At 38.1% G+C, this 72,089-nt stretch overlaps 5 protein-coding genes and 1 long non-coding RNA gene across 6 annotated transcripts; 2 read left to right on the plus strand and 4 right to left on the minus strand.

The window, feature by feature from the left end:
• Window positions 1-18,956: 18,956 nt before the first annotated feature.
• LOC132608242 (uncharacterized) lies at window positions 18,957-19,379 on the plus strand. The gene has a single exon (XM_060322298.1). The coding sequence runs from the start codon at window positions 18,957-18,959 to the stop codon at window positions 19,377-19,379; it is 423 nt and encodes a 140-aa protein (XP_060178281.1).
• An 8,483-nt stretch (window positions 19,380-27,862) lies between these two features.
• LOC132606992 (UDP-glycosyltransferase 76E1-like) lies at window positions 27,863-30,492 on the minus strand. The gene is made up of 2 exons (XM_060320776.1): window positions 29,372-30,492; window positions 27,863-28,997 (listed from the first exon to the last, which is right to left on the minus strand). The coding sequence occupies exons 1-2, from the start codon at window positions 29,850-29,852 to the stop codon at window positions 28,033-28,035; spliced, it is 1,446 nt and encodes a 481-aa protein (XP_060176759.1). The 5' UTR covers window positions 29,853-30,492; the 3' UTR covers window positions 27,863-28,032.
• Window positions 30,493-30,809: 317 nt separating this feature from the next.
• On the minus strand, window positions 30,810-33,092 carry LOC132605374 (UDP-glycosyltransferase 76E1). The gene is made up of 2 exons (XM_060318541.1): window positions 32,501-33,092; window positions 30,810-31,965 (listed from the first exon to the last, which is right to left on the minus strand). Exons 1-2 carry the CDS (start codon window positions 32,979-32,981, stop codon window positions 31,001-31,003), a joined length of 1,446 nt encoding a protein of 481 aa, XP_060174524.1. The 5' UTR covers window positions 32,982-33,092; the 3' UTR covers window positions 30,810-31,000.
• A 1,049-nt stretch (window positions 33,093-34,141) lies between these two features.
• Window positions 34,142-36,166, plus strand: LOC132605375 (uncharacterized). Its single transcript, XR_009569161.1, has 3 exons — window positions 34,142-34,501; window positions 34,842-34,897; window positions 35,881-36,166. It is a non-coding gene; the product is annotated as an uncharacterized LOC132605375 (long non-coding RNA).
• Window positions 36,167-36,448: 282 nt separating this feature from the next.
• On the minus strand, window positions 36,449-40,366 carry LOC132606993 (heparanase-like protein 3). The gene is made up of 9 exons (XM_060320778.1): window positions 40,022-40,366; window positions 39,335-39,371; window positions 39,053-39,236; window positions 38,804-38,952; window positions 38,069-38,299; window positions 37,783-37,972; window positions 37,569-37,694; window positions 37,321-37,420; window positions 36,449-36,924 (listed from the first exon to the last, which is right to left on the minus strand). The coding sequence occupies exons 1-9, from the start codon at window positions 40,268-40,270 to the stop codon at window positions 36,568-36,570; spliced, it is 1,623 nt and encodes a 540-aa protein (XP_060176761.1). The 5' UTR covers window positions 40,271-40,366; the 3' UTR covers window positions 36,449-36,567.
• Window positions 40,367-42,302: 1,936 nt separating this feature from the next.
• On the minus strand, window positions 42,303-44,727 carry LOC132608243 (uncharacterized). The gene is made up of 5 exons (XM_060322299.1): window positions 44,329-44,727; window positions 43,836-43,968; window positions 43,644-43,719; window positions 42,960-43,602; window positions 42,303-42,836 (listed from the first exon to the last, which is right to left on the minus strand). The coding sequence occupies exons 1-5, from the start codon at window positions 44,725-44,727 to the stop codon at window positions 42,303-42,305; spliced, it is 1,785 nt and encodes a 594-aa protein (XP_060178282.1).
• Window positions 44,728-72,089: the final 27,362 nt, after the last annotated feature.

The following is a 72,089-nucleotide window of genomic DNA, read 5'->3' on the forward strand; positions in this document are numbered from 1 at the left end:
GATATCGTGGAGGGAGTCAAGAACCTGTTCGTGGAAAATGAAGATGATCATGCGGTGATAATCAAAGACTTTGCTGAAATATTGACTTTAAAGGCTGCTGAGCCAGGACCGGAGTTGCAAAATCGGACTTCTATCTTAGCCCCGGTTCGCCGGGAGTTTCAGTATTTTAAGTTTAAATTTCCTTTTGTAGTAGGCCGGAGGCATCAACTAGAACATTTAGTTCCTTTTGTCATGTTGCCTCTATGTTTGTTACGGCCTTTTTAAATTAAGATTCTGTCATTTTGTTTAACGAACTACGTTTGGCCTGACTTCCTGTTGGATACGTAGGCAGCCCACATCGGGTTCGGCCACTCTTTTAAAATCATTTCAGTATCTTTGTTTATGGTTGGAACTACGTTTGGCCTGACTTCCTGTTGGATACGTAGGCAACCCACATCGGGTTCGACCACTTTTTCAAAATATTTCAGTATCTTTGTGTATGGGTGGAACTACGTGTGGCCTGATTTCCTTTTGGATACGTAGGCAACCCATATAGGGCTCGGCCCCCTTTTTATCAAAAAAAAAAAAAAAACTCAAAAGTCTTTATTTTTATCACGAACTACGTCTGGCCTGATTCCTTTGGGATACGTAGGCAACCCGAGGCGGGTTCGACCCTTCTATTTTGAAATTTTTAATACCTTCGGTTTGTCCAACCATTTTGGTTCCTATAAAATACATAAGGATTTTTATATAAGATTTTGGCCTTCCTACTTTTTAAATTCATATGTCCTAGTAACTTGAAACTGGGACAAAATTTTAAAATCGGTCAAATCGCTTCCAAAAACTTTCATTATAAGTTCTCACTTTTCAATCGTTTAGAGCCAAGTGTCTTCAGGACTGAAAACTGGGACAAATTTTTTAGAAGTATCATAAAAGTGGTCTTAAATGTTTAACAATTTTAAATAAAAGTCCATCCATATATTTCTAAAATGCGGATAAATTCAAAAATAGAGTCTTCCTAATCATTTTACCTATTAGAGCCACTAAGTATTTCCCTTCGAAATCGTCCAAATCTCGTTATTCTTATTTTTGCAAAATACACTTTTATGACTGAAACTCCCCAGGCAAGGCAAAATATGGAATGAGGTATCGAAGAACGTGAACGCGACCGAAACAAGGATCAATTCAAAGGCCAAGTTCCCCGACCTGCACAAGTCAACCAATTTTCTTTTAAACTCACAATTTTTCTTTGATGAGACAGGTTCATTAATATGAATGTGGTGCATATTTGACTCTTCTTAAAATGCACGTGATCAAAGAGTTAGCTTTCTTCAAAAGGCAAATATTCTTCAATGTGGATGTAAAGTCAGCCTGCGCTAAACGATGGACGTTGTTCCACTCTTCATGAAATTTTGATCGCAACAGTGGACATGAATTTATCTTCCCAACCAGGGACTGCGAGCGTAATTCTTTCAAACCCAGCTATTTACATATTCTCACCACTAACAGTTGTTTTAGCTCGTGGCATTTCTCGATGGATCAAGTGCACATAATCGTGGATTTAACCTTCTTCAAAGTGGATACTGACATTGGACACCTGTTATTGGTTTGAATTCCTCAACTTTGTCATCACTTTGTACATTTTTATTTATTTCAAGTCGCTAACAAGTTCTTTTAGAATGTGGTATTTTAATAAGATAACAAGATTGAAATCTTGCGTCGTATATTAAATTGTGGGGATAATTATGGATTTCACTTCCCTCACAAACGGAACACGGATTAAGATGTGGATATAAATGTGGATACCTTTCTACAATACTATTTTTTTTAGTGGACGTGGATTTACATTGTGGATGTGGACGTGGAAGTAGAAGTAGATTTATATCGTGGGAAAGAATGTGGATTCATATGAACATTGTGGACGTGGAAGTGGATTTATTTTTAAAGTTTGTGAAAGTGGAGGTGGATTTATTTTTTGTACCGTGAAATGCGGACGTGGATTTATATTTTTGCACCACGAAAGTGGACGTGGATTTATTTTTCTGCACTGTGGAAGTGGATGTGGATTTACATTTTTGTACCGTGAAATGCGGACGTGGATTTATATTTTGCACTGTGGAAGTGGACGTGGATTTATTTTTTTCTGCACTGTGGAAGTGGATGTGGATTTACATTTTTTGTACCGCGAAATGCGGACGTGGATTTATATTTTTTGCACTGTGGAAGTGAACGTGGATTTATTTTTCTGCACTGTGGAAGTGGACGTGGATTTACATTTTTTGTACCGTGAAATGCGGACGTGGATTTATTTTTCTGCACTGTGGAAGTGGATGTGGATTTACATTTTTACCGTGAAATGCGGACGTGGATTTATATTTTTTGCACTGTGGAAGTGGACGTGGATTTATTTTTCTGCACTGTGGAAGTGGATGTGGATTTACATTTTTGTACCGTGAAATGCGGACGTGGATTTATATTTTTTGAACTGTGGAAGTGGACGTGATTTATATTTTTTGCACTGTGGAAGTGGACGTGGATTTATTTTTCTGCACTGTGGAAGTGGATGTGGATTTGCATTTTTTGTACCGTGAAATGCGGACGTGGATTTATTTTTCTGCACTGTGGAAGTGGATGTGGATTTACATTTTTGTACCGTGAAATGCGGACGTGGATTTATATTTTTTGCACTGTGGAAGTGGACGTGGATTTATTTTTCTGCACTGTGGAAGTGGATGTGGATTTACATTTTTTGTACCGTGAAATGCGGACGTGGATTTATATTTCAGTTCAGGCGCCCACCTCCGAATGCGGGTATTTTATATTTCAGTTCAAGCACCCACCTCCGAATGCGGGTATTTTATATTTCAGTTCAGGCGCCCACCTCCGAACGCGGGTATCTTATGTTTCAGTTCAGGCACCCACCTCCGAATGCGGGTATCTTATATTTCAGTTCAGGCACCCACCTCAGAATGCGGGTATTTTCAAATTCAATTTAGGGGGTATTTCAAATTCAATTTTGGATTTAGCTCTCGTTAAAATGGATCTCAATGTCGACTCAATTGGAAGCCGTAAATTTAATTCATCTCCAAAGTATATTGTGGATTCAACTTTCGAAACAGGGGTTACAAGTGTAGACTTTTCCAACCCTGTCATATTTACACATATTATTTCTTTATTGCTAACAATTGTTTTTAGCTTGTGGCTTTTGACAATATCAAAGTTGGCATCACACATCAACTCGTGGAACGTTTTCTTCAGCAGCGAACTGGGGCAATTTGTCGGGAAGGATAATCAGACTTCCCGACACGGGTCAAAGATCTACCTCGAACACTCGTCTCTAATTACAAGTATTCTCTTGCATTCCAGCAATTCAATTTTCAAGAATTCTCAAGTTTCTATCATAATACCCAGTGTTATCATAATTCAACACTGGGATAATATTTTGCAAGATTCGCGCCAATCGGGGTTCATTAGTCATTCAGGTGTCGTAATTGTCCCAGAACTACACTCGACCTGATTCTCGTGCAACCCGAGATATGTAGGCAACTCAGAGACCGGAGTTCGGTCATAATCCTCTCAATTTTCCTTTAGCCGGGACAAAATAGGCTACTGAGTCAACGTCTTTGCCCGACAACTCTTTTCATCATTATCGGGCAAAGAGGGACAAGTTGTTGACACCCAATTTTGTCCCGCCTCTCCTCCGAAATACCTATTTACGCTTCTGATATTCTGGGAAAATTAAAAAAATATATATTTATATTTTACTATAATTATTAGCCTCTTATTAATACTCACGTTTTATTATTCTATTACAGTTACTATTATTATTATTATTATTATTATTATTTACTATTATTATTATTTTATCATTTTAGCACATTTTATCGGTTTACGCACTCACATCGCATTTATCTTCGCCTAATTAAATAATAATTTTATTTACGGTGAATTTTCGAAATATTATTGCACGACTATTACAACGCCATTTTTTATTATCTGAATACTAATAATTGCATATTTTATATTAAGTAATATTTTAACACAAGTTTATTTAAATAGGTCTTTTATTTAAATGTAGTAGCCCAATCAATCCATACTATTTTCGAACCAATTCATAAAATCAGCCCACATTTTAATTCACCCCAGCCCAATTTTCAGACCAGTCTACATTTTATTCCCAACCCACATTTTAATTCACCCCAGCCCACATTTTCAACCAATTCAGCCCAATACATTACCCATTAAACCCGGTCCAGCCCAAAAATGGACCCGACCCGTTTTCTAATTAAATGAAAACGGGTAGGGTTCCCTACCCCTTTCATATTTTTTCTTCAGCCGACACCCCCCCCCCCTTTTCTTTTTCTCTCCTTCCTCTCTCTTCTCCTCTTTACCGCCTCTCATCTTCCCCCCTCTCTTTTCTTTCCCTTCTCCTTTTCTTTTCCTCTTTCATCGTCATCTTCAACCCCACCACCGCCGGTCCTTTTCTCATCATCGTCCCCACCACCGCCGCCTGCACCCCGCTCCCACTTCCCTCTGTTCCCCACCTTCGTCTTGTCCCCCCGCTCCACTCTCCTTTTTCTTCAACTCAAAAGAACCCCCAAATCCACATAAATAGTGGGGTGGAATCGTTTAGAAGGGACAGGTTTGAGAACCCCAAAATTACCTTGCAAAAACGAGCTAGTGGAACCCGAAATCCCTAAAAATAAGGAGGATTTTTGATTGGTGAAACCCCCCCCCCCCCAAGAACCGGGGGATTTTTTTTGGATTCATAAAATTCCTCCAAGAACCCGTTTTCTTTTAGCCGAGAAACCCCTAAAAATTGAAATAAGTCATTTTTTTCCCTTTCCTTTTCAACCAAACAAAGCATAAGTTTAAGCTACTTGAGAATTCCCGAGAAAGATTAGTTTATTTTAGCAGTGGTGGCATTGTCTGATATCGAAAAAAAAAAATCTAAATCGTTTTCTTTGTTTCCGCATTTGGTTCTGTTTGGTTTCGAGGAAATAACTCGGCGGGTTCGAAGTGTTTCGAGGTATATTGGAGGCTCGAGCCTCACTTCGCTGCACCCGAAGAAGGTCCGTAATCACCCTATCTTTTTTACTTAACTCGCATGTTCTCTTCTTTCGTGTGTCGATATGTGTTCTCTGTTGTTCAGTCGGTAAACATCCCTTTTATTTATTTATTTATCTATGAATTGAGCATATTCTGTTTTGTGTTATGTGTTTGTATGCTTTACCTGTTTGTTAGTGAGGTAGCATGATAGCATTGATAGATATTGTTTCAGTTCTGCTTAGATCAATCTGGTTTAGTTTTGTTTAGTTTAAGTTTAGTATGTTTTACCCTTTAGTGGATAATTTGGCCCTCATTGTGTCGTTTGAATAATGTTTAGCATGTTATTAGCAGTTTTTAAGGTTGTGTGTGGCCATTACCTTCTCTGTTTTAGGTTGTTTTTTGTATTCTTAAATGCATTTTGTGGTTACTTACATGGGTGTGATGGTAACTGCTATGTGCATTTAAAAGCACGTTTAGCAAGACCAGGGATCAGTTAAGTCGGATAAAGGTAGATGTCGATGACATTTATTTGAATATCTAGTATTGGGATTAGGCGAATATTTTCTGGTAGACTCACAGAGTATTATTGGTAGTGTTGATTCTGTTCGGCCAAATGATTAAGTGCTAAGTATTTTAAGTCATTCATAAGCCATTTACATCATCTTGAGGGTCAAGCATATGCTGCCTTATGGTTTAAAAAACTGAGAGTCTCAATGTACCAGCATGTTTCTTGTCTTGCATTTGCCTGTTGATTTTGAAAAAAAAATGCAGTTGCCCATGTGTGTTTGCCCAAGCAACTTGACATTTATCTAGTTTTGTTACCTCAGTTAACTTAAGATGCAGAATGCCTTCATAAAAAATGATCATACATATCTTTATAAACCCTTATTCTGCCTCTGTTCGTCAACACCAGTCCGTATATATATCTGACTTAGCCCTTTCTATTTTCTTCGATAAGAAACGCGACTGTGAGGTCGGATATTTGTATGGAAGATCCTAAGATAGCATGAATTCCCTTTTATGAAGTAGGTGCAGTATTTTCAGCTCTGTCCTTTCTTTATGTGTGAACTTGAATAAGCATAAAGCTTAGGGGGCTCTGTAGTTGCCATAATATATCAGATGTATAAATATACTTGACTAAAAGTCCAATCCTGTAGCTGGCCTGAGTCATGTTTAGTTCGTCAAAACTGCCTTTATGTCTAAGTTTAGTATGACTAATTGCATGGTTGTCTTAAACACATTGCATATTAAAGCATAGCATCTTTTCTAAAAGGTTATTTAAAGTTCACCCAACATAGCATCTGGTCCTGCCTGCATAAGTTCCAGATTGGTTAAAATAAAATTGAATACCTGATGATTGTCCAAGTTAATTCCTTTATTGTTTTCTTTCCCAAATAATAAGTCTTTTCTCAAACTTGAAACAATTCAGTTTCCTTTCTAAGCTCGAATTTGGATAAATTGGTTTCCTTTTATCCTCTTAAGATATTTCTGATTGAAATCTGAGTTCTGAAATAGTTGATATCTATTCTTAAAGCAACCTGACCAGATGTGTATATTTGTTTCTGAAATAGTTCTGAAATAGTCTGTAAACTTAGCTATCGACCTAAAACAATTGAACTCTTCCATGCTTGGAGTCACTGTCTCTTAGGAAGTTAGAAGGATCTGTGTTATTTTTTTATATATATATTTGTGTTTTCTGTTTGGTCATTGTGACGAGCTATCTCTATGCGAGTAGACTTTTTCCTTTAGGTATGATTGTTGCGTTTGTTTAAAGAAGAAATTTGTTGTGTTAAACCTTCCCTTATCTTACGTTATATTGCTAGTGCATATCCTGCATTCGTCTAAAACTTAATATGTTATCATGTTGCAAGAATATGCCTAATCTGCTGATTCTTTTGAATTTATATTTGACATGTTTAACTTATTCATCGATTATATACTAATCCTTTTCCTTTCATTTTTTGCATGACCATCGCATACGAGTCCGGGGGACTTGTCTCCTTTTCCGCATTCGGTGTTGGGTCAAGGCCCAACATTACCTCCTCTCGGGTCAATCTATACCTACAGCAGATTAAAATATTCTGGGCTAAGCCCAACAGCAGCAACGGACCCGCAGCAACATATAAAAGAAATCTGCTGGGCCGAAGCCCAACAGTAAACAGTTTCCAGCAGTCCCAAAACGGGCTGGACCCATTTGACATTATTTGCTCCTTTATTTTATTTTCGGCATTTAATTCATATTATGCAACTGACTCTTTGTTTGTTTTGTTTGTTAACTTAGATGAACCTTAATGAGTTAGTAGGTTTAGTTTTAGTAATGGGTGGTTAGTTTAAGGAAGACCAACAATTAATTCCATAAGTTATTCTCTTCTTTTTACGTTTTATTTTGGAATAATTAATTTGCAAAATGGCATGATTTTATATTTCGAGTTAAGAGAATCGTATTTTATTCTTACTATCCTAGAAATTTCAAAACATCATTAATATGCAAACATAAATGCAAACACATTTTTTAAACTCTTCAATTTTTTGAGTCAATCACGCATATTCTTCATTAAGCATAGTTGATAAAGATAATAAAAATAGATAAAGGAAATCTATTAGCTATTTTGTATTTTTTATTCACACTTCTAAAACTCAAAGTCAATTAATACCTCATTGCTTAATTTTTTATTAAAACATTGCATAAATCTGTTCTTCTACTTATATGTAAGTTATCATACTTTGTAAACTTCATTTTTATTATGCTACTTCTTTTAAATCTATTAACAACTATTATAAATTTTATTCAAATAGTATTTTAAGATTTTCTTTTATACAAAGTATTAGTCTTATTTTAATAACCTTCTTATTTAAGCCTTAGCAATATGTATAAGTTTTATTTTAAGCAGTTCATATTTTTTCTTTTGAAACATTAGTAGCATTACAAGCCCACTTCTTAAAATTTAGATGTTACATCTTTAACTTCAATTAATTAACCTAAGTTTGGTCGGATAATCGTAAGTTAACGGATTCTAAAGGATGCCCAACCCCTTCCCTTTAGGATAATATAGAGCCCTTACCTAGAATCACACTGGTTAAGCAGACTATTAATTGAGGTTTAGTTTTAACTTTACCTTAGTTAACATTTAGATGTCCTAATTCATCGTTAAATTAATTAGGTGGCGACTCCTTAAAACAAATAAACGGGAATCACCAATACGTCATACCTCCTAATAATAACTTCCGGGTTAAAATGGTGTGTGACAGCTTGGCGACTCTGCTGGGGACTTTAGGTTCTTAACCATAACAACTTAGGTTAATAAATAATTTGTTGGATGTTTTGTTTGTTTTGCTTTATTTTTTTTGTATTTTTTGCTTTATATGTTTTTAAATGTTTTATTATTGTTTTATTCTTTATATGCATTTTCTATGTAATATGTATGTTATTGCTTTCCTTAAATTGGCATTCCGTTCATATTTCTTCCACTCCTGGAAACTCACACATATTTACACACTTAAAGCGGCTTCGCAGTTTGCGCCCGTGCACTACTAAATTACCCCTTTAGTTGGATTGGTCTTGTGGATTTAGTCGATCGGCGGTGCAGTCGACGGCCACGGACTTTCCACTTCCAAGTTGTCCGCTTGGGGGAGCCTTGTGTCATAGGAAAACCACTCTTAGTCTACCTAGGTAGAGCGAAAAACAAAACCTTGTAAGGACATGCATCATTTTAAACCTAGGAGGCTTAATACCCTTGGTGTATTAAGTTCATTAGTCAACCTTACCAAATGTCCAAATGAGTCTATGACTCTAAGTGACACTATTCACTATCTATGTGCATTATTTGAAGGACAAATATGTGGAATATGTGGACCTAGTACTCTATAGATAAATATTTCAAGGAAATTGACATTTTGTTGCAGGTTGCCGTGGAGCATTAAATTAATGCCGGAGGTTGAAGACAACCAAAGGAAATTAGTGAAGTTGAAGTATTAGATATCTTAGGTTGATTTTGAGATGTATTATTGGCATGTAATAATTTTTATTCTTGCAAATTACTTTTAGGAGGAGTTGTGGAATGATACATAAAAGACATGTTTGTCCTTCAAATATTCGTTAGGCCTACCTCTGGCATAAAGAGGTCCCTTGCATTATAAAACGCGATGTATTATGTGCAATAATGTGTTTATATGCAATAATATGTCCTTACCGTATACTGACTCATTTTTTTTTTCTTTCTTTTCTTATTTTATCATTTTTCTTTTTAAAAATTATGTTCAAAATAGAAGGTTGACTTGTGCTAAAGGGGAACTGGCGGAGCATCCATATTTCACACGGTCTAGAGCCAAGAAATCAGACTCTGACTCATCACTAATCGCCTGGTTAACTAAAAAGACTCGTTCTAAAATGGAGCAAAGTTTGATCAATGCAACCACTTCATCTGAGCCATCTCTTAGTTTACCGATCACGAGTGATCCCACATCCTCCAAAGAATCAGAAACACATTTGGAGACCATTGCTCGTCTGGAGCGACGAGTTGCCGAACTAAGTCATATGGTACTTCACAACCGGTCATTTTCTCAAACACCGCCACATATGACTCCGTCCCAGGGAGTTCGTCAGACTTTGCCTATGCCACATCCATTCCCAAATTTGGACGAATTTAACCAAGCAAATTATTTTACCACCTCTCAGCCGGTTCGTTCCGAACCCTTCACTCAAAATGCTCCCCTTTTATTTACAGCCACCTCTTCAAAAACTCAGTTCATACCGCCGGCACATGATGTTACCAATACACATCAAGTTCCGCCAGTATATACTTATACCACAGCTCCACCCATGACACAAATCCAGGGACAATGTCGCACAGATGTCGATCATTATGTCGAAGTTGAAAATGAGGCACGGTCAATTAATGATGAAATGATAAATAGAAAGCTCAAAAGTTTGGAGGATGCCATGAGAAGTTTGCGTGGACTTGGTAGTAACCAAAGCGTGAGATATGAAGAATTATGTGCATTTCCTGAGGTAGAATTGCCACCAGGTTACAAGATTCCAAAATTTGAGAAGTTTGATGGGTCGGGGAACCCTTTCTTCCATTTGAAAGTCTATTGTGAATGATTCAACGATATGAATGATTCAGGGGCATCCACCCGTACTTTACAAGATCAAAAGCACGAGCATCCAACGATATGAATGATTCAGGGGCATCCGAACAGACTGGCTTAGGACTTGTCACCGTTCCGAGAGACGAATTTGAGGCTTCGGGAGGAGGGAATGACGAACTCATCGCCCAATTGATGCAGAAAATGGCCAACATGCAAAGTGAAATTGAGCGACTGCGAAATCTTACCAACTTATCCATTACCCTCAACACTCCTCACCATGAACAAAGAACAAGTGCGACAATCCCACCATCCTTTTCTTCTGTCGACTTACCCGCCCCTTAGCCCTTTCCCTCAAATCCTCCACTTCATACAGTCAATCCAAGCACTACCAATTCACCCCCATCCCGCAACAGACTAACCTGCAAAAAACTGTCTCACAATAATCTAATCCACAACAAGCCATTCCACCACCGATTAACTCACAACAAGCCATCCCACAACAAACTAACCTACAACAAACCATCCCGCAACAAAATGATCGACAACCATCCAACCCACAACAAGTTAACTTTCAACAAGTCAAACCGCTGCCTTTCACCACTCCATATATTCCACAACCTTCAGTTCTCTAAACTACCCCACTTACCCAAAACTACCAAGCAACTCAACACATACCATTGGCACACACTGCTAGCTATAACACGCAATATGTGCCACCGGTATATGTAGCAGAAGCTCAACCTTTCACTATCCAATTGCAGGCCGTGCAACATCCAGAGGTTGACCCTTATGAGGAGATGGAAAGGGAAGCCAGGGCGAAAGCGGACGAAAATGTAGCAAAGGAGATTCGCAGTCTGAAAGAAGCATTTAGAAGTATCCAAACCCACAAAGGATGTGAAGGAATAGAGTACGAGGATTTGTGTATTCATCCCGACATTGAGTTGCCTGCTGGATATAAGGTGCCAAAATTTGATATGTTTGATGGGAAAGGAAATCCTCAGGCTCACTTGAGATCGTACTGTGACAAGCTTGTGGGAGTAGGGAAAGATCAAGCCGTTAGGATGAAACTGTTCATAAGAAGCTTGACAGGAGAAGCACTTGATTGGTACACATGCCAAGATCCGCAGAAATGGCATAGCTGGGGAGAGATGGCACAAGAGTTCATGGATAGGTTCAGGTTCAACACTGAGACTGTCCCAGACCGATTCTATTTGATAAAGTTAGAAAGGAAGTCGACAGAAACTTTCAGGGAGTATGATATGCGCTGGAGAGTAGAAGCCGCGAAAGTCCAGCCCCCAATGACGGAGAGTGAGATGATGACGCTCTTTGTACAGTCTTTAAAAGATGCAACATACTATGAAAGACTGATAAGTGTCATCGGAAAAAAGTTTTCTGAAGTTATTAGAATTGGAGATTTCATAGAAGAAGAAATCAAGACAGGAAGAATCACAAATCTTGCTGCCTTGCAAGCAACAAGTAAGGCAATTCAATCAGATTCAGCTAAGAGGAAGAGAGACGGAGTGTCCGCGGTCATGACCTGTCACGACCCAACCTAGGGCCATGACGAGTGACCGAGCTTAACCTGCCTGATAACCTGACTTATGTTACCTGTACCCAAACATAGCATTCAATAGGGTTTATTTAACTAAGTTGAAAACTGTAAATAGATTACCATCGTCGACCTGTAATTCAAACATCCCAAAACATATATATATATATATATATATATATATATATATGTAACATATCACAATGCAAGCCAACGAGGCTGTTGATGCTTCTGTACAACCAAACAGTGGCCGGCAAGGCCAAACAGTATCCATGACACCCACGCTGTCCGCAGACTACTAGAAGAGTATGACCATGCATAAGAGACGGGTCAGGGCCCCGTCGTGCCCATAATGTATACACACAAAATTATACCAAAACAGGAACAGTCTCCGAAGCAAGTGGAGCTGTCTGACTCTCAACGCTGACTCCTCCTAGGTGGCTGGATTGTCTGACCGCATCCCTGAACCTGCGGGCATGAAACCCAACCCCGAAGAAAGGGGGTCAGTACGGAATATGTACTGAATATGTAAAGCATTACTGAATCATAAACAAGGAAAAGCGTAACAGTAAACAAGTTTAGAAAGCAACCCGGGAGTAACCTGGAACAACATTTTGAACCATGCCATATGGTCCCTTACACAAATTCTTGCATACACAATATAAATATAGAATATCCTACTCGTAGCCGCTTCCGGCTAATAATACAATAGTCACTTCGGACGGCCGCTTCCGGCATAATAATGATGGCCCCTTCGGGCAGCCGCTTCCGGCTTAATAATAATGGCCCCTTCGGGCAGCCGCTTCCGGCTTAAGAATATCATAATCCAGCTGATCAGGTGGAACAATAACAATACATATGATATACAGTATGAATATGTAGTGAAGTCACAAAACGTTGCTTGTCAATATAGTATGAAATATTTTATAGAAGTCAAGACATGAGTCATCATAGAGTTCCTACAAATAGAAGCTGATATATATCGACTATTATCCAACGTACAAAAGACTGAAGGGGGAGGCTCAATCACTGGAGAGTTCTAGCATTAAGAAGTGAATAAGAATCATAAATCACACTCGAAACTTATGAATAGTATTACCCCAAAAGTCATATCATTCATCACTTAGATCTAAGACATGCCAAAAGAAAGAAGGGACAGCTTTACATACCTGCTAACGACTACTCGCAAACCCGTTCACTTTGTCGCTCTTTTAGCCTATTTAATATAAGAGTAACGTTATCGTTAGTAACTATACTTTCTAGTTCCTAAATTCGTAGTCCATCGCTTATAGAATTTATTCTTTAACTAATACTTTCTTGATTAGGGTGTTTTTGTTAGTTAAAGACTTAACGAAAATCGGGCAGCATTTCCCCTATATATTCGGCTAACCCGAATTTCCAATTATTCTCCTGTTATCACAGAAATACCAACAACAAAAATATACATATAAAATTCTCACAATTCAGCCCATAACATTCCTAACAACCCAACAACTTTTCTAAATTCATTTCAACCCACGATTTCCTATAACATCAATTTTATGCATTTTCTTACTTCCAATTTCGTCCAATCCAATTTTAATAACTCCATTACAACACTATTAACACAATTACACCATAAAACAAGAAAATCTTACCTTTATTTTCTCGGAGGAATTTCTACTCTTAATTGCTCCAATTTCGCAATTTCTTTTTTCCCGATTCAATATCCAATGTTGCTATCAACTCCTTGAACGTGTAGAACACTATTTTTGGAACTATAATTCTCCTTCTTCAACAATTTAGGGGCTGGTCGTGCTCAAGGAGCTACCATGGCTGCCCATACGTTATCTATCTTTCAATTTATTGAAGGAAATATAACTTGTGAAAGAATTAAAGGGGAAAACATTGCTGCACTCCTACTAATATTGCTATGCACTTCATGTGAAGTCCCTAAGCTAGATGAAGCTATGAAGGTTTCTGCTCACGTTTTGTGCTAAAGAAATTTAGCCAGCAAATGTTTTCATTTGTGTTATTATCACCTAATGGATTGTGGGGTCCATTCTTCTAATGGACTTTAATTTATAACGTTTTGTGCTAAAGAAATTTAGCCAGCAAATGTTTTCATTTGTGTTATTATCACCTAATGGATTGTGGGGTCCATTCTTCTAATGGACTTTAATTTATAAATATGCCACTTATCCCTTAATAATGCTTAGTCATTGTAAGCTGCCACATGAACGTGAAAGTGGAGTCACTCAACACTCATCCTTCCACTAGCATTATTTTATACCAACTACAATTTCCCCACTTAATATTCTAATCACAATTAATTAATCCCTAATCTCCAATAATATTTCTACACTAAATAAAATTTATAAACAACTTATGTTCTAATTAAAATTGAAAATTAAAAGTCCCTATTACATATCCCAAAATAATCCCGTCCTTAACTTATGTCGATTAACTTATGATAATTCGACGTATAAAATACGGGATATAACATGACCATCTAGGAACGTAGACCAAACCAGATGTTAACCTATCAATACCCTTCATCCCAGCCTTTATATTACAACCAATACACCTAAGCCCCTCTGCCTTATTACCAACCTCCACCCACTCCCCATCCTATTTACCACACCCAGCCAGCATATTACCCACCTCGAGCACCTGCCCATCAAAGCCCATCACAATACCAGCCAACCTACTCACCTCAACCCCAATACCAACCACAAAATAGTCCACAAAATGCACCCAGACCTCGCCCAAACTTTAAAAGAAAGCCAACCAAAACTTACACACCGTTAGCCGAACCCCTGGCCCAACTGTATGAAAGGTTGAGAACCGCAGGGATACTCCAACCAATTCAGGAAAGAGTCCCTAACCCCCTTCCTGGATGATACGACGGGACTAAACATTGTGCGTATCACTCAGGAGTTGCCGGACATGATACTGAAAATTGCCTTACTCTCAAAGACAAAATTGAGGCATTAATCAAAGAAGGAGTTATCCAGCTCAAAGGAGCTCCCCCAAATATAAACAACAATACTCTGCCTAATCATGGTGATACAAATGTGAACATGATTACCATTGATGAAGATTGTGATTTGGAGGGGACTATTGTGTCGATCAAGAAAGAGGAAAAGGTTGAATCATCAGCCTTGGTTTCTCCAGTGATCACGGTCCAAATGAGGGCCCCAATCGAAGTGGAAGTGTTTACTCCAAGGCCTAGAATCACGGCCTTAGTTGCTCAGACACCTTCTTCCAACACTAAAGCAGTTCCTTGGAATTATCCGTCTGATGAAAGGAACAAAGCAAAGGGAAAATTGGTTGTAGAAACTGTTGCTGACGGAATGACTAGATCTCGGCGGTGTTATGCCCCCGAAGAGGTAGCACGAGGAGCACCAAGTAAGAAAAACGGTCAAAAGAAGGTTGTGACCGAAGCTGAAGTCGAGGAATTCTGGAGGAAAATGCCGACTAAGGAATATTCTGTGGTCGAACAACTAAAGAAAACACCAGCCCAAATTTCTTTATTGGCATTGTTGATGAGTTCTGAAGCTCATAGGAACGCTTTAGCGAAGGTACTGAATGAAGCTTATGTTCCGGTTGAGACTTCCAGCGAGAAATTTTCAGCCATGTTTGGAGAAGTCCTCGAAGCCCATAAAGTTTCTTTTCATAACGATGAGTTACCGCCTAAAGGTTTGGGGCACAACAAGGCATTGAACATTACAGTCAAATCCAGGAACAAATTCATTTCCAAGGTGTTGATTGATGGAGGTTCAGCTGTTAACATATGTCCTGTCACTACCCTCCGAGCTTTAGGAATTGATATCGGGAAACTCCGCGACAGTCATGTGAGAGTTAAATGTTTTGATGGAGCTCAAAGAGGTGTCATAGGGGAGATCGATTTAGCACTGTAAATTGGACCCGCGGAGTTCACGGTGTAATTTCAAGTGATGGACATATCCACCAGTTACAACTTGCTGATAGGAAGGCCATGGATCCATATGGCTGGTGCAGTCCCTTCTACCTTGCATCAAAGTTTGAAATTCGTCTAGAATCATCAAGAAATTGTGATCCATAGAGAAGGCAACAATCCGATCTACCCCGAAAACTCAATTCCTGTTATTGAAAGTATGGAAAGGCTAGATGGATTTGTCTTCCATATCAAGGAAATCATGTGCACCACGCCAGTCGAAAGGGTAAAATTGCCACGTGTGCTTATGATGGTGGCTTGGGAAATGTTGAAGAATGGTTTCCAGCCTGGTCGAGGTCTTGGGATAAACTTGGATGGGATAGTGGAACCAATTCAGTTACCCGGTCAGAAGGATACTTTTGGTCTTGGATACGAACCCAGTCGTGAAGAAATTTCACTGGCTAGTCTCAAAAGAAGCAGTGATATTCCCTTGCCAAAGCCTGTTCCTCTCCTGAATCGGTCATTTTTCAAGGCATCCGTCACCCAAGCATTAGAGGAAGCTACCGAAGACAACCTCGTGGAAGGTCTCAAGAATTTATTCATTGCCGAAGAGGAAGCTGAATGCAATGTGGTTCTGGATGAATGCCCTGAAACTCCAACCATTTGGGATGCTGAGCTTGGAGATGTTTTGAACAATTGGACTTGTACCCCGACCCCCATTCTCTGGGAGTCTTGGTAGACAATTTGTATTAGTATTTGATGAAACAACGCGATTCAAAATTGAGGCCTGAATCGTGTCTATGCTTTTGTTGTGTTTTGCCTTCAAACTTTTGAAAGCTTAAATGCCAAATCCAAACTATGCTTTTCTATCTCTTATTTCGTCTTTATTTAATTAATTCTTCTTTTATTTTTTAGCAATCAAACTAGTAAATCTGCTGATAATGTGAATGTGACACGTAATGAAACAAGCGAGCCCATAGTAAATGCCGAACAAGACTCTGAAGAATATGAAGAGGACATTCAACCTGAAGGGCTAACTAAGGATTTTGAACATTTTGAGAATAAGCCAAAACCAAATTTGGATGAAACAGAAACCATAAATTTGGGGGATTAAAAAATAGTACGGGAAACAAGAATTAGCGTCCATTTAACTCCGTCACAAAGGGAATAATTGATCAACCTTTTGAGACAATATATAGATGTGTTCGCATGGTCTTATGGCGATATGTCGGGTCTAACCACAGATATTGTTTCACTTAAGTTGCCTATTGATCCCTCTTGCCCTCCGGTAAAACAAAAGAAGAGAAATATTAAATCGGATTTGAGTTTAAAAGTCAAGGAAAAAGTCTCCAAGAAATTTGATGCAAAGGTCATTCGAGCTGCAAGGTATCCCACTTGGATAGCCAATATTGTGCCTGTACCAAAGAAGGATGGCAAAGTCAGTGTGTGCGTGGATTATCGGGATCTCAACAGGGCTAGTCCGAAAGATGACTTTCCCCTCCCGAATATTCACATACTTATTGATAACTGTGCGAAGCATGAATTGCAGTCATTCGTTGATTGCTTCACAAGATATCACCAGATTCTGATGGATGACGAAGATGCCGAGAAAACAACATTCATCACACCTTGGGGAGTATACTATTATCGAGTGATGCCTTTTGGGCTAAAAAACGCAGGTACCACCTATATGAGAGCCATGACTACCATTTTTCATGACATGATCCACAGGGAGATTGAAGTCTATGTGGACGATATCGTCATCAAGTCACGAAAGAGTTCAGATCACTTGATAGATTTGAAGAAGTTCTTCGACAGGTTGAGGCGATACAACTTGAAGTTAAATCCCATAAAGTGTGCATTTGGTGTTCCTGCTAGGAAGCTGTTGGGTTTTATTGTGAGCAGAAGGGGTATAGAATTGGATCCTTGGAAGATAAAAGCTATTCAAGACTTGCCTGCCCCAAAGAGTCGAAAAGACGTGATGAGTTTCCTCGGTCGCCTCAACTACATTAGTCGGTTCATAGCACAATCAACAGTGATATGTGAGCCAATAATCAAGTTATTGAGGAAGGATGCTGCTACCAAATGGACAGAAGATTGCCAAAAAGATTTCGATAGGATCAAAGAATATTTGTCTAATCCGCTTGTTCTGGTGCCGCCAGAAGCCGGAAGACCTTTGTTATTATATTTGTCTGTGTCAAAAAATGCATTTAGATGTATGTTGGGACAACATGATGAAACGAGAAAGAAGGAGCAAGCAATATACTACTTGAGCAAGAAGTTTACGCCTTATGAGGCCCGATATACTTTGTTGGAACGCACCTGCTGTGTCCTGACTTGGGTTGCACAAAAGTTGAGACATTACATGTCTGCATATACTACTTATCTCATCTCAAGGATAGATCCACTCAAGTATATCTTTCAGAAGCCTATGCCTACTGGAAAGTTAGCCAAATGGCAAATTTTGCTAAGTGAGTTTGATATTGTATACGTTACCCAAAAGGCTGTCAAAGAGCAGGCAATAGCCGATCATCTTGCTGAAAATCCCGTAGATGAAGAATACATACCCCTTAAGACTTATTTCCCCGATGAAGAAGTGTTTTTTGTCGGAGAAGATATCGCAGAAGAATATCTAGGGTGGAGAATGTTCTTTGACGGGGCTGCGAGCTCCAAAGGAGTCGGCGTTGGAGCAGTCTTAATTTTGGAGTCAGGCCAGCATTATCCAATTTCAGCAAAGCTTAGGTTTCCGTGCACCAACAATATGGTAGAATATGAGGCTTGTATTCTTGGACTCAGAATGGCCGTTGATATGAACATACAAAAATTATTGGTTATAGGTGATTCTGACTTATTGGTTCATCAAGTACAAGGTGAATGGACCACTAAGAACGTGAAGATACTTCCGTACCTGCATTGCGTGAAATATCTGTGTAAGAGATTTATCAAGGTGGAATTCAAACATGTTCTAAGGGCTCAAAATGAACTTGCTGATGCTTGGCAACCTTGTCCTCTATGATTCAGCACCCGAACAAGAATTACATAGATCTTATCAAGATGAATGTGCACGATCAGCAGGCTTATTGTTTCTGTGTAGATGAAGAGCCTGATGGAAAACCTTAGTACTATGACATTAAGAAGTATCTCAAGGCAGAAGACTATCCAGAAGGCATAACCTGTGTTCAGAAGAAAACACTTCGAAGGTTAGCAAACCATTTTTTCCTAAATGGAGAAATCCTTTATATGAGGACTACAGATTTAGGACTATTAAGGTGTGTTGATGCCAAAGAAGCGGCCAAGTTGATTGAAGAAGTGCATGGCGGTACATGTGGGCCTCACATGAATGGCTTTACTCTGGCTAAGAAAATTCTACGAGCAGGCTATTTCTGGATGACCATGGAATCAGATTGCATTCGTTTTGTGCAAAACTGTCACCAATGTCAGATTCACGGCGACTTGATTCGAGTCCCACCAAATGAGTTAAATGTGACGAGTTCTCCATGGCAATTCGCAGCTTGGGGCATGGATGTCATCGGTCCTATCGAGCCAGCAGCGTCAAATGGACATAGGTTCATGTTGGTAGCCATCGATTACTTTACGAAATGGGCAGAAGCATCATCGCACAAGTCAGTGACGAAGAAGGTGGTGGTAGACTTTGTTCGCAACAACATCATTTATCGATTCGGAATCCCTGAGTCGATTATAACAGATAATGGACCTAATCTTAATAGTGGTCTGATGCATGAGATTTTCGAAAGATTTAAGATTACTCACCGCAATTTCACCCCATACAGACCTCAGATGAATGGAGCAGTTTAAGCAGCCAACAAAAACATCAAGAGAATATTGCGAAAGGTGATTGATAATTACAGACATTGGCACGAAAAATTACCATTGGCCCTTCTCGGTTATCGCACCACTGTAAGGACTTCAACTGGGGCAACGCCTTATCTTTTGGTCTATGGGACAGAGGCAGTGCTACCTGCAGAGGTAGAGATACCATCTTTAAGAATTATCCAAGAAGCTGAGTTGAGTGATGCTAAGTGGATACAAAGCCGATATGAACAATTGATGCTCATTGATGAAAAGAGGATGAATGCAGTTTGTCATGGGCAACTTTATCAAAACAGAATGGCCAAAGCTTTCAATAAGAAGGTAAGACCGAGACAGTTCAAACCGGGGAAATTGGTATTGAAGCGCATATTCCCATGCCAAAATGAAGCTAAAGGAAATTTTACACCTAATTGGCAAAGGCCTTACATGGTTCATCGAGTAATGACTGGAGGAGCACTAATTCTAGCAGAAATGGATGACGAATTTTGGCCGAAAGCTATCAACGCAGATGCCGTCAAGAGATAATACGTCTAGGAGCTTTTCATTTATTTTTTTTATGTAATATCTTGTAATGTCTTGCTATGTAATAAAGCTACGTTCCCTCGGCGGGATACGTAAGAAACCTATATCGGGTTTGGGCTTTTAAGATAGAAATTTCCAAAATTTCCATTTTTTGTAACATGAACTACGCCTGACCTGATTCCCGCGGTGGGATACGTAGGCGGCCTACATAGGCTTCGGTCACATTATTAGAAAACCTCGATTTTATTTTTTGCTTGTAATCATGAACTACGCTTGACCTGATTCCCGCGGTGGGATACGTAGGCGGCCTACATAGGCTTTGGTCACATTATTAGAAAACCTCAATTTTATTTTTTGCTTGTAATCATGAACTACGCCTGACCTGATTCTCGCGGTGGGATACGTAGGCGGCCTACATAGGCCTCGGTCACATTATTAGAAAATCTTAAATTTTATTTTGCCTCGTATGTTTTGAACTACGCTTGACCTGATTCCCTTAGTGGGATACATAGACAGCCTATATAAGGCTCGGTCTCGTCATGTAAAAGTTCAACATCCTCCTGTGCCAGAAACTGGGACAAATTTTAAGGGCATCATTGCAAAACGACATCGGGAGGCATGAAAGAGTATATGGTCAACAGAGTCGTCAGACAAAGGAAAGATTTTGGAGAAAGGACGCTCGCTTTGTTTCACAATGTGTCACAGTTCCAAGTTTCAGCAGAAATTATTTATCACTATATACATATTTTTATGCATATTTCCTTTTTGAAATAATATGATTTTTAATCAAATAGTTTTGTTAAATAGCCAAGGCTTAGAAATAGGCGGAGGTTACAAGTCCAGACCAAATTGGAAGCATGAAGCATCGAGAGCTGGATCTTCAAAGTCAACGCGAATCAACCCCCCCCCCCCCCCCCAACCAAACTTACAAATTTTCTTTGAATGCAGATTTTCAAATTGCGGAAGCTGAAATATGTAATGTTTACAGCCGTGCAAGGATTACGCGTCGAGCGGTTTGAGCTTTCTTATAACAATTATGCCTCTCAAGTGTCAATAATTCTCGAAATTTGCGATAAATTAATTCTTAAGTCTTACAAATAATTTTTCAAATGTATCAACGCACATATATTTTCTACTGATTTCAAATGCTTTGCATAAATGCTTTCAAATGCACTGCACATGCACTATTGCTTCAAATGCCCTGCATAAATGCTTTCAAACGCACTGCACATGTATTGCATTATTACTTTCAAATGCCCTGCAAACGCACTGCATAAATACTTTCGAACGCACCACACATAAATCGTACTATTGTTTTTAAATGCACTGCACACGCATAGCACTATCACTTTCAGATACTACACGTGAATACTTTCAAATGCACCGTAAATGCATCGCACCACTGCCTTCAAATGCTCTGCACAAATGCTTTCAAGTACACTGCACGCATATTGCAATACAACTTTCAAATGCACCGCACATACATTGCATGGCTTCCTTCAAAATGCTTTGCACCGCACACGCATTGCACAAATGCTTTCATCCGCTTCGCATAGATGCTTGCAAACGCACATGCACCGCACAAATGCTTTAAAATTCACCGCACAAATGCTCTGCACCATGAATCATGATGGTTTGAAAACCTCGTTTCATCAATCATTGGGTTTTAAAGAAAACCTCATTATGCCGGCTTAGAAAGCCTCATTTCTCATAAATCATTCTGCTTAAATAGCCCATATTCATATCCGGTTTGAGGCCTCATTTTCATTAATCATCGCCAAAGGCATCATCATCGGCCTAGAACCTCATTCGCATTAGCCTCAGCTAAGGCTATCATTTTATTAAATCATTGCAGCTTTTCATGGGCTTACTTTACATCGCTTTACTTCCGATATTTATTTTTACTGACTATTTTATCTAGTTTAAGTTTCGCAGGAGCTTTAGCGCAACGTGGAACTATTTCTTCGGCAGTGAACTGGGGCAATTTGTTGGGAAGGATAATCAGACTTCCCGGCAAGGGTCAAGGATCTACCTCGAACACTCGTCTCCAACCCCAAATATTCCGCTTGCATACCAACACATTCATATTTCAGAATTCTCGAGTCCGATCATAACACCCAATATCATCATAATTCGACACTGGGACAATATTTTTCAAAATTCGCACCAGTCGGGACTTGTTATTCATAGGTGTCGTAGTTATCCTAGAACTACACATGTCCTGATTCTCGTGCAACCTGAGATATGTAGGCAACTCGGAGATCGGAGTTCGGCCACAATTCCCTAAAATTTTCTTACCCTTAGTCCTCCAAAATCCTTTAGTCGGGACAAAATAGGCTACTGAGTCAACGTCTTTGCCCAAAAATTCTTTCATCATTACCGGTCAAAGAGGGACAAACTGTTGACACCCAATTTTGTCCCGCCTTCCTCCAAAATATTTATTTACGCTTTTGGCAACTTAAGAAATAATTATTTATACTTTAATACAATTATTAGCTTTTTATTAATACCCGCGTTTCATTATCCTATTATAGTCACTAGCTATTATTATTTTTATTTTATTACCGTTACTACTACCACTATTATTATTATTATTATTATTATTATTATTATTATTATTATTATTTTGTTACTATTATTATTACCATTATTATTATAATTTGCATTATAATCATTTCAGCATTTTTTTTACCATCTTATGCACATGCATCGCATTTATTTTTGCGCAATTAAATAATAGCGTTTATTTACTGTTGAACTTTAAAAAGAATATATTATCGCACGACTATTATGACGTCATATAATTTTATTTTTATCTGAGCACTAATAATTACATATTTTTATATTAGGCAATATTTTAGCACACGTTAGTATATAGTTAATTAAAATAGGTCTTTTATTTAAATTTAGAAGCCCAAATTGTTTCTTTCATTCAGCCAATATTAGCCCAAATCCAAGCCCAATCAATCCATATTATTTTTCGGACCAGTCCATAAAGTCAGCTCACAAATATTTTCGGACCAATCCAGCCCACCATTCATTTAAATGACCCAGTCCATTAACCGTTTTAACCTACCCGGCCCGGCTAATTATTTTGTTTTGTTCATCTTCTACCCTAAGAGATTCATCCGCCGCTCTTTCTTTTCCCTTCCTCTCTCTCTCTCTCTCTACCCGACGCGAATGGAAAATTCGCAGAAAACTTTTGCAAACCCAGGCCATGCATGGCCATTTGAGGGAAAGAAATTAATGGTCCGTCCTTTCTCCTTCAGAATTTCAACGGTTGAAGGTTTGGGTTTTTGTTTTCTTTCCCTGCCCTCTGCTTTCAATCTGAAATCACCTTAATGAGTTTTGTCTATTTATGAATTCAACTCATTTTCTTTATCAGCCCCTTTTCATTTTCGGGTACGAAGTTTTAATGGATTTTGTCCATTTCTTTCTTTTTCTGATCGGGCATGTGAAATCCGAACGTTTGATTTGGGGTGGAGCATTTTTGACCTAGAGATCCCGCCTAAAATTGAAAACCCCAGCAAACCCTAGAAATGTGCCTATAAATAATCGTTTTCTTAGTCATTTAGGAAGATTTTTTTGGGGGCCGCCTCAATTACCCTGAAAATAGTTAATCTTTCATCAGTCTCACTTTTCTTGATATTGATACGAAATACTAAACATTTTTATTCTATTTTTTCTCTGTTACTGTTTCGAATCCGAGTGTATACAAACTCGGAGATTGTAGTGTTTCGAGTGTATATCGGAGATTCGAAGCCTCACTTCGCTGCACCCGAAGAAGGTAATTCTCCTTTTTCCTTTTTTTTCTCTGCAACTTTTAGGTTTATTTGTTCTGTGTTAGCTTGTTTTATTGCTTTTATATGATTTGTGTATATAGTTTAATATCTATATATGTGTTAGAATAGTCGGGTTCTGTGTGTGAATCATAATCGTGTTCAGTTTGATTTAGTTAAAAGGAATAGGATTATGTGAACTAATTTAACTAGTTATTAAGCATGCTAATCAGATCAATAATGTTCTTATGTTGGATAACTAAACTTGTTTGATATGTTAAATTAGTTTGGTTCAACATGGTCTAAACCCTGCTGTTTAAATCTTAGTTATATTAATCTTATTTAGTTAAGCATGCTTAAATATCTTGGTTTTGTTCATCACTGGTTGTTTATATGGCTAGCTGCGATTAGTTGTTGTGCTAAGTAGGTTCATTGGTTCGTTTGTTGAGAACTATACCATGTTTAGCCTGGTTTGCTTAATAAGATGATATACATTACTTTAATTTGGTTGCTGAAACTGTGATCATAGTTAAATGAGAAAGATCCTCCTGTTTTGCTTAATAACTGAATTGCTTAGCCTGCTTAAGTTAGTCTAATCCAATGAAGTCTTATATGATGATTTATTTTACAGTTAAGCATGATTTGATATTTCTTTAGCTTAGCCTAGTCAAAGTATGTTTTTTTTTTAATGTTATCTTAGCCTAAGTTTATTCATGTTTAAGCATGTGTTGTGTATCCTGTTATGGTTAATCATGGTTTACATGTCATATGTGTGGTATGAATCAATTGGTTACTGCATAGTGAAGCCCCAGATGTGGATATTTCCCTGTTTCCTGTCTGGTTTTCCCTTTGTACATTACTCTTCCTCTGTGGTTCTGTTCCTTGATTTAGATCATTTTCATTTCTTGCATATTCTGATGTTTTAATGAGTTCAGGGAGATTCGTTCAGTCTTAATGTTGTTTGAATTTGATAACTAATTTCCTTCTTCAGTTTAGTTTCATTTCAATTTAGTTATGTTTATTTCCGAATTCATATGGATTAGTTCTGTTACAAGGTTGTTTCTGCTTTCATATATGATCCTCTTGTTCTTGCTATTCATTTTCTTCATTCCCTTCACGTTTGAGTCAAGCAAAATTCAATAGGTTAAGTGCGTATTGGTCTGGTTCAGTAGTCTGTTCCTTCAAGTTTAAGTAGGAGTTTAGTTTAGCTTTTAATTAAAGACGCATATTTCAGTTCCTTTCTTTTTTTTATCCTAGCATGGGATGGATATAGTTGAGAATTCTTTGTGTGTGTTGCTTCTCTAGCCTATCATGAATGGTTATAGAAATTATAGTGCAAGTAAATTTATCTCTTGGAATGTAAAGTGCTCCTCTTCGTTGAACCAAAAGTAGGAATGGGAGTATAATCAGTATGTCTTATTATATACAGTAGGTGTTTTTATATGTGAAGTATGTATATGAGTGTATATTATAAGAAGGTTGTGGCTAACACATTGATAGGGAGATTAGTTGGTCATTATGGATCAAGCTTGAACCCTCCCCGGTGTTAGCCATGCCTGGGATTCATGAAATCCCTTGGAACTTGTGCAACATCGGGAAGACGGGGGCAAAAGCTTTCCAATATTACCTTCTAGGCATCCTTATGAATGTGTATACATGGAGTATACTTAAATATACATAATGTATACATAAATCACTGGTTTGTTGAAATTGCTCTATTAATTTGGCATGTCAAGGTTCTGCTCTTGCTTATTATTTATGTGATGTTTTTATTTATTTCGGCTGTTACTTTTCTTTTTTTATTTGAAGTATAGGACTTGTAAATTCCCACTGTACTAATCCTTTTTCTTTCGTTTTTATGCACGACCCTCGCGTAAGAGTCCAAGGGACTCGTCCTCTTCCGCATTCTTGAGTCACTCTTGTCCGCAGTATTAAAAAAAAAAGATTCTGGGCCAAAGCCCAATGGCAGAAACAGACTGCAGCAGCCCTAAAAAATGGGCCGATCCATTCGATTATATTTTGTCCCCCTCTACTTTATTTTCTGTTGTGTATTTTGATTTGTATTGTATGACTAACGCTTTACTTTGTTTTGTTCTCTTAGCTTATATGAATCCTAGCGGAATTAGTGGGGATAGTTTTAGTAATAATGGGTAGTTAGAATTCGAATTTGCCTTAGAAATAATGTATTTAAAATAATTTAGAAGTTATGATATTTCAATTTAGAATACCTTAAAGAATAACGTACTTATTTAAATAACGCATTTAAGGTAGTTAAATTTAGATAGCGTACTTATTTTATGACATAATTTAAAACAATATCGTACTTAACGTATTTTTTTTAAAAAAATTATGATATGTCAATTTAGAATACTTTTAAAAAAATAGCGTATTTATTCTTCGTTTTTGTTGTTTAAAAAAAATATAAAAACAATTTTCTAAATAAGATAAGATTGCCTATAATGCCTCATTCATTTCATTTGAGATTTAATTAGTTAATCCCTTTGTTTAATTATGATGTCCACTTATGTCTTTATATTCATTAAATTAGGCTAGTATTAGGTATTAAACCCATTGTGTTATCTAATGCAAATCTTTTACTTAATCATTTAATTACTTAAGATGAAATACTTTTCCTATATTACCCATAAAATATAAAAGATATTATTTTCGTCAAAATGCCTTATATGCTCCATTTCTTTTGAACTCTTGATAATACTTACAAGCTATTTTCTTGAATATTTAAAATGTTATATTTGCATTTTTCGCCTTAATTAATTAACCTAAGTTTGGACAGTAACCGTGTTTAACGGATCATAATGGATGCCTAAGACCTTCCCATTAGGATGCCTAGAACCCTTACCTAGAATCACATTAGTTAAGCGGACCATTAACGAAGGTTTAATCTAAGTTTTACCTTAGTTAATAACTAGATGTCCTAATTCACCTTTAAAATCAATTAGATGACGACTCCTTAAAATAACAAATAGAAATCACCAATATATTGTACTCCAATTTAAACCCGTTTAAAATGAGGTATAACAATCATCACACCATCATCTACACCACTAAGATGGAATGCGCCAAACACCTTGAACATATAATATAGAATAATACTATTTAATGTTGGTATATAGTAACACAGGGGTCAAAAGAGCAAAGGTTGAGATAGTGGCACGGAGAGAGAGAAAGGGCATCTATGGTGCAAGCCAATAATTGTTTTTAAATACGTGATTAAATATGAGTGGAGTTCTACTGAGGACGACATATGGGGTGCAATGTTTAGACGTGAGGGTAATTTCGATACCAAAATATAAGGGAAGGTAAAAGTGATTTATTCCTAATAGATTAAGGGTATTTTTTTTTTTTTGTCATTTTCTCTTATTAATCAACTTATTACGTCAATTGGAGGCTCCAGTAACATTAATGACATATTTGGACCAATTATTTGGACATAACGAAGGATCTAACTGCTCAATTGCTCGTACTCTAAGGAAATAATCGACCCTTTTCCGTTTGTTAAATATAAAATTGAAATACACTTAGGCATTGAATATATTCTTTATCTTATGATGCATTCAAAATATAAATAATTTTCATTAATTAGTTTTACACTTTTTTTTGGTACAATTAATTCTATATATTATACAACTTCTTCCTAGTTCCTATATTCCTCTTTTCAACAATGTAAAAGTCAATAAATGGTCTTATTTGTTCCATCGTTGTCTACCACACCTCATATTTTCAACCAAAATACATGGGAACAGTAACATATTCAGATAAAGGGAAAAATAAAATAGTTCATCTGTTCCAATTTATATCACATATTTTGATTTGATATAAATTTTAAAAATAAATGAAGGCTTTTTAAATTTATAGTCTTAAATGTGTCATATCATTTGTGTTTATAAGAATTTGAAACCTGTACTATTAAACAAGCGATACCATTTGTGTGACTATAAAAGTTTCTTATTAAGGGTAAATGTGAAGTAAATATAGAAATATGCCATTTTCTTAAGGAATTAATGAGGAAATTGTGTCAATGGAGGGTGTAACAATCATCATAAATGATAAGAAGAAACTTAACTCAGTTCTACGAACCTAGGAAACAATGTGTCAAAGTTCCTAATTTAGTAAACCATTCAACAAACAGAAGTGATGAGAAAGTAGTTGACAAGGCAAGTAACAGGTTGCTAAATTGCTTCAGCGTTGGGCCGATGGCCTTGCCATAACCCCAAAACATAATAAGTAAAGTTTACTACATCTTATTCTTCCTTTTGTGATTAAGGACATGTTGTCTTGCAAAGCTAGCAGGCAACAAAAATTGAATTCTTCTAACATCAGGACTCTATGATACACTTGCTTGATGTATGGTTTGAGCACATGATTGCCCCGACAACAGGCGTTGGCGGAGAGCACCGTGAGGGCAAGGAAGAAATGAAGTCTACCAAATCATTCAGATTCTTTTGTGAAGAACCGTCCGTCTGCATACCAGCAACTATGTTTTGTTTCATCTCTACTAACCTTCTCTTCAAATCTTTGCCTCCTTCACTTAACATGAGTTTTCTTACTGTTTTCTCTATAACGGTTCTCTCGATCACCTCCAATTCTAACCGAACCTTATATATTTGGCTAAGATACCTTGCGTTCACAAATTGGTCAGCTAAAAGCGGCCTGCATATCATAGGGACTTCTTCCAAAATACTTTCAAGTGTAGAATTCCAACCACAATGTGTGAAAAATCCAGCTATCGCGGGATGTGCAAGCACCTGTTTTTGTGGTGCCCATTTCACTATCCGGCCTCTTTCTCCTACCATTTTCTCAAAATCATCCGGCAGTGCCTCAGCACATTGAAAGCCAGAGACAGAGCCCGGTCGAATTACCCACAAGAACGGTTGCTCACTGTTAGCTAATCCCCAAGCAGTCTCAGTTAGCTCTTTGTCATCAATCCTTACAAGGCTACCCAAGCTGACATAGAGAACAGAGTTAGGAGCTTGTTTATCGAGCCACTCGATGCAACTTTTATCTTCTTCTAGTATGCTAGTCGAGGAGATCCAAGGCACCATTTTGTGAAAAGGGCCTATTGGAAAGAAGGGCACCTTGTAATGTTCCTGAAGTCGTAACAACATTGTATTCTCTAAGTCTTGCATCGTGTTCCAAATAGTCGCGACAGATGATCCTATATCGCTCATTGCTCTACAGAACTCTAGTACTGGTTCAGGAACTGTATTATCGATGGCAGGAAATGGTAGATCCTTATACCTGAGGGGATGAAGTTCCGGCAACGGATCCAGCAGCCGAGACTCTGGAATTACAATGAGTACTGATTTTAGTGTGAATATAATTAAGTAAATAAAAGTATGTTCTCTCTAACAGTTTTAAGTTGTTTGATGATATTGACACACTTCAGTAATGGTATCAAAGGAGAGGTTCTGCAATCGATTCTCAATGCCACCCATTATCATAAAGAATTTACATGTGCTTAGCCCATGAAAAAAAAATCTAGCCTGCACATGACGGGACGTGTTGAGAATATAATTAAGTAAATAAAAGTGTTCTCTCTCAAACAACTTAAGTTCTAAGAGGAGATGGACACATACTTCAATAAGTACAATACTGAATTCAACATAATTTGTCACTTTAATTTTGAAACAGAGGTTGTGCCTGTTCTCATCATACCTTCAAAAGGAAGATATTTTTCTGGTTCCTGAAAAATGGTGAGCATAGAGTTCAAACACGCAGCACTGAAAGGGCGGAGGACAATACTGGGGAGCCTCAGCTGAGTGGCTACATCATCGACGAAGAACATAACATTGTCATAAATGATACAAGCGAGCTGATCGCCTTGAACATCCTCTTCCTCGTCCTCTTCCATCATCCTAACGAGGTAATTTCTCAAGGGCACCTTGCAGTTCTCGTTCATACTATATGTATTCTCTAAACTCGGGAATGACATGTCTATTCCGTGTGATCCGTCATTCATAGAATGGAAGACGAATTCGGGTTGATTGGAATAATTAGGAGCACTGTATTCAGTATGTGCAACTATAACAGAAAAGCCTTGTGAATGAAGGATACTACCAAGCTGAAGCATAGGTGTTACATGCCCCTGGAATAGGTATGGTACTAGTACTACACGCAGTCTTCTTTGTATTTTCATCTTTGCTTTCTTGAATTTCTGTCCTATTCAAGATTTTACACCTTTGGTACTTCAACAGGGGGAGCAGTTTGATAGTGACTTATTTCCTTTGGTAGGGTGAATAGTGTTCTTGAAGGAAGTTTATATATAGCTTTCAAATTGGGAACTCAGAGTAGTTTGGGATATACTGCTGCTACTTAATACTGAACGAATGGTGATGGAAATTGGAACAGCTCACCATTGATAATCACAAAAAGGGAGTGTAACCTAGAACTAAGACTTCCTTAGAAGGCTTATGTAATGATAGATACAAATGGAAGATGTCTAGAACTTGACAACAGTATTGTAATAGTATTGTTTGTCTTTATATGTTTGTCTCTCAGTCCAATAATGCAGTATTTGGTCCATTTTTTGGGCCCTATGGGCAGGATTACAGAATCTGCATGTGATACTTGTTTTTTTATGTAATCTACTGCATTGGTGAAATAAAATTATATCCTCCTATTTCTTCTTAAAGAATATGTAAAGACATAAAAGAATCTCAACAACAATTGATCTTCTTATGCGCATGTTTTTAACAAATTAAATTTTCAAACATGTCTTTTTTCCTTTGTACATTTACTTTTTTTTTTTTCTTTTTTTGTGTGTGTGTGTGTGCAGGGGTGGAGCTAGAGGGACGGGAACTCCCTTCGCAGAAAAATTACACTCTATATACATTGTAATTTTTTTAATGTATATACACTAGATGTTCAACCTTCTTGCCAAAACTTTTGCCTCTGCCACCGAGTGTATTCCAATTTTATGAATATCTTCAACTATAATTTTTCTCTTCTTCAAAATTGACAAAAGCATTTCTCAAATGATTTACGCTTTAGCTATACACAAATTAATATTCTCGCCGAAGTTTTTCTTTGAAAATTTAGTATGACTAAAGTACTTCATAAAATAAGCAGATTTTGGAAATTTGGTCGAACAAACTCTTAGTAATGAGCACTTATTCATTACTCAAATCAATTCATGATCAAAGAGAGGAAATAACCTTTACATGTTACTCTCTGCCTCTGGTAAACATACTGCAAGCAGGCACTTGAATACTGGAGATAAAAACAAATACAACCGAGAAAGGAGGGATTCACTTGTATAGGTTCCAAAGGAGGATTCTTCCAACTTCAGGACTCTATGATACATTTGCTTGGTATATGATTTGAGTTCACGATTGCCCCGACAACAGGCGTTGGTGGAGCGCGCCGTGAGGGCAAGGATGAAATGAAGTCAACCAAATCATTCAGATTCTTATGTGAAGAACCATCAGTCTGCATACCAGCAACTATGTTTTGTTTCATGTCTACTACCCTTGACTTCAGATCTTTGCCTTCTTCACTTAACATGAGATTCCTTACTGTTTTCTCTATAACTGTTCTCTCAAACACCTCTAATTCGAACCCAACCTTATATATTTGGCTCAGATACCTCGCATTCACTGGTTGGTCTCCCAAAAACGGCCTGCATATCAAAGGGACTTCTTCACAAATACTTTCAAGCGTAGAATTCCAACCACAATGACTGAAAAATCCTGCTACCGCGGGATGTGCAAGCACCTGTTTTTGTGGGGCCCATTTCACTATCCGGCCTCTCTCTCCTACCATTTTCACAAAACCATCCGGCAGTGCCTCAGCCCATTGAAAGCCCGAGACAGAGCCCGGACGAATTACCCACAAGAATGGTTGCTCACTGTTAACTAATCCCCAAGCTATCTCAATTAGCTCTTTGTCATCAATTCTTACTAGGCTACCTAAGCTGACATAGAGAACTGAATTAGAAGCTTGTTTATCGAGCCACTCGATACAACTTCTATCTTCTTCTAGTATGCTAGTCGATGAGGACAAAGACGCCATTTTGTGAAAAGGGCCTATTGGAAAGAAAGGCACATTGTAATGTTCCTGAAGGCGTAACAGCATTGAATTCTCCAAATCTTGCATCGTGTTCCAAATAGTCGCCACAGATGATCCTATATTGCTCATTGCTCTACAGAACTCTAGTACCGGTTCTGGAACATCATTATCAATGACAGGAAACGGTACATCCTTAAACCTCAGGGGATGAAGCTGTGGTAACGGATCCAACAACTGAGAATCTGGAATTGCATGAATAATCAATCTCTTGGAAGCAATGCAGACTAGGGAAAGATGAGTCAAAATGGAAGAAAAAGATTTATAGGCTATATATCTTAGTCCTATAATAAGTTACTTTAGGTCCTATGCTTTCAGAGCCCTATGTATCCCTTTAACTATGGGTTCATCTGAACCTAATAACTTTTGACACAGAGTATATATGTATTATATATACTAAAATCTCAATAAATATTAAATCTGAATCCATAATTTATTGGTACAATGAATTCAACGCAAAACTGAATTCTTTAAGTTTGAGTCCTGGATCTCCCACTTTATGCTCTCTAGGAGTGGTTTAGCCTATATTTCTAGTATCTTTTGTTTTTATTTTTGTTTTGTATAATGTTGGGCTAATATTTATTTAAACAGGGAACATGGTCATTAAGGATTATATAGCCGACCCCACTTGTTTGTTCAGGACATAGTTGTTGTTATGGTATTGAATTTTAAATATTTGTTATTTAAATTTTGAAGCAAAATATGTGTTTGTTCTCTTACCTTCAAAAGGAAGATATTTTTCTGGTTGCTGAAGAATGGTGAGCATACAGTTCAAATATGCAGCACTAAAAGTGCGCAAAACAATGCTAGGAAGCCTCAGCTGAGTCACCACATCATCGACGAAGAACATGACATTATCATAAATGATACAGGCGAGTTGATCACCTCGAACATTCTCTTCCTCTTCCTCTTCCAACATCTTAATGAGGTAATTTCTGAGGGGATCCTTGCAATTCTCGTTCATATCGTACATGTTCTCTAAAGTCGGGAATGAGATGTCAATTCCCTGTAACCCGTCGTCCATAGAATGGAAGATGAATTCAGGATGATTGGAGTAATTAGGAGCATTGTATTCAGTATGTGCAACTATGATAGAAAAGCCTTGAGAATGAAGGATACTTCCAAGCTGCAGCATTGGTGTTACATGCCCCTGGAATGGGCATGGCACTAGCACTACACTTTGGCTTCTTTGTACCTTCATCTTTGCTTTCTTGAATTTCGGGTTTGTTCAAGATTTTATTAGTAGTGTTGTTTAAGGAACCTTATACATAGCTCTCAATGTTTGGAACTCTAAGGAGAAGGGGCGGATCTAGCCTTAAAATACTCGGTTAACCTGAACTCATAACTTTTGCTCAAATCCTGTATTTATATTAAGAGATTCATTAAATATCTATAAATATTTTAATTATGAATCTAGTTATTATTGTATATTAACTTGAAAACGTTATAGGAACTCATAAATTTTAAATTCTGAACCCGCTTATGCTGTTGAGGAGTTTGGAATATTCTGCAGCTACTTAATATTGGACGTATGATGATGGAAACTGGGACAACTCACAATTGTTAATCATAAAAAGGGAGTGTAAACCTAGAACTAAGATTTGTTTGGTGGCTTATGTAATGAGAGACACAAGTGGAAGATGCCTCGAACTTAACAATAGTATTGTTTGTCTTTATATGTTTGTCTTTTTAATCCAACAATTCAGTATTCAGTGCGTTTGTTCGGCCATTTATTCGGCCTTATGGGCGGGATAACAGATTCTGCATGTGATAGTTTTTTTTTTTTTTTAATAATATACATGGGTGAAACTATATATGTTTTTGTTTCTTCTTGAAGAAGGTGTAAAGGAAAAAACTAATCTCAAGAAAAATAGAACTCTTTATGTGAATATTTAAAAAAAAAAACTTTAAAACATGTTTTTTTTCCTTTGTACATTTACTATACTTTTTTTTTTGTGGGTGTATGTAGCACCTCGTAGCTTCGGGCGAAGGTTTGACTCATAAGATAATAATATAATGGAACCAATATGAGGGTTATAGAAAGTGTTTTGAAAACCAATTAAGTCATAAGAAATGTCTTTGGGCAAAGAAAAGTTGGAAGCCACTCTACGGGGCATGTTTGCAAGTGAGTTTATAGAAGGTCTTACTTATAACGACCATAACCCCTTTATTAATTAGGAATTTGGGAAAACTTCCTTGATTAAAGTTGTAGCCTTTTGAAATAGCTTTCCAACGGTATATTATGGGTCTTGAACAGAGCTGTGTACAAGAAGTTATGCCTATTTTACCGAACACTGTGCAGAACCGATACCCGTCGCTTCTCGGGGCGCGTGAGGGCGCGTGAGCGAGAGCGCGATGGTCCCGCTTCGCGGACCGATCGCGCAACTCTGAGTTTTTAGCTGCAGAATGTTGCGCGATGCACCCGCATCGCGGAACCATCGCGAAACAGGTCAATTTCGGGTCAAAAGTCGGGTTTACGCGTTTTCTTGTTATATTTGGGGTTGGGGTTTATTTCTCCAACACCCCATCCACGAAAAATCTCTCTAAACTCAGAGACAACAAATCCCAAACCTCAATAACCTTCCAAGGTAAGTTTTATCATGATTCTAGGTTGAATCCAAGTCCCCAAAACCCTTCAAATCCATAGGGTTATGATTGGAATATTATTGTTGGATGTGGAAACCCTAGAACCCGAATTCAAGAGGATTGGACTTCAAAAAGGTAATGTTTCTACTCCCTAATCATTTATAGTTGTGAGTTGATGAATTCTAAGGAGAATAGTAAATGAGTTTGATAAAGAGGATTATATGAACTATGCTAGAATTTTGGATTATTGACTTGGGATTGTTGTATTCATGTGGGTGATGAAGAATGATGTTAATTACACCTAATTGAGATTGTAGAATCAACTAGAAGTAATAGAGTGGGGATTTGGTGAAGAAAACACCATTAATGAGGGTTGTGGAGCTTCATGCCCACCAAGTGTTTGATAAAATGCTTAGATGAACAAAACATGGATATTGTTGCTAATATAGAGTCCCTATGACCTGTATTGCTATAGATTAAAGTTGAAGGGATTGAAGGACATTGTGATACGCTCAAAAGCAGGAAGTTAAGGTATGTAGAACTTCCATCCACATGTGGGAATCTCTACGTTCTTCCCGATGCTCCGTTTCTTGATATTCATGAAGTTCAAATCCTAGGGCACTAAATCCAACATATTGGTAGCCCGTACTTATGTATTTATGTACATGAATCTTGTATCTATATTCATTATTGTATTCCTAATCTTCCATTACGGTTATTAGGAATCCCAGCTTAATCCATGAATCATGAATTCTTCCTCATGTGTTCTCATTATGTTTATATGAAACTTTATGATTTCATCCAGCAAGTTACAAGCATGTTTTCAAGTCAAGTATATATATATATATATATATATATATATATATATATGATTACGAACTATTGTTATTACTCATGAACCAAAAACATGTTTTGCAAGATTATGACAAGTTATCTTATGAAGCTATATTTACAAGTTATGATTCATGAAAACCATGTACAAGCAAGTTATGATTCATGAAAACCATGTACAAGCAAGTTATGATTCATGAAAACCATGTACAAGTAAGTTATGATTCATGATATACCATGGGCAGCAAGTGCCACTATTTTACATGTTCATGTTTTGGGAGTTGCATTAAATACCGAGGAGGGCTTCAGATAGCCTGAAACTACGTAGCCACCGTAGGATGAGGATCGCTCCACCCATGTCCCGGACGATCTCTCATAATGACTGGATCCTTTCATATTTTATTAAATCTCATGTTCCCTGGAAAGGACTGAGTGTTCTGCTGGCGGGACGCAAGCACCAGACCATGGATCGGTTATAAGTTATTGCTCTCCCTACTTATGATATTTTTACCATGTTTTATATATATATGTATGCACTCATGTTCATGTCCAGGTTTTCAGTTTCAGTTCTTATCATGTTATTCCATGTTCCATGTTATTTCTTTCAGTTGTTTTACATACCAGTACATTCAATGTGCTGACGTCCCCTTTTATTGCCCGGGGGCCTGCATTTCACGATGCAGGTACTGATATACAGGACGACACATCTGCTCAGTAGGACAGCATTCGTATCAGCTTATTGGTAAGCCCCATCTCATTCGGGGTTTAGTCAACTTTTGTTTTATGATTAGTTATGCATCTAAAGGTATGCTGGGGGCCTTGTCCCAGTAAGTATGTTTTCCAGTCAGACTCATGATAGAGGTTTCATAGACTAGACAAGTCAGTTATGTCATGTCAAACATTTGGAGTCGTATAGCCATTTTGGCTCACTCATGTTTAAACCAACATTTTATTAAGTATTATGACTTACCATGTTTTGTAAAGGTTCATCATGCATTCACGTTATATTCCGCTTATGTTATGTATCATGATGATTCAGCAAGCCATGTGGTTCGCTCGGTCACATGCAGTCAGGCACCGAGTGTCGTGTTACGTCCAAGCCATAGTTCGGGGCGTGACAGTGTAGGTTATCCAATTTTATGAATCTTATATGCGAATTTCCTCTTTTATAAAATTGGCAAAAGCATTCTCAAATGATTCAGCTAAATACAAAATGCTACTCTGACGAAGTGCTTTTCTGAAAATATATTTTGACTAAAGTGCTTCTCAAAATAAGCAGATTTTGGGAGTTCAGTTAAACATGCTCTAACTAGTCGTTAACACGTATTTATAACTCAAGTCAATTCATGATCAAAGAGGGGAAACAATCCTTACATGTTGTCTCTGGTAAACATACTGCAAGCAGGCACTTGAATAGTTGGGATGTGAACAAATACAATTGACAAAGGAGCAATGGAAATTGGGTCGGAGGGATTCGGTCGTATAGGTTCCAAGAGAGGGATTCTTCCAAAATGATCTACATTAAGTTCCTTTCCATTCAAAATCACTGTTTGGCTATGTAATTCACCATCTTTGGCTGTAAGGTGATATTCTTCCCTCTGAATTCCGTGTCTCGGATTCTGATCGTTTATGATTTGCAGCAGCATTGGCGCCTTGTTTCTGACCGATAGACCAACATTAACTGTTGTACCACCGTGCATGTTGATCAACAACAGTGTGATTCCGTCCTGCAACATATTGATGTATATTAAGCAAGTGTTGTCCATTGATTCCAAATGTTTTTCACTTTATTTGGAATTTATGAAGTTGCAGTTGAAGATAAAGTTGTGTTAGATTACACTTTTTGCAAAGGAGATAAGAGAGCACCTTATTTGGAATTTATGAAGATGAAGCAGGAAAACAGGTTTGGAGCACTTTTCCAAATTTGGAATCCCACCCCAAGTTGGATTTCAAAAATTTCATAACCAAACTCTGATTTTGAAACAAAGTGAAAAATTATTCCGGAAAAGAAGTGCACAATACTCATGGTCAAACGGCTCCTTAGAAACCACAATCTCTAGTGTAGATCATAGAAAGATGTTTTTTCAAGTCTCTCATGTTCAAATTTAAACTATTATACTTACAGAAGATTGTGAACAGTGGGCATAAGTTCGTAGCTTTTTTGTTCCTCGGAAGTGTGTCGATAGAACATTCCTTCCCATCAAACGATGCCAAAGAAGAGCACTGTGTGCATGAAAGAGAATGCATAAGTAAAATGCTAAATGAGTATGTTACATTACCAAGTAAACGTGTTCTACATTAGGGTAACAGCGGATGCAGTTGGTTTTGTTTTCATGGTAAAAGCATCGATTAGCAAAGAGCTAAGGCATACCCATAATAATCAGGATTTGGATGAAACGTTGTGGTATTGAGGAGACCGTAGTTTCCACCAACCAATGTTTGTCGACAATATGTCTTAGTGTCGAACGTGGCTGACATCCCAAGCTGATCCAAGAACCTAATATTGGAAGACGCAAAATCACTTCTGATTAAAACCTTGACAAGAAGTTTATCAGAGGTATGGACCACTTAGGTTGGATTTTTACCAAAAGCTGGACACGAAGCTATTGGAAACAAGATTGTGACCGCTGTTAAAAACCCCTCCACTTTCACCAACCCATGCTACTGCTGAGGTTCCATAACTTCGGAGAATGCCTTGAAGATTTCGGAATATGTTGGATTCTTCATCCAGATGAGAAGGATCAAGTATTTTCTGAACTAGGTTGCTGTCATTGCCTAAATATGAGATGATTTGTTATTCCAATAACAATGGCCGAGCTAGGCATTTAGGGGAAATTAAAACTTCATCGCTACAAAAAGAGCTTAATGTACCTGCACCAACATTGTAAATGTGATGTGTAACTACTTGAAGAGAATTGGATGCTTTATCTATGAATTTTGCAAACCAAACAGCATCAAATATTCCTCCTGGTGCAAGGATTAATGGTATTACATCCTTCCCTTTATATATATCTTGTAATAATTTGTGAAGAGCGATAACATCACGGCTGTATTGATCCGCTGAAATAGCTGCACCAATTCCGTTGCCATTCAATTCATTTCCTGAAGAGAAAAAAAATACAAATTTAAATCAAATGTAGCAAGGAGAAGGCCTAGATGAAATATCAGTTAGCAGTCTCAGAGTTGGCTTGTGATACTGTGCTCCTATGGAAGGAAGTGATCCATGCAAACCTGTCTTACAGGAGCCTTACGACATTTATTTACTTGTTTTGAGAAAGATATCCTTATGAGTTTACACTGGGTATGTTGTTGTTAGAGAAAGATATGGATATACTGTCAACAACATCCATCCTACATGAACTGAAATACAATGGGAAAGTATCCCTATCGCCCTGTACGAAGATGTAATTACTGGCATATAATGCATCTGCTCTTTCATACCAAAACAAAAAAGAATACTGGACCACAATAGAAGGATAATTCCATACTACTTGCTCCTTTACGGCATTGTTCATTCTCTGAGGCTTACAGTAATCCCTATGGTAAATTTGCATATCAGCATACCCCAAAAATGTATCTAGTTAAAGATAGGAGAGAATTTCATACCAAGCTCCCAGCCGTGGATAGAATAACCTCTGCTAACTGTATATCTGAGGAAAGACTCTGCATTGCTGGAATCCCAATCTTCCAAAGCAGAGCCATCAGGACCTATTGTCCTTCCATTTAAAGCATTCAATCCAAAAGTTACTTTTGCCCTGCAATGATATACTGAAGTATAAGGAGTGAGGATTACTATCGCGTCCTTAGACGATTTTCCTCACTAAAGTTGCACAAAACTGCATGAAGTAAAGTTACCCCGTTTTCTCGAAGAATTCGTTGAGTTCATCCCAACGAGACAAAGGTAAGCAACCTTGAGTGAAGCCAAACATCTCTGTATTATTACGGAGAAAAGGAGTACATGGTTGCTCATAATGCGCCATTTGGTATGTTATTTTGTCCTGCAATGTGCCTCCAAGTCTAATTTTTAATGGAGTAAATGCTGCAGCATGCAGGAAGGAAGGTCAATAGTTACTCATTAATCAGAAAACTACTGAATAAATTTTGAATGTATCATAAATGCTTCTCCAAAAATTATACCTCTGATTGCATTCAACAATACCTTGTTGCTTAGATCCTGCAACAAAGAACACTTCCCATCAGTTCAATGAGATGTAAAGTTGAACATAGCATAAATGCATCCAAGGGTGTGGCCTAGTGGTCACTGGACGCTGAAGTGAGTTGAGAACTATGAGATCTCAGGTTCAAATTTCAACGGAGGCAAAAACACTAAGTAAATTCTTTTCATTTGTTCAAGCCTTGATGGAGAGAGCTGCCCAATAGCTGTTTTGTAGGAGGGTAGCAAGTATCCTCGAATTAGTCGAGGTGCGCGTAAACTGATCCGGATACCAATTGTAAAGCTAGAGACAATTTTGTAGTCAACCTTCTAAAAAAGAACAGCTTTTTATTGATTATTAAGAAAGAAAGCTCCCATCAATAGAGTCAAAAGCATCACAAGAAATGGGAAGGCTTAGAATGGGAATAATGACACTGATTTACCAAATATGCAGAGCATATAGTAGGTATGGTGGTTTTACCAAGTTCTGAACTCTATTTTATGGACATAAGTCATTAATCAGAATAATGACCTACCAAATAGATTATATTATAACTGAGCTACCTTTAGTAGAGCTTTCTATGTTAAAAATACTCTAATTCTGGACATTCCCATTTGCAAAGAGTTAACCTTTTGCATGACTCTGCAAATGAGAAGAAAAAGGAGCTTACAAGATTAAGGAGAGAAGCATTTCCCCAGCTACAAGTACCATAGTCACATTTATTACAAGGCCACCAATCTAAGGTGGCACAAATGAAGTCCTCATCAGTCTTTGCAATGGCTGCCCACCCATCAATGTAAAGTGTCCCTTCTTCAAGAATTATACTCTTTGAAGACTCTTCTGCTCTTGAAATTTGGCTGAAGTACAACAATAACAGCAAGAAGCACAACCCCAAGAAGCAGCTGAACAAAGAAGCCATTGCCAATTCACAGTGCCAGTAATTTGAGTCCCTTTCACAGTGAACTCAATATGTTGTCACTAAAGTTTAATTTCCTTCTTTTGGACTCATTTTTCTAAAGTCCCCTTAATGAACATTGCCTTAAATGTCCTGCCAACTCTGACATGCAGAAATTAATGTCTTTAAACATAAAGAAATTTTAAAGATTAAAATATTCCTTATCACTAATTTTTATTTACCTAGATTTATTAATTTGAAAAGAAAACCAATCAGTAGAACTTTGTTTCTTTTCCTTCTTCTTCATGAATTATTTTAACATTGCTTTTCCAACTTTTTATTTTCACAAATTTTGCCAAATCACAAACAAAAAAAGAAATATTTTTACAAAATAAACTTAATTAAATATCTATAAAAAATAATTAAAATCTTTTTCAGATAATATTAGTTATAAAATTAATTTTACATGCCCTTTTCATACTTTGAGGTTTGGCAACATTTTTAAAAATGATTGATCAAACACAAACTATTTTTTTAATATTAACATAAATTCTTTTCAAATAATTTAACCAAACACTAATTAATACTGTAAATTTAAAATCCTTTCTAAAATATATGTACTCTGATTTATTTAAACTTGCTAATTTTTTTGTGGACTTCCGGAAATTTGTTTCATGTAGCTTGGCAAGGAAATTTTGAGTCGTGGATACAGGACCCTTTACATGTAAGACCTATTGCTCATGCAATTTGGGATCCTCATTTTGGTTAACCGGAGTGGAATTTTTGACTCGAGGGGGTGATCTTGGCCCAGTGAATACCGCTTAATACAGAGGATGCAAGCGTTATCCGGAGTGATTGGGCGTAAAGCGTCTGTAGGTGGCTTTTTTTATATCTTTTTGCACTCTCTTGTCTTATTCACTTCTGTTTTATACTCCATCAGTTTCAATTTACTTGAACCTATTTGACTAGGCACAGAGTTTAAGAAAGAAAATAAGATTTTTAAACTTGTGGTGTTAAATGAGTCACATATATTGACTATAATTAGTGCATAAATGTAATTGTTTCCAAATATAATAAGAGATCAATATTTTTGCCCACATACTAATAAGGAAATAGGTTCACATAAATTGAAACGGAGGGAGTGTGAATTTTGCACTCACTCGTCACTTCTCCTGATGGTGATATTGAGCAAAAAATTCCAATGAAATTGAAGAGTGAAGGATTACTGATACATTTTTTTTTTCTTCTTCAAATTTTTGAAATTTAGGAATGACAATCACATGGCAATAATGATACAAATGCATACCTAGCAGTGGTGTATCTGGCTTCTTGTATGTCACTTCATACTCACTCTATCCCAATTATGGGATATTTTTCGCTTTTTGAGAGTCAAACAAAAAAAAATGACCGCAATTTGTTATGTCCTTTAAATATTTTAAGTTGTCAATTATTGTGACTTATAATACTTTTTATATAGTTTATAAATATGTAAATTAGTTTTCGAAATACTTAAAGATTGCATGTCCGAATTCACGATCAAAATAAAAAAGTTGACTCTCGAAATCCAAATTGTATCACATAAATTGGGACGGAGAGAGTAATAGAAAACTACAATACTTGTCTTAAGAATTGCAGCTATAATTTCAACCAGTCTGTTGAGCTCCTTTACAGTTTCAATCAAATAGAAAAACAGAACTTGTGATCTCTAGTACAATATTTGTCATTTTGAACGAGTCCAGCATAGACCCCTACCCGTAGATCCAGAAAATGAATTAAATGGCGGTGGGGAACAAAGAATCTTCTCTCATATGTTATATTGGAGTCGAACATCCTCAACAAGTCCAGTGACAATTAGCATGTCAGACTTGTTTTTTTTTTTAGGTTGTGAGCCTATGGTGTGAAGGGTTTGGCTTGGACCCCTATCATGTTAATTGATAAGTAAACATACTTACAATAATTAGAGGGGGACACAGGGCTAATCTACAAAAAGGATTGACAAGCAATCATAAGGAAGGAAGCAGCCTATACAAATTCCTTCCAATAATTACAAAAGAGATTAACTAACAAAAAAATTACATTTCTCATACTTTCTTCTAAATGTTGGAATTTGCCAATTATCAAGTTGAAGTAATCCCTTTGCCTCTCTAGGAAGATCGTGTAGAGAGTGATATAAGGTCCTATTTCCACTTGATGTAGACATCTTTGCTAGAAAATCAGCTACACGGTTAGCCTCTCTATAGCAGTGAGAAACTTGAGCAGCATGGTTACTGAGCATCTTGGCAGTACAGCTGATGGTTTCCTTGAGCTTCAGATTGTTAGTACCTTTTTGAATGAGCATATTTGTGACAAGAAGAGAGTCCAGTTCCAACTGAATGTTAGAGTGACCATGTTGAATACACCAATCAACTCCAAATCTTGCAGCAATGGCTTCAGCTTGATTGCTACTTCGAGCTTGTACTGGGATAGAGAAGGCAAAAATGAAGTCTCCATTCTCGTTTCTGACCACACCTCCTATTCCAGCCTTTCCATTTCTTTTATCAAAACTCCCATCAGTGTTGATTTTTATGCTACCAGCTTGCGGTTTATTCCACTAGACAGGGACACTTCTCATAGCTGGTTTAAGTCTCTCAATCTTGCTGCACAAGTTGATCCAATTTTATGTGGTATCCATGGTAGGATAGGCATCTTGTAGGACAGATTTGATGTTCCATACGCATTGTGTGACCATATTATACAAGTAGAAACTATCGTTGTCTCCATACTTACAAGCAGACCAAGCTTTCCAAATTTCCCAACAAACAATGATAGGAACAGCTTGAAGCACTAGTTTGTGAACCTTGTTCATAGTCTTCTTTTTCCACCATTCATTAAGTAATCCTCTGAGAGGAATATGATGATGAGTAATGCCTAGAGGATTACCCATAGCCTTCCACATATAATCTGCTACTTTACCCTCCACAAAGACATGTTGAACAGTTTCATTTTTTGGTATCAAACAACAAATACAATCAATCTGACTCTGAGAATTAGTAGTAATGAGGACTTTGTTGATTGGAACTCTTCCAAAGAATATTCTCCAACACATAAAAGATTGTTTGAAAGGTATAGATTTGTGCCAAATGTTGTTTAAAATGTCATTAGTCTGTCTATTCTTTCTGATAAGTTTCCAAGCAGTGCCATTAGAAAAGTGCCCATCATCAGTCATATTCCATATAGCATAATTTTTTTTTTCTTTTTGGCCCAATGCAATAGAAATAATGTGTAAAGCAATATCACTGGGGAGAGTATTATAAAGTTTCTGAGCATTCCAGGTATTATTGTCCACAAAGTCCTTGACTTTCTTTTTGTAGTTGTATCTAGTGATAAAAGCCAGACAGAGTTGTGCAAGACAGCCCACTTCTGTCCAATTATCCCACTAGAAACTACAATTTCCTTCATTAATCTTCCAAGAAATGAACTGGTCACATTTATATCTAGCCCAAAGTAAGTGTTTCCAAGCTTGAGCATTGCCAGGACACCACTTTTTACCCACAAGATTCATTCTCAGGCAGTATTTAGCAGTTAAAAAAATCAGCCCAAATAGACTTACTTGTTCTGAAATGCCACCATCTTTTCATAGTAAGAGTATTAGAGATGTCATTCATCCCTCTAATACCAATACCAGCCTTATTTTTTGGAAAGCACAGTTTCTCCCAAGAAGTCCAATGATACTTGTTCTTACCCTTTATAGCACCCCAGAAGAAATTAGCAATATGTTTTTCAATGAGTTCCACAGTGCCTTTGGGGGGGGGGGGTTAATGGTAGAAAGAATATAAATAGGGAGAGATTGAATCACACTTTTAATGAGAACTTGCCTACCTTTACAGGAGAGCATGTTACCTTGCCAGGCATTGAGCCTCTTAATAATCTTTGCTATCATGTTGTCAAAATAAGACATCCTTTTTCTACCAATGTAGATAGGACAACCAAGGTAAGTGAAAGGAAAGTTTTTGTCAAGAAAACCAGTTTTGTCTCTGATTCTATTAATTCTATAAGCACAGGTTTTAGGGCCAGTTAGAAAAAAAACTTTTGTCCTTATTAACCATTTGACCAGAAACAGCCTCATATTTCTTAATAATCTGCATAACTAACTTTATAGATTTAGAGTTACCACTACTGAAAATTACAATATCATCAGCATATGCCAAATGAGTAATTTGAGGATCATTTTTATACACTGAAAAATGAGTGAAATTCTGATTATCTAACAAATTATTAAGGGACCTAGAGAGAACCTCAGCAGCAATAATAAACAGGGAAGGAGAAATAGGATCGCCTTGTTTAAGACCTTGTGAAGAGGTGAAGAAACCATGTCTAGTTCCATTAATAATTATGGAATACCAAACATTAGAGATGCTTCTCCAAATTAAATCATTCCAATCATCACTGAAACCAAATCTGTTTAAAACATTTTTTTTAAAAAGTCCATGAAAGCCTGTCATAGGCTTTGGCCATATCCAGTTTTAAAACTACATTGCCCCCTGTATTGATTTTGGAAATTCCATTAACTATCTCTTGGGTGAGCATGACATTATCTGTGATGGAACTCCCAGAGACAAAGCCACTCTGATTTTCAGAAATCAAATTAGTTAACAATGGATTTAGTCTACTAGCCAGTATTTTTGAAATGATTTTGTTAGTGTAATTGCTCAGAGAGATCAGAGAAACTAGCAGGGGCATCAATCTTGGGGATTAAAGTAAGGCAAGTATGAGTCAAGTACTTAGTTATTTTCTTGCCTGCAAAAAAATCATGTACAAAGGCAGTAACATCATACTTAATAATAGACCAACAAGATTGCAAAAACATACCATTGTAGCCATCAGGTCCAGCTGAACTATCCTTGCTCATGTTGAATACTGCCTCTTTGATCTCATCCTCATCAGGCATCCTGCTCAACCTCTGATTATCATCATTAGTAATGATATTTGGAATGCAATCCATAATCCTGCTATCTCAATCAGTAGTATGTAAGTTGAATTGCCTCGTAAAGTATTTGATAGCAGCCTTGGCAACTCTGTCATTACCCTGAACCCATCTCCCTTTGTAGTTCTTGATCCTTTGGATTAGCAATTTTCTTCTTCTGGTCCTTAAGACACTATGAAATTACTTGGTATTTTTGTCACCATCCTTGAACCACTGAAGCTTGGTTTTTTGTTTCAATAAATGAGTCTTGCATACTGAGCCATCTAGTGTATTCAACATAGCCTCTAATGAGATCCTCTCTGCCCTGTTCAGTGTTGTTAATAAGATCCAACTCTTCCAAAATTTCTATTTTAGCTTCCCAATCATGGACATGTTCATGTAAATCACCAATCTATTCTCTGGACCAATGACTAAGAGCCCTACTAAGATTTTTGAATTTGTTTTGTAATCTCCACATTGCATTACCATTAACATGCTCATCCCAAGATGCTTGGACAGTGTCCATGAAACCAGGTTGATCAACCCAGAATTTTAAAAATTTGAAATATTTAATATGGTCCTGCTGATCACCATAGCATTTGAGGAGAAGGGGTCTGTGGTCAGACCCTGACCTAGGCAAGTGTTTGACCTCATTATTTTGAAATTGCTGAGCCCACTCATCATTTATCAGGATCTTATCTAATCTCATCCAGATTCTTTTGCTAGGCCTCCAATAATTACACCAAGTAAATTTAGGACCTGTAAAGCCAATGTCACTAAGGCCACATGATTCCATACAGTTGATAAACTCCATGCTTTTCCTCATTCTATGAGGTAATCCTCCTACTTTCTCATCAGGATCCATGATGACATTGAAGTCACCTCCTATACACCCTGGACCATTAATAAGATTCTTCACACTAGTAATACTCTCCCAAAGATCTTCTCTTTCTATAGGAGTGCATTTGGCATAAACAACAGTCAAAAGATTCCATTCTCATTCAGATGATTCTTCATATTGAGAGAGAGTTGTTGATCATTGTTAGCAATACTAATAGTGTGATCAATACCATTCCAAAAACACCAGATTTGGCCATTAGTATTAGCCATACAATGATTGAAACCAAAATATCTTTTGTAACCTTCCATCTTGCTTACATCCATGAAGGGCTCATATATTGCTACAAAGGCCACTTTATTAATGTTCACAAGAGTTCTAAGTCTATAATATGATTTTTGAGTCCTTACCCCTCTAATATTCCACTTTGTCCTTGTCTTTTTCCATTTCCTTTGGATTTGGAATGAGACTTTTGTCTATTGCTTCTCTTTTTCTCCTTGTTTCTGCTTCTTCCTCTCAAGTCAGTGGAAATTACATTTCTTTGACTTTGTGTGTAATCCGGATCATCATTCCTGCTGGACTTGGATTCTTCAGAAACAGTCCTTAGATTAATGATATGTCTCTGAAGTTTCCTTCCTCTGGGTTGTTGACCCTTATTCATACTTTGAGTCTGGTTGCTTTCATCCATAACTTCCTCAATAGTACCTTTATCATTCTGTTTTTCACCCTCTTTGATGCTCTCCTTTGCTTCTTCTTGATTTGTTGAATCAACTCCATAATTTAAATCCACAAATAATTCTATACCTTTATGGTTTTTGATATGTGACGACAAACTGGAAGAGCTATCAGTTTTTTGAGGAATAATTTTCCCTTCTTCATTTTCCTGTTCTTTCCCATTACTAGTCTCAGCACTGTTTCTCTGTTTGTTCATTTCATTTTGACTCTCCCCATCATTTTGATTATCAATAATATCACTAATATGAGAATTATTTGTTGAGATGTTATCACCTTACCCTTTGCTATCTTTCTCTGTAGTATCCTTCTTTCTTTCAAAGCATGTAAGACTAGACTAGCACTAATATGTGAAAGAGAAGATGGGGTAAACCACTTCTTTCTTAGCAATTAAGACATTAAGTGGATCCTCTGAGAAACTGAAATGAGCAAGCTGACAGTTTCGGTAATAAATTTTAAAACTTAAAAGGCTGGAGAGCAATAGATAAAGTACAACGACATACCCAGTGTAATCCCACAAGTGGGGTCTGGAAATGGTAGAATAAACCACAGTGGTAGGAATGCACACAGACCTTACCCCTACCTTTGTGGTTTATTCTGTAAAATAAAATTCAATAAAAAATAAAATAAATAGAAATAAGAATTAATTCGAAATACTAAAATAAGAAATAAGAACAAGGAGTCTTTATGTCGTGTTACCGAGGAGGTTGTTTCCAATAGACCCTCGGCAATAGATAAATAAGAGTAAAGGTTGTGACATGGTAACAGGAAAAAGAAAGGAGTTCCTCAATCTTACATAAGCAAACACTAAATAACCGATTTTGGAGAGATCAAGCTTTCTGTAAAAGCACATCCCTCCGGAATGGAATCACATGATCGAATTGGTCCTGTGGATGTCCTAAATGAATACACCACATCACTCTGGATATATAAGCACCAGTATAGCACTTCACCTTCCGCAAACCTATATTTCGGTACGGCAAAAACAAGTTGCGGATCTTCTATACTAAACAATGCATTCCAAGATTCCTAGACACCATAGTCTTTCAATACCCATAACTTAAAAGCGCGCTTCCACGGATTACCATAATTAGAATGAACACAAAGCATTCCGTCCACTACGGAATCGCCAATAAAGCGATTGCCCTTCAACTTCAAGTGTAATACTTCCTCGGGCAACGGTATCTCCCCGTACACTTCATTTGAAATACTAAGTGAAACCAGAGAATAAGTTCTTGGAAGAAGCTGAAAATAATTTCTAGACCTACATATCCAATGAAATGCATCATTTAAAAATGCCAGACCGGAACCCATAGCAGTCAGTTGACAGCTACTTCCACGAGGAATTTTATCAATATTTTCTCCAGGAACCAGCTTTCAACGCGAGAATTTCACCAGGTTCTTCAATATGACCTATGCCATCACGAAGTTTTAGGATCTTATAGTCACCACTAGCTGAGTCATAACCCAATCCCAAACGATGCTCCTACACTGTTAGAAATTCTGGATCAGGAAGTACTATTGATTCTCCTGTGGAGGCGTTCCACAGCATAAGTCTGACTGTACGCCTAATTTGATCAACAACGCCGATAACAGCCAAGCCACTGCAACAACAATAGATTATGATTCTAGAGTATGAAGGGCAATCAAATTCTTGTTCATTCTCACCAGTTGAACCGACGATAAAGGACAACAATACAAGGAACATATAGCATACTTAGGGCAATATTGGGAAATAAGAAGTTTTTGAGAACGTGGATCATTCTTGGCATGATTGAGATGCTTCTTTATAAAGTAAGGATCAGAGATTAATGCCTTCCACAATTTCGAAACACATTTGAATCGAACAAGATACCGCACGGGTAACCTGCTGAGTATCTCCATAAGTATGTCCTCCCGGAATTGGATTCCCATGGCCTAGATAGGACAAGGAAAGTGCTTTAGTAGTTCACTAATGGAAGATGTTAAATCTTTCGGGCTCACAATATACATGTATATGAAAAGCAAGCACAAATAGTAATAAAAAAGAAAGCTGTAGCAACTAGAGTTCAAAACAACTTTCAAGTTGAGTCCCATATAATGTCTTTTTTGTCCAAAAGATGGTCTTTCTGGTTCTATCAACAATTGGAACTAGAGTTCAAAACAGGTTTTCATTTGGTCCGCTCAATGATTGCAACCATTGTTGTTCCAAATAAAGAATACTTGTGGAATGTTAAAGAATAGAGTTATAATGGTGATTGTGTTTTTATAAGTAGTACTGTCATCGACAACTATTTCTCAACTTGAGTTTTGATGAATGTTAGATTCCAGTAATTTCTCAGTCACCAAAGCATTACCACTGAAATCACAAACAATAAAGCAGTCTTTTTTATTAGCTAGCCTATATAATAGTATAGTTGAAAAATGGTTTCTTTAATGTGATTAAGCATAACTTGGGAAAATGCCAAAGTCCAAGCAACAACAATTAAACTCAATTATAAGTAAGAAAGACGGGTAAAAACTTACCCACACGGGTACACCAAACCAATGGATGTATGACATGATTAATTAATGTCCATATTCACTCCATTAAAATAAATCACTTAACCATGGTAAATTGCATTTGGTTTGGTGTAAACACCAGGTATAGGTTTTTTTTACGTTGAAATCAGAATCTCACCTGATCAATATCCATCTGCTTTGTATTATTATAAATATTTGCAAGGGATTTGAACTTCTTCTGTTGACGACCTTTGAAAAGATTAATCTTTTGGGTGGCTTGATCTTCTCCATTGCTAAAATTTTGATTGAAAAGATTAGTCTTTATTATTGTATTTGCAATGGCTTTCTTCTTCTTCTTCTTCTTTTGTATATTTGGAGCAGAAGTATTTGCTAATTTTCCCTCATGGGGATTGGACTTCTTCTTCATCTTTCTTTGTATAGTGATTAATTTAGTTCTAAGGCTTCTCGATGCCTAAGCTTAATGTTATGTCCCGTATTTTTATACATTGGGACAACCCGGATTAATTATGATAATTTAGGGCCAAGACTATTCTGGAATTTGAAGTCGGGACTTTTGATCTTTGATTTTTATTTTGAGACATAAGTTGTGCATAAAATTGTTGGCATGAAAAACTTAGGAAAAATTAGGACAAAAAAAAATTCATGAATTGGAGATTTAAAAATCTTGCACAAAATAAGGCCCTTGGCCGTGTAGGTCCTTAAATGGCCCACACAATTTTTGTGGTCAATTTTATTTAGTCCACCACATGTGTGGGCCATGATCACTTGTACAATACATATAGACTTAAAAGATGACCAAGTATTCATCTTTCTTCATTTCACCACTTAGAAAAATATCAAGACTTGGAGAGCCTCAACTCCCTCAAGCTCTCGGCCAAGGGGAGAAAAAAAATCCAACCCCATTTCTAGCCTTCCCAAAAATAATTTCTTGGTGTTAACCCACTAATTGGAGGTCCCTAAGTAGCGTGGAAGTGTCTTTGGAGCGATTAAGTCATCCGTTTTGTGAATCGCAAACCCTAGCTTTCTTGTGGAGTAAAGAAGAAAGGTGAGTTTTGGTATTGTTTTATGGGTTATAAATGTTTTATGCGTATTGTAGTATGCTAATATGGATGAAAATCATGAAATATAGTATGTTGGAAGTGGTTTGTATGATGGGTGTGCTAGCCGTGTAAATGGGTATTGTGATTGGGTTGTTGAATAAATTCCTTGTAGCATGTTAAATTGTTGTAGTGTGTAGGATGGCTAAGAATCATCAATATATGTATATGTGTAGTGATAGATGAATATGGGTCATGCTATATGCCAAAGAACACACTAATGTCGCTTAGCGTTTTAATGGTTGTTGTGATGACTTCTGTGTTGGAAATGAGGGTTTAATGTCCCAAAATGATATGGTGAATTGTTGCGGGCTGATTTGAGGCTTATTGTGCGTTTGACGTAATTTGTATATCCATGAAAATGATATCGTTATATTGTGAATTGTCGATACAAATCATGAATTGAAAATGAGGAATGTGTTAAAAAGGGGTTGTTCTCGGTTGGGGACTGTTTTCGGCCAAAGTGGAAAAAATTATTGGATTGTTGGAAATATTATGTGAATTGTGTAGGATGTTCTTGAATATTGTTGGTAAGGATTCGGGTTGGAAATTGAATGTATGAGCGATATTGTGGCTTGAATGTAAGTCGTTGAATTGAATATTATGAATGTTGTCGAATGGTGTAAAAGAGAGTTATTAATGTAATATGGCCTTTCGGATTGGTTGTTGGAGTTGCTAGGTTGGTTATTGTTGTTGTTGATTTTGGACGAGTTAAATTCTCGGGTTGGCCTATTTATAGGGGAAATGCTGCCGAATTTCCTGTAGAATTTTCGTGTTGGTTTGGAATAAATTGCTCAAGTGCCTATAACTAATGTGTGATATTCATTGGCATATTTGTAGACCTTGGGGAGCCCGAGGCGTAGATTGGGATTAATTTTAGATTGGCTAACTTGGAGTGTGTACGAGGTATGTAAAACCCAATCCTTCTTTCTTTTGGCATGCCTTAGTTTTCAATAGGCTAGATTATAAGCCTTGAGGAAAATCCTAAGATTCGAAATTCGAGCATGTTATGATCCTTATATATACTCCTTGGCACTCTTATGGTGTATGATTTGATGAAATATGAACCATTATGTCTTTGAAATAATCGTTTTCCGAACTTTGCATAGAAAGGTTTCACTTTAAAGAATTTCGTAATTTTTGAATGCCATATCTTTTGCATAAAGGCTCGGATTGCTCCAATATTTTTATAGGAGTTTGCATGATGTATAATGAGTATGTTTTCCATAGGCGGGCCCGACTCGGGCAATACCCGTCCGTGGGTCCCGCGACTTTCCTTTATGTAATTCGGAGATTTTTTGGAAGAATTTGGTATGACTATTATTTTGATTTTCAAGTATGATCATTTTATCGATGTTTGAGTTCATGATAATGATTTTATGCATATGACTACTCACGGCTCTACTCGTGCATTCTGTTACATCTTTCGCCGAGTCCCGGGCCGATTCTGTTGTCGTGCGCGCTTTGATGTACTCCGGAGTTATGCTGTGTTTATGATTTACCGAGCCATTCGTTAGATGGCCAGGTTCCACGTATATTTGGGGTTATGCTGTGTATGGCGTTATGCTGTGTTATGATATGTGACGGGGATACGGAGATTCAAAACCTTTCTGGTGTTATGCTGTGTTATAGCGCCATTGACGGGCGGGCGACCATATTCTTCTGTACCCTATGCATGACTTATATTTTGAAAATTAAACATTTTGATATATATTGGATTTGTACTTATTTTCTGTACTACTATTTCGTTTATGCCTCAGATTTGCTTCTGTATCTTCTGCTTTGCATACTCAGTACATATTTCGTACTGACCCCCTTTCTTCGGGGGGCTGCGTTTCATGCCCGCAGGTACAGACGCACAGTTTGGTGATCCACCAGTTTAGGACACCCTCTTTTGCTGTTTGGAGTGCTATTCTCATTCCAGAGCCTACATTTTGGTATATATGTTCGTTTGTTACATATATATATATATTTGTTCAGGGGTACGGCGGGGCCCTGTCCCGCCATATGTTTCGATTGGTCTGTTTAGAGGTCTGTAGACGTATTTGTGGGTGTGTGTGCCTACTTCTGTTCAGATGTGTTTGTATGATCCTATTCGCTATGGCGGCCTTGTCGGCGTGCATTCGTATATGTTTTGGGGCCGTTGAGCCATCTGATAGCCTTGTCGGCTTTTGATATATATATATATATATATATATATATGGTTGTGTTGTAATGCGTTTGAGACAATTTGATATAATTTAAGGCAGCGTGTGACAATTGTGCCAGTATATGCTATTTGTATGTGATTCGGATTGGATAAGTATGTTCGGGTGCCCAATTCGGGCACTAGTCACGGCCTACGGGGTTGGGTCGTGACAGAAGTGGTATCAGAGCGGTTGTCCTCGGAATGTCTACAGACCGTGTCTAGTAGGGTCTTGTTTATCGGTGTGTTGTGCACCACATCTATAAACAGGAGGCTACAGGACATTTAGGGTGTTTCCTTTCTTTGAATCTTAGATCGTGCGATAGAGCTGTGCTATTAGGATGACTCTGTTCTGATCAGTTGTTGTGTTTTTTTTCAGTGATGCCTCCGAAAAAGGCAACAGCTGCCTAGAAGGACAAGTCAGTAGCAGCCGGAGAGACTAGACGGGCTCAGAAAGTTACTCGGACCCTTGCTCAGATTATGCGTGATACTGCGCCCCGGCCAACAGACTCTGCTACGTCTTCATCATCAGAGGAGTCTGAAGCACCAGCCGCTTCCACTATGGATCAGCGGGCGGCTTCACCGTTAGCTCCAGAGACTCTGGCGCCCGAGCCTCCAGCTCCTCGGCCAGGGGCGGAGGATAGGACGTTGAGGGAGGCAGTGCAGTTATTGACTACTTTGGTAGCGGGACAGGCTCGTAGACGCGGGCTGAGAGGTGATGATGATGATGATAGGCGTGATAGCCTGAGGGTTCGTGATTTTCTGACATGTGGTCCCCCAGAGTTTTTCGGGTCTAAGCCCGAGGAGGACCCCCATGACTTCATTCGGGGGATGCGGCGTTCATTATATCTGGTCAGGGCTTCAAAGACCGAGTCCGTTGAGTTGGCTTCGCACAGACTACGAGATGTTGTTGCCAATTGGTATGAGTCTTGGGAGCTGTCCAGGGGTGAGAGTGCTTCCTCAGCTACTTGGGATGAGTTTGTGACTGCTTTTCTCCGCCACTTTTTTCCCCCAAAGTTACCGCGGGCGCGGGTTGACAGATTCTTGCTGTTGCAGCAGAGAGGCCGGAGTATTCGCGAGTATAACCTAGAGTTTAATTCTCTGGCTCAATATGCACCTGCTATAGTAGCGGATATGGATGACCGGATGCACCGGTACGTGATTGGATTGGACCGCTACCTGATTGACAGTTGCATGGCGATGGCGTCACAGACTGATATGGATATCGCCCGGTTATAGGCCTATGCTCAGGGTATGGAGGACCGACACAGGGCCGATTATGCTGGTAGGGATCGAGACAGGAGGCCGCCCAAGAGGGCCAGGTCCACAGGGTATTCTGGAGATTCTCGAGGCGGACAGCCTCAGCAGCAGCCGTCAGGCCGATATTTTCCTCCGTCAGGCCGGGGTACACAGTCAGCCGGCAGACGATTTGACAGTGCAGGACCATCTGGGGCCGGTCAGAGTTCCAGAGCATCAGGTTCCCAGACAGCCAGAGGTTCCAGCCAGTCCAGACCACCCAGGCCCCGTTGTTCTTATTGCGGGAAATCACACCCAGGGGAGTGCTATCGAGCTACTGGAGCCTGCTTTTCTTGTGGCCGTCAGGGCCATGTTATGCGTGATTGTCCGATGGCGAGTGGTTCCGGTAGTGCAGTTCAGCCGACGGGATCAACCGCAGGTTCATCTTCTACTCCCTCAGTTATGCGCCCTGCGGGGCGAGGTATGCCGGCACAGGCGGGCCGCGGTCGAGGCCGTGGCAGTGGTTCAGGTTCTAGCGGTCCATCGAACCGCATATATGCATTGGCTAGCCGCCAAGATCAGGAGGCTTCGCCAAATGTTGTTACAGGTACCTTACTGGTTTGCTCCCGATCTGTATATGCACTGATTGATCCTGGTTCTACTTTGTCATATATCTCCCCGCTTGTTGCTAATGAAATTGGGATAGAATCTGAGCCGATAGAGCCTTTTGAGGTAGCTACACCTGTAGGGGATTCTATTATAGCCAGACAGGTTTATCGGGATTGTTCTGTTATTATATATGATCGTTGTACTAAAGCTGATTTGGTAGAGTTAGATATGCTGGAATTTGATGTTATTATGGGCATGGACTGGTTAGCTTCCTGTTATGCTAATGTTGACTGCCAAAAGAAGGTAGTTCGTTTCCAGTTCCCAGGGGAACCAGTTATAGAGTGGTCCGGGAGTACAGCATCGCCGAGGGGTAAGTTTATTTCATACCTCAAGGCTAAGAAGATGATTCAGAAAGGTTATATTTATCACTTGGTCCGTGTGCACGATACTACAGCCGAGACCCCTACTCTGCAGTCAGTTCCGGTTGTCAATGAATTTTCAGATGTATTCCCAGATGAGCTTCCGGGTCTTCCGCCTGAGCGGGAGATAGACTTCGCTATTGATTTGTTGCCAGATACGCAGCCCATATCTATTCCTCCGTACAGAATGGCACCGACAGAACTAAAAGAATTGAAGGAGCAGTTGAAAGATCTATTAGATAAAGGTTTCATCAGACCCAGTACATCGCCCTGGGGAGCGCCGGTATTATTTGTGAGAAAGAAAGATGGGTCGCTGCGAATGTGTATTGATTATCGGCAATTAAATAAGGTGACTATAAAGAATCAATATCCCCTCCCCCGGATTGATGACTTGTTTGATCAGTTGCAGGGTGCTAAATATTTCTCGAAGATAGATTTGCGCTCGGGGTATCACCAGGTACGGGTACGAGAGGCAGATATTCCGAAGACTGCTTTCAGGACCCGGTACGGGCATTATGAATTCAGAGTGATGTCTTTTGGGCTGACTAATGCTCCAGCGGTATTCATGGATTTGATGAATCGGGTATTCCGACCTTTCCTTGATATGTTCGTGATAGTGTTTATTGATGATATTGTGGTTTATTCACGATCAGCAGAGGAGCATTCGGATCATTTGAGAACAGTGCTTGGCACTCTTCGGCAGCAGCAATTGTATGCTAAATTTTCTAAATGTGAATTCTGGTTAACTTCTGTGGCATTCTTGGGGCATATTGTCGGAGCAGATGGTATTCAGGTTGATACGCAGAAGATTGAAGCTGTACAGAATTGGCCCAGGCCTACTACACCTACTGAGGTACGCAGCTTTTTGGGGTTGGCCGGTTATTACAGAAGATTCGTAGAGAATTTTTCTTCTATTGCGGCGCCATTAACAAAGTTAACTCAGAAGGCAGCGAAATTTCAGTGGACTGATGCCTGTGAGCGCGGCTTTCAGATGTTGAAGGAAAAAATAATTACAGCTCCAGTGTTAGCTCTTCCAGAGGGCCAGATGGGTATGTAGTTTATTGTGATGCCTCTGGTATGGGTTTGGGTTGTGTGTTGATGCAGCACGGTCGTGTCATAGCCTATGCTTCCCGACAGCTCAGACCGCACGAGAAGAATTATCCCACTCACGATCTGGAGTTAGCTGCGGTGATTCATGCTTTGAAGATTTGGCGGCACTACTTATATGGGGTCCACGTTGATATTTATACGGACCATAAGAGCCTTCAGTATATTTTCAGACAGAAAGAACTGAATTTGCGGCAGAGGCGGTGGTTAGAGTTGCTGAAAGATTATGATGTTGATATTCTATACCATCCAGGGAAAGATTATGATATGTGACGGGGATACGGAGATTCGAAACCTTTCTGGTGTTATGCTGTGTTATGGCGCCATTGACGGGCGGGCGACCATATTCTTCTGTACCCTATGCATGACTTATATTTTGAAAATTAAACATTTTGATATATATTGGATTTGTACTTATTTTCTGTACTACTATTTCGTTTATGCCTCAGATTTGTTTCTGTATCTTCTGCTTTGCATACTCAGTACATATTTCGTACTGACCCCCTTTCTTCGGGGGGCTGCGTTTCATGCCCGCAGGTGTTGACACCCAATTTTGTCCCGTCTCTCTGCCGAAATACCTATTTTACGCTTCTAATATTTTTGGAAAAAATAAAAATATATATATATATATTATGTTTACTATAATTATTAGCCTCTTATCAATGCCGCTATTGCATTATTCTATTAATTATTCTTATTACTATTACCGCATTATTAGTATTATTATTATTATTATTATTATTATCATTATCATTATTATATATTACTATTATTATAATTCATAATTTTTTATCATTTCGGCATTTTACCAGCTTACGCACACACATCACATTTATCTTTGCATAATTAAATAATAGTATTTATCTTACTGCGGATTTTCGAAATATTATTGCACGGCTATTATAACACCATATGATTTTATTACCCGAGTCTAATAATCACACATTTTTTTTGGTATTAAGTAATATTTTGTCACCCTCGGTATATTCATTAATTAAAATGGGTCTCTTATTCAAATTTAGAAGCCAAACTATTTCTTGCACTCGGTCCGTATTTTGACTTACCGAACCCCAAATCAAAGTCCGACTAACTCCTAAATATTTTTGGACTAGACCGTATTTTGTCTCAAAATTTTAGACCAGTCATTGTCTTAATTCATTAGCTATTCTTTTAATACCCGGTCTAAAAAATTGACCCGGTCCATTTATGGACCGGGTCCAGCCTATTTTCGTTCAGGATAAGGGAAACCCTTTAGGGTTTCCTTATCATATTTTTTGCCCCTCCGCCGTCTCTCTCTTCCTCTCTCTCACTCTCTCTTCCGCCTCCCCACCTCCCCATCGTCACCTTCACATCCCCACCTCCCCATCGTCACCTTCACATCTCCACCTCCCCATCGTCACCTTCACACCTCCACACCCATCACTCCACTACACCACGCGTCTGACGCCACTCCCACTATACCTCTGACACCACCCACGCCGCTGTCCTCGCCACTTCATCTTGTCTCCACCCACCTTCGTCTGACACCCCACTCCCTTCGCTCCATCTCACGCTTTCTGACATTTCCACCCACGCCTCTGCGCTCCACTCTCCTTTGTTCCCTCTCCTCTGAAACTCGAACCAAAAATCAGTCTATAAATGTGTTTTCATCATCCATTAGAAAGGGGGGATTTTTTGGGAGCTTGATTGGTGAAACCCCCAAAAGAATAGGACTTTTGGGATTCAGAAAATTCCCCCAAGAATTGAAGCCTTAAAATCGTTGAAATCCCCCTAAGAACAAGTCGTCTTTTTTACGGCAGAAATCCTCTAGAAATTAAGGGAAATTCGGAGAAATCGCAGAAATTTCCCATATAAGACATTAATTCTTTAGCTGTACTGTTCGATATCAAGTCAAAATCCACACCTTTTGTTCTGTTTCGTCCTTAGCATCTGTCTAGATTCGAAGGGTATGCAAATTCGGGGTTTTTAGTGTTTCGAAATAGATTTGAAGTGTTCGAGGTGGATCGAAAACTCGAAGCCTCATTTCGCTGCACCCGAAGAAGGTAAATACTCCTCCTTTTATTTAATTTTGGCAATTATTGCGTTTAGCATGTGCGTTGGTCAGTTATTATATGTTCATTTCAGTTCTCTGTTTGATATATGTGTGTCGATAGCTATGTCCTTTCAGTCTTATGTTAGCTTTGCTTAGTCTCTTAAGATGAGTTAGTTTAGTTAATCTGTATGTACTAGGTGTTTGTTAAAATGGGATTTGCAAATGATTTATGCACAGTGAGATATCATGTGATCCCCCTTTCTTCATCTCTGTTCATCTATGCTTAACAAAGTGGTCCCGAAATCCTTCGAATTGTTTCACACTTGGATGTTGGTCTGATTAACAGTTAGCTTTGATTCAGCCCCTGCATTTCTTTAAAAATTCTTACTCTATCTACGTTCCGTGTGCATCACATTGTATGTCATTATCCACATCATGTCTTCATTCATGAAGCTCCTATTTCCTGTTAATGACATAGCCATGTTCCATGACTCACCACATGATTCCCTGTAGTTCAAGATTTCTTCTTCCCGTATGCTTGAAAGACTTTCCTGTTTGTTTAACTAATATACATTTGGTTAAGTATAATTTCCCTGTGATATATATGTGTTTTGTAACTTATGATCAGTTGTTTAAAGGGGGGCAGTTAGTTGTTATGTTTGAGTAGCAGATAAATTTGAATCATTCAAATTCCTATGAATTGTGGTTATTTGGTGTTTGCTATGAAATATTACTACTTTGATAAGATAAAATGACCATCATGTTTACACACATATTGCTGTCCTGTGTGCTGCAATGATTTTCGACTATACTTGTTTAATTTCTTTTCTTACTGCTTGTTCAATAACTGTTAAGTAGTTATAGGCAGTCCTGATTAATTTAAAATCACTAAATCATTACTCCAATTGATAACTGTCTTGTGAAATATTGAAGTGCTCTCCCCTGCCATTTTGAAATACTGTAGCTTTCAGCTAGCTTTAATTAGTGTCATCTCTGTCTGGAACCTATGATTTGAATAGGTTTTACTTTCACAAACTAATCTCAGGCATGTTAATTCTGTGTTTGCTACTGCTTATGTTCTGTAATTATATATTTCATTTGACTCCTTTAAATAGTATGAATATGGAAAAGGGTCATATCCTTTACTAACCTGTAAGCAACTAGTTAATATCATATAAATCTCAAATGGTTAGCCTGTGATTTTTCCTGTCTACCTACCTATTGGGGTGTTGCTCATTATGTACTCTTGCTTTGCAATGTGCAAGATGTTTGATTATGTATATTTATGCATATTATTAATATAGTTTCACTGAAGCACATTAATGAGGAGGGTAGTTAAATCATATTAAGGAGTTTGAATGCTTCAATTTTCAATTTCCAGTAATTCACTTGGCTCAATGCATTATTAAAAAAAATGATACTCAGTGCTTGGCTCGGTTGGTTGTGAAGTATACAGATTGTAAAAATGTTTAGTTTCTTCCTTAGTTTTATTTTAGTTTGTGATGAAATCCATTGAAGTTTGATCATGGCAACTGAGTATCTAAAATGATCAGTCCTAAAATAGGAACTGCAATGTATTGGCAGACCCCTGCTACTTACCCCTTCCCTCTTTGCTATTATGCTACTGCTGTATGATATACATGGGTTATACACAGTGTATACACCATCTGTTTGAAGGTACATCTTACGTGTTTGATATTCTTCATTTGATCATATTCTAATCCTCTTTCTTTCCATTTTTATGCATGACCGCCTCGCACGAGTCCGAGGGACTCGATTTCATCCGCTTTCGGCGTTGGGCTAAAAGCCCAATACAGCTTTCCTCTTGTGTCATCCCACCTGCAGCAAAGTAAAAAAATAGAATCTGGGCCAAGCCCAACTCCCATATCAGCAGCAATCCGAATGGGCTGAGCCCATTTAGCCTTATTTATGATTTTGTTTTATATATATATATATTTTTTTTTAAACTTGTATATTATTTGACTAACACTCCTCATATTTTGTTTTCTCTTAGCTTAGGTGATCTATTGGAAATTAGTATGGATAATCTAGTAATGGGTAGTTAGCTTAAAAAAGACTAATAATCAATCCTACGAGTTTATTCTCTCCTCTATGTCAAAATTACTTATAATGTCTAATATTATTTCATTGAGAATAACGGACTTGCGAAAAGCACGACTATATATATATTTCGAGTCAAGAGGAACATTATTTCATTCTTATTATTTTAGGGATTTCAAAATGTTGCTAATAGTACAAGTACAAAATTCAAGTATAAAGAGTTCTTCGTGTTCGAATCAATCATCAGATCTTAGCGAAACACGATTAATAAGTAACAATGAAAAGTAAAGGGAACTTTCATTAGCTATTTTCGTATTTTTTTTACTCTTTAAAATCAATCAATATTCCGGCATTTCAATTACTCATTAGACATCGCACAAACTCACATTTGTTTCTACTTATATACTGTATGCATCTTATTTAAAAATAGTATTATTATTATTAATCTTTGCAATATTTATAAGTTTATTTTTATTTTTTAAAAAAGGCATTTCAGATTTTATTTTTTCCATGCGAACCACATTTTTTACAAATCTTTCTAAAAATAGCATTTTATTTAATGTCTTAGTCGTATCATAAGTTTTAAATAGCAGCCGAAGCCTCATTTTCATGCAAATTATCATATTTTCTATCGGTCTCGTTCTAAATAACATATCTTATCTAAAGCCTTAGCAACCTTTATAAATATTATTCTAAATAAAATTATTACTTTTTTCTTAAACTTTAGCAACATTTCTTAAACCCTTTTTCTTTCCTCAAAATTTAAAGAACCTTATATTTAACCTTAATTAATTAACCCAAGTTGGTCGGATAACCGTAAGTTAACGGATTCTAAAGGATGCCTAACCCCTTCCCTTTAGGATAATATAGAGCCCTTACCTAGAATCACACTGGTTAAGCAGACTATTAATTGAGGTTTAGTTTAACTTTCCCTTAGTTAATATTTAGGTGTCCTAATTCACCATTAAACTAATTAGGTGGCGACTCCTTAAAACAAATAAATAGGAATCACCAATACGTCATACCCTGAATCAACCCGGTTAAAATGGGGTGTGACAGCTTGGCGACTCCGCTGGGGATTTTAGGCTCTTAACCATAACAACTTAGGTTAATAAATCATTTGTTGGATGCTTTGTTTATTTTGCTTTATTTTGTCTATATTGTTGCTTTATATGCTTTTAAGTATTTTTATTCCTTATATGTATTTTCTGTGTAATATGTTATTACTGCTTTCCTTAAACTGGCATTCCGTTCATATTTCCTCCACTTTTGGAAAATTCACACTATCACACGTACACGCGAGGTGTGCTTAGCGCACCCGCAAATTTCTTCATAGAATCCAAATTTTAAGGGAGTTGGCGCATGCGCGGGGGTGCCCGAATAACGGGGACCGCGTAGCCTTCTCACTCGAGCAGTCCGCTCGGGAACCTTGTGTCTAGCAAACCCATTCTTAGTCTACTTAGGGTAGAGCGAAGCCAAAACCTTGTAAGAACATGCATCATTTTAAACCTAGGAGGCTTAATACCCTTGGTGTATTAAGTTCATTAGTCAACCTTACCAAATGTCCAAAAGAGTCCATGACTCTAAGTGACACTACTCACTATCTATGTGCATTATTTGAAGGATAAATATGTGGAATATGTAGACCTAGTACTCTATAGATAAGTATTTCAAGAAAAACTGACCTTTTGTTGCAGGTTGACGTGGAGCATCTAAAATTAATGTCGGAGGTTGAAGACAATTAAAAGAAATTAGTGGAGATAAAGCGTTAGATATCCTGGATCAACTTTAAATTGTATTATTAAACTGGCATGTAATAAATTTTATTTTCTTGTAAATTAGTTGTAAGAAGAGTTATGGAATGATACATAAAAGACATGTTTGTCCTTCAATGTTCGTTAGGCCTACCTCTGGCATAAAGAGGTCCCTTGCATTATAAAACGCGATGTATTATGTGCAATAATGTGTTTATATGCAATAATATTATCCTTACCGTATACTGACTCATTTTCCTTTTCTTTTTCTTGTTTTTATCTTTTTTCTTTTTAAACTTATTTTCAAAACAAAAAAGGTTGACTTGTGCTAAAAGGGAACTGGCGGAGCATCCATATTTCACACGGTCTAAAGCCAAGAAATCAGATTCTGACTCATCACTAATCACCTGGTTAACTAAAAGGACTCGTTCTAAAATGGAGCAAAGTTTGATCAATGCAACCACTTCATCTGAGCCATCTCTTAGTTTACCAATCACGAGTGATCCCACATCCTCTAATGAACCAGAAACACATTTGGAGACCATTGCTCGTCTGGAGCGACGAGTTGCCGAACTAAGTCATATGGTACTTCATAACCGGTCATTTTCTCAAACACCGCCACATATGATTCCGTCCCAGGGAGTTCGTCAAACTTTGCCTGTGCCACATCCATTCCCAAATTTGGACGAATTTAACGAAGCAAATTATTTCACCACTTCTCAGCCAGTTCGTTCCGAACACCTCACTCAAAATGCTCCTTTTTTATTTACAACCACCTCTTCAAAAGCTCAATTCATACCGCCAGCACATGACACACATCAAGTTCCGCCAGTGTATACTTATACCACAGCTCCACCCATGACACAGATTCAAGGACAATGTCGTACAGATGTTGATCATTATGTCGAAGTTGAAAATGAGGCACGGTCAGTTAATGATGAAATGATAAATAGAAAGCTCAAAAGTTTGGAAGATGCCATGAGAAGTTTGCGTGGACTGGGTAGTAATCAAAGCGTGAGATATGAAGAATTATGTGCATTTCCTGAGGTAGAATTGCCACCAGGTTACAAGATCCCAAAATTTGAGAAGTTTGATGGGTCGGGGAACCCTTTCTTCCATTTGAAGGTCTATTGTGAAAAGTTGATTGGTGTGGGGAAGAATGAAGGGATAAGAGTCAAACTATTCAATCAGAGTTTGAGTGGAAAAGCCTTGGAGTGGTATTCTAAGCAAGATACCACCAAATGGCGTACTTGGGATGATTTGGCAAATGCTTTTGTGGATCACTACAAGTTTCATGTTGAGATCGCTCCTGACAGAATCTCAATTACAAAGTTGAAGAAGAAGTTCACCGAATCATTTCGAGAATATGCTATACGGTGGAGGGAAGAAGCATCTAGGGTACACCCACCCATGGAGGAGACAGAAATGGTTACTTTCTTCATTCAAGCACTACAACCGGAATACTATGAACGTTTGGTGACAATGAGTGGAAAAACTTTTGCAGAAGTGATCAAAGCTGGGGACATGATCGAAGATGGCATTAAGACAGGGAGAATAACAAGTCTAGCAGCTTTGCAGTCTACCAGTAGGGCTATACAAACTGGTACTCTCGGAAATGGAAAGAAAAAAGAGAAAGAAGCAGCATCGGTGATGGCCTTGGGAAACACATCATACCGCCATCAACGACCACCGCGATACCAGCCTAACGCTCACCACTCACAATATTTCCAATATTCTCCACATCCCTACGACCAAGCTTTGTCATCTTACCAACCTCAATCACCACAAATATCCTACCCTGTTTACAACACACAACCAGCATATCGAGCTCCACGACCACCAACATATCCAGCTCCACCATCACAACCTCATCATCCAAACAATGCATCCGCACCTCGCCCGAATAAACCGTTTCGCAATTTCACACCATTGGGAGAACCACTGAGCGTTGTTTTCGAAAGACTGCAAGCTTCAGGCTTAGTATATCCCGTGGAAGGTAGAATTCCAGATCCATTACCCCGAAGCTTTGATCCCACTAAAACATGTGCATATCATTCGGGGGTAAAAGGCCATTCCACTGATCGTTGTTACGCATTGAAGCATAAGGTTGAGGATCTTATTGAAGCAAAACAGATCACGGTCAAACCACCAACACCAAATGTGGTTAACAATCCACTCCCGACCCATGATGGGGCCACGATAAATATGATTGGAATAGATGAAAATGTTGACGACCCAGCCGAATTTATAGTGCCTGTGGATCGTGTGGAGGATCATGATTTTGTAGCCGTTGCTTCTCCGGCTGTAGTGATAAGGGGTTGTGTGCCTATCGAGATATTAGGAGCTTCATCAACACCTGTGGAAGTAGTTCAAGCACCAAATCAGTTGCCAGTGCTCGATACAAAAGCCGTACCATGGAATTATCAACAAACTGTGATGGAATGTCGAGGAAAGGACACGATCACTGACAAGGTTAAGACATCAGGAATGACAAGGTCTGGAAGATGCTATTCTCCAGAAGAGCTAGTTAGATTGGGGCAAGATAAAGAAACCAATGCGCCTCCCAAAAGGGTCGTGACAGAAACCGAAGCAGAAGAATTTTTGAGGAAGATCAAGGCTAGTGAGTACTCAGTTGTGGATCAGTTGAAAAAGACCAATGCTCAAATTCCTATTCTCTCTTTGCTTTTGAGTTCAGATATGCACAGGAATGCACTGTTGAAGATCTTGAATGAAGCATATGTCCCAAGCGAAACAACTAGTGAGGCGTTAGCTGGGATGATTGAGCGCGTACTTGACAGCCATCGAATCAGCTTCGATAATGAAGAACTGCCGCCAGAAGGATGTATGCATAACAAAGCACTCTATATAACTGTCAAGTGTCGTAACATGTTTGTGGCTAAAGTATTAATTGATGGGGGTTCTGGACTCAACATCTGTCCATTAGCAAGTCTGAAGAAGATCGGATATAATGTTAGTGAGCTCAAGACCAGTGATATGAATATTCGAGCATTTGATGGGGCTCAAAGGCGCCCTATTGGGGAAATAGAGTTGAAAGTGTTGATTGTCCCTGTTGAATTCATTATGGATTTTCAAGTACTTGATATTTCCACAACATACAACATGCTGTTAGGTAGACCGTGGATCCATTTGGCTGGGGCCGTACCATCTACTTTGCACCAAACTGTCAAATTCGAGTGGGATCAGCAACAAATATGTATACACGGAGAAGGAGATACATCTTTCTATCTAGAGCAATCCACCCCATTCGTCGAGGCAGAAGGAGGGTTCGACGGAGCAGCTTACCACGCTTGGGAGGTTGTGAATGTCACTAAGGAGAGTGAAGTATGTCAAACTCAAGAGTTCAAAAGATCATGTGCCGCAATTATGGTTGCAAAAGAAATGGTGAGAAATGGGTACCAGCCTGGATTTGGGCTAGGGAAAACACTAAATGGGCGGGTTGAGCCAGTCGTTCTCCCTACGCAACAGTTTACATTCGGTTTGGGATATGAGCCAACTGAGGAAGAAGTGAAGAAAGCACGAAAGAATAAAAGGAAGGAGATTGCATTGCCAAAACCTATTCCTACCATTGATCAAACTTTCTCAAAACCTTCAGATCTGATTGTTGAAGTTCCCTATGATGATATCGTGGAGGGAGTCAAGAACCTGTTCGTGGAAGATGAAAATGATCATGCTGCGATAATCAAAGACTTTGCTGAAATATTGACTTTATAGGCTGCTGAGCCAGGACCTGAGTTGCAAAATTGAACTTCTATCTTAGCCCCGGTTCGTCGGGAGTTTCAGTATTTTCAGTTTAAATTTCCTTTTGTAGTAGGCCGGAGGTATCAACTAGAACATTTAGTTCCTTTTGTCATGTTGCCTCTATGTTTTGTTACGACCTTTTTAAATTAAGATTCTGTCATTTTGTTTGAACGAACTACGTTTGGCCTGACTTCCTGTTGGATACGTAGGCAGCCCACATCGGGTTCGGCCACTCTTTTCAAATTATTTCAACGTCTTTGTTTTGTGGTTGGAACTACGTTTGGCCTGACTTCCTGTTGGATACGTAGGCAGCCCACATCGGGTTCGGCCACTTTTTCAAAATATTTCAGTGTTTTGTTGTATGAGTGGAACTACGCATGGCCTGATTTCCTTTTGGATACGTAGGCAACCCACATAGGGTTCGGCCCCTTTAAAAAAAAAAAAAAAAAAAAAAAACTCAAAAGTCTTTATTTGTATCACGAACTACGTCTGGCCTGATTCCTTTGGGATACGTAGGCAACCCGAGGCGGGTTCGGCCCTTCTATCTTAAAATTTTTATCTTCATTTTGTCCAAACATTTTGGTTCCTATAAAATACATAAAGATTTTTATACAAGACTTGGTCTTCCCACCGCTTAAATTCATGTGTCTTAGTATCTTGAAACTGGGACAAATTTTTGAAATCGGTCAAATCACTTTAAAAAAAATTTCATTACAATTTTCTCACTTTTCGATCGTTTAGAACCAAGCGTTTCCAGGACTTGAAACTGGGACAAATTTCGAAGTCGGTCAAATCACTTTCGGAAACTTTCATTATAAGTTCTTATTTTTCAATTGTCCAGAATCAAGCATCTCTAAGACTGAAACTGGGACAAATTTTTAGAAGTAGCATAAAAGTGGTCTTAAACAAAAGTCCATCCATATTTCTAAAATGTGAGTAAATTCAAAAATCGAGTCTTCTTAATCATGTTACATATTAGAGCCACTAAGTATTTCCTTTCAAAGTCATCTAAATCTCATTACTTTTATTTTCAAAATACATTTTTTTTTATATAACTGAAACTCCCCGGCAAAGCAAGATATGTGGTGAGACATCGAAGAACGTGGACGCGACCGAGACAAAAGTCAATTCAAGGGCCAAGTTCCCCGACATGCACAAGTCAACCAATTTTCTTTTAAACTCACAATTTTTCTTTGTTGAGACAGGTCCAATTAACATGAACACGGTGCATGTATTAAATTATGGGCGTGATCAAAAAGTTAACTTTCTTCAAAATGCAAATACTCTTCAGCGTGGATGCAAAGGTAGCTTATGCCGAACGGTGGGCGTCGTTCCACTCATCACGAAATTTCAATTGCAACAGTGGACACAAGTTCATCTTCTCAACCAAGGGCTGTAAGTATAATTCTTTCAGACCCAACTATTTATTCTTATCACTAACAATTGTTTTAGCTCGTGACATTCATCGATGGATCGAATACATATAATCATGGACACTGACCTTGATCACCTGTTATCGGTTACAATTCCTCAATTTCGACATCATTTCATACATATTCAAATCATTATCAAATTCTTTTAAAATGAGGTATTTTAATAAGATAGCAAGATCTAAATATTGCATCGTATATCAAATTGTGGGGTTAATTATAGATTTAATTTCCGTCACAACGGCCAGGGATTAAGATGTGGATATCTTTTTACAATACTATTTCTAAAGTGGACGTGGATTTACATTTACATTGTGGATGCGAGCATGGAAGTGAAAATAGAATTATATTACGGAAAATATACCTACAATTGTAGAAAGTGGATACAGATTTATGTTTCGAAAGTAAAAGTGAATTTATTTTTGCGCCGTATAATGCAGACGTGAAAGTAGATGTAAATTTACTGTTGTACCGTATAATACGGACGTCAAAGTCGACGTGGATTTATATTTTGTACCGTGAAATGCGGACGTAGATTTATATTTCGAACTGTGAAAGTGGACTTGGATTTATTTTTCTGCACCCTGAAAGTGGATGTGGATTTACATTTTTGCACCATGGGAAGTGGACATGATATAGGCACCCACCTTAAAATGCGGGTATTTCAAAATTCAAATTAGGCACCCACCTTAGAATGCGGGTATGTCAATTTTCAATTTAGGCACCCACCTTAGAATGCGGGTATTTCAAAATTTAATTTGGGCACCCACCTTAGAATGCGGGTATTTCAATTTCCAATTCAGGCACCCACCTTAGAATGCGGGTATTTCAATGTTCAAATTAGGCACCCACCTTAGAATGCGGGTATGTCAATTTCAATCCAGGCACCCACCTTAGAATGCGGGTATTTCAATGTTCAATTCAGGCACCCACCTTAGAATGCGGGTATTTCAATGTTCAATTCAGGCACCCACCTTAGAATGCGGGTATTTCAATGTTCAATTTAGGCACCCACCTTAGAATGCGGGTATGTCAATTTCAATCCGGGCACCCACCTTAGAATGCGGGTATTTCAATGTTCAATTCAGGCACCCACCTTAGAATGCGGGTATTTCAATGTTCAATTCAGGCACCCACCTTAGAATGCGGGTATTTCAATGTTCAAATTAGGCACCCACCTTAGAATGCGGGTATGTCAATTTCAATCCAGGCACCCACCTTAGAATGCGGGTATTTCAATGTTCAATTTAGGCACCCACCTTAGAATGCGGGTATTTCAAAATTTAATTTGGGCACCCACCTTAGAATGCGGGTATGTCAATTTTCAATTTTAGGCACCCACCTTAGAATGCGGGTATGTCAATTTCAATCCAGGCACCCACCTTAGAATGCGGGTATGCATATTTTCAATCCAGGCACCCACCTTAGAATGCGGGTATTTCAATGTTCAATTCAGGCACCCACCTTAGAATGCGGGTATTTCAATGTTCAATTCAGGCACCCACCTTAGAATGCGGGTATTTCAATGTTCAAATTAGGCACCCACCTTAGAATGCGGGTATGCCAATTTTCAATTTAGGCGCCCACCTTAGAATGCGGGTATTTCAATGTTCAGTTCAGGCACCCACCTCCGAATGCGGGTACCTTATATTTCAAAGTTCAGGCACCCACCTCCGAATGCGGGAATTTTATATTTCAGTTCAGGCGCCCACCTCCGAATGCGGGTATCTTATATTTCAGTTCAGGCACCCACCTCCGAATGCGGGTATTTTATATTCAAGTTCAGGCACCCACCTCCGAATGCGGGAATCTTATATTTCAGTTCCGGCATCCACCTCCGAATGTGGATTCAACTTTCGAAGCAGGGGTTGCAAGTGTAACTTCTCCAACCCTGCCTTATTTACATATATTTCTTTATTGCTAACATTTGTTTTTAGCTGATGGCTTTTGGCAATATCAAAGTTGGCATCACACATCAAATCGTGGAACTATTTCTTCGGCAGCGAACTGGGGCAATTTGTCGGGAAGGATAGTCAAACTTCCCGACACGGGTCAAAGATCTACCTCGAACACTCGTCTCTAATTGCAAGTATTCTCTTGCGTTCCAGCAATTCAATTTTCAGAATTCTAAAGTTTCTATCACAATACCCAGTGTTATCATAATTCAGCACTGGGACAACATTTTGCAAGTTTTGCGCCAATTGGGGTTCAAGTGTCGTAATTGTCCCAGAACTACACTCGACCTGATTCTCGTATAGCCCGAGATATGTAGGCAACTCAGAGACCGGAGTCCAGTCATAATCCTCTCAAGTTTCCTTTAGCCGGGACAAAATAGGCTACTAAGTCAACGTCTTTGCCCGACAACTCTTTTCATCATTACCAGGCAAAGAGGGACAAGTTGTTGACACCCAATTTTGTCCCGTCTCTCTGCCGAAATACCTATTTTACGCTTCTAATATTTTTGGAAAAAATAAAAATATATATATATATATTATGTTTACTATAATTATTAGCCTCTTATCAATGCCGCTATTGCATTATTCTATTAATTATTCTTATTACTATTACCGCATTATTAGTATTATTATTATTATTATTATTATTATTATTATTATTATTATCATTATCATTATTATATATTACTATTATTATAATTCATAATTTTTTATCATTTCGGCATTTTACCAGCTTACGCACACACATCACATTTATCTTTGCATAATTAAATAATAGTATTTATCTTACTGCGGATTTTCGAAATATTATTGCACGGCTATTATAACACCATATGATTTTATTACCCGAGTCTAATAATCACACATTTTTTTTGGTATTAAGTAATATTTTGTCACCCTCGGTATATTCATTAATTAAAATGGGTCTCTTATTCAAATTTAGAAGCCAAACTATTTCTTGCACTCGGTCCGTATTTTGACTTACCGAACCCCAAATCAAAGTCCGACTAACTCCTAAATATTTTTGGACTAGACCGTATTTTGTCTCAAAATTTTAGACCAGTCATTGTCTTAATTCATTAGCTATTCTTTTAATACCCGGTCTAAAAAATTGACCCGGTCCATTTATGGACCGGGTCCAGCCTATTTTCGTTCAGGATAAGGGAAACCCTTTAGGGTTTCCTTATCATATTTTTTGCCCCTCCGCCGTCTCTCTCTTCCTCTCTCTCACTCTCTCTTCCGCCTCCCCACCTCCCCATCGTCACCTTCACATCCCCACCTCCCCATCGTCACCTTCACATCTCCACCTCCCCATCGTCACCTTCACACCTCCACACCCATCACTCCACTACACCACGCGTCTGACGCCACTCCCACTATACCTCTGACACCACCCACGCCGCTGTCCTCGCCACTTCATCTTGTCTCCACCCACCTTCGTCTGACACCCCACTCCCTTCGCTCCATCTCACGCTTTCTGACATTTCCACCCACGCCTCTGCGCTCCACTCTCCTTTGTTCCCTCTCCTCTGAAACTCGAACCAAAAATCAGTCTATAAATGTGTTTTCATCATCCATTAGAAAGGGGGGATTTTTTGGGAGCTTGATTGGTGAAACCCCCAAAAGAATAGGACTTTTGGGATTCAGAAAATTCCCCCAAGAATTGAAGCCTTAAAATCGTTGAAATCCCCCTAAGAACAAGTCGTCTTTTTTACGGCAGAAATCCTCTAGAAATTAAGGGAAATTCGGAGAAATCGCAGAAATTTCCCATATAAGACATTAATTCTTTAGCTGTACTGTTCGATATCAAGTCAAAATCCACACCTTTTGTTCTGTTTCGTCCTTAGCATCTGTCTAGATTCGAAGGGTATGCAAATTCGGGGTTTTTAGTGTTTCGAAATAGATTTGAAGTGTTCGAGGTGGATCGAAAACTCGAAGCCTCATTTCGCTGCACCCGAAGAAGGTAAATACTCCTCCTTTTATTTAATTTTGGCAATTATTGCGTTTAGCATGTGCGTTGGTCAGTTATTATATGTTCATTTCAGTTCTCTGTTTGATATATGTGTGTCGATAGCTATGTCCTTTCAGTCTTATGTTAGCTTTGCTTAGTCTCTTAAGATGAGTTAGTTTAGTTAATCTGTATGTACTAGGTGTTTGTTAAAATGGGATTTGCAAATGATTTATGCACAGTGAGATATCATGTGATCCCCCTTTCTTCATCTCTGTTCATCTATGCTTAACAAAGTGGTCCCGAAATCCTTCGAATTGTTTCACACTTGGATGTTGGTCTGATTAACAGTTAGCTTTGATTCAGCCCCTGCATTTCTTTAAAAATTCTTACTCTATCTACGTTCCGTGTGCATCACATTGTATGTCATTATCCACATCATGTCTTCATTCATGAAGCTCCTATTTCCTGTTAATGACATAGCCATGTTCCATGACTCACCACATGATTCCCTGTAGTTCAAGATTTCTTCTTCCCGTATGCTTGAAAGACTTTCCTGTTTGTTTAACTAATATACATTTGGTTAAGTATAATTTCCCTGTGATATATATGTGTTTTGTAACTTATGATCAGTTGTTTAAAGGGGGGCAGTTAGTTGTTATGTTTGAGTAGCAGATAAATTTGAATCATTCAAATTCCTATGAATTGTGGTTATTTGGTGTTTGCTATGAAATATTACTACTTTGATAAGATAAAATGACCATCATGTTTACACACATATTGCTGTCCTGTGTGCTGCAATGATTTTCGACTATACTTGTTTAATTTCTTTTCTTACTGCTTGTTCAATAACTGTTAAGTAGTTATAGGCAGTCCTGATTAATTTAAAATCACTAAATCATTACTCCAATTGATAAATGTCTTGTGAAATATTGAAGTGCTCTCCCCTGCCATTTTGAAATACTGTAGCTTTCAACTAGCTTTAATTAGTGTCATCTCTGTCTGGAACCTATGATTTGAATAGGTTTTACTTTCACAAACTAATCTCAGGCATGTTAATTCTGTGTTTGCTACTGCTTACGTTCTGTAATTATATATTTCATTTGACTCCTTTAAATAGTATGAATATGGAAAAGGATCATATCCTTTACTAACCTGTAAGCAACTAGTTAATATCATATAAATCTCAAATGGTTAGCCTGTGATTTTTCCTGTCTACCTACCTATTGGGGTGTTG

Source organism: Lycium barbarum, chromosome 8, assembly GCF_019175385.1.
Source record: "Lycium barbarum isolate Lr01 chromosome 8, ASM1917538v2, whole genome shotgun sequence".
Classification (NCBI taxonomy): domain Eukaryota; kingdom Viridiplantae; phylum Streptophyta; class Magnoliopsida; order Solanales; family Solanaceae; genus Lycium; species Lycium barbarum.

What these genes read in the sequence shown, in the direction of transcription:
- LOC132608242 (XM_060322298.1), top strand. Translation starts at nt 18,957, where the DNA reads ATGGAATCAGATTGCATTCGTTTTGTGCAAAACTGTCACCAATGTCAG.
- LOC132606992 (XM_060320776.1), bottom strand. Translation starts at nt 29,852, where the DNA reads ATGAAAATACAAAGAAGACTGCGTGTAGTACTAGTACCATACCTATTC. An exon ending in AAAATATCTTCCTTTTGAAG is followed by an intron (nt 28,998 to 29,371) that starts GTATGATGAGAA and finishes TTGTAATTCCAG; the next exon opens with AGTCTCGGCTGCTGGATCCG.
- LOC132605374 (XM_060318541.1), bottom strand. Translation starts at nt 32,981, where the DNA reads ATGAAGGTACAAAGAAGCCAAAGTGTAGTGCTAGTGCCATGCCCATTC. An exon ending in AAAATATCTTCCTTTTGAAG is followed by an intron (nt 31,966 to 32,500) that starts GTAAGAGAACAA and finishes ATGCAATTCCAG; the next exon opens with ATTCTCAGTTGTTGGATCCG.
- LOC132606993 (XM_060320778.1), bottom strand. Translation starts at nt 40,270, where the DNA reads ATGGCTTCTTTGTTCAGCTGCTTCTTGGGGTTGTGCTTCTTGCTGTTA. An exon ending in GAATTCTTCGAGAAAACGGG is followed by an intron (nt 38,953 to 39,052) that starts GTAACTTTACTT and finishes ATATCATTGCAG; the next exon opens with GGCAAAAGTAACTTTTGGAT. An exon ending in TATCCACGGCTGGGAGCTTG is followed by an intron (nt 38,300 to 38,803) that starts GTATGAAATTCT and finishes TTTTCTCTTCAG; the next exon opens with GAAATGAATTGAATGGCAAC.
- LOC132608243 (XM_060322299.1), bottom strand. Translation starts at nt 44,727, where the DNA reads ATGACAGGCTTTCATGGACTTTTTAAAAAAAATGTTTTAAACAGATTT. An exon ending in ATGGTGGCATTTCAGAACAA is followed by an intron (nt 43,720 to 43,835) that starts GTAAGTCTATTT and finishes ACTTTGGGCTAG; the next exon opens with ATATAAATGTGACCAGTTCA. An exon ending in ATAATATGGTCACACAATGC is followed by an intron (nt 42,837 to 42,959) that starts GTATGGAACATC and finishes GTCCCTGTCTAG; the next exon opens with TGGAATAAACCGCAAGCTGG.